This window comes from Panulirus ornatus, chromosome 71 (genome assembly GCF_036320965.1).
Source record: "Panulirus ornatus isolate Po-2019 chromosome 71, ASM3632096v1, whole genome shotgun sequence".
Lineage (NCBI taxonomy): Eukaryota > Metazoa > Arthropoda > Malacostraca > Decapoda > Palinuridae > Panulirus > Panulirus ornatus.
Window position 1 is genome coordinate 14,902,622 of NC_092294.1, and position 72,089 is coordinate 14,974,710.

Below are 72,089 nucleotides of genomic sequence, written 5' to 3' on the forward strand. Positions count from 1 at the left end.
AGGCCCCCTACCCCCCCAGCAGCCTGGACACGGAAACAACTTGTTTGGAATTCGAGTTACGAAGATGGGAATTTTGCCCTGACGGGGGAAAAAAGGTAATTATATTTATTGGGAAAAAAATCTTATCTTTTTTTGTGATTTGTTGGGGTGAGGAGGTTGACGTGGGTAAACAGGTCGGGGATAAGAGGGGGGTGGTGAGAATAGGAAAGATTCGTGGTTGTGGTGGTGATTGTGGTGGTTGGTGGAGGTGGTTGTGGGGTGGTTGTGGTGGTTGGTGGAGGTGGTTGTGGTTGTGGTGGTTGTGGTTGTGGTGGTGGTGGTGGTGGTTGTGGTGGTGATTGTGGTGGTTGGTGGTTGTGGTGGTGATTGTGGTGGTTGTGGTGGTTGGTGGTTGTGGTGGTGATTGTGGTGGTTGGTGGAGGTGGTTGTGGTGGTGGTGGTTGTGGTGGTTGGTAGAGGTGGTTGTGGTGATTGTGGTGGATGGTGGAGGTGGTTGTGGTGATTGTGGTGGTTGGTGGAGGTGGTTGTGGTGGTTGTGGTGGTTGGTGGAGGTGGTTGTGGTGGTTGTGGTGGTTGGTGGAGGTGGGTGTGGTGGTTGTGGTGGTTGGTGGAGGTGGGTGTGGTGGTTGTGGTGGTTGGTGGATGTGGTTGTGGTGATTGTGGTGGTTGGTGGAGGTGGTTGTGGTGGTTGGTGGAGGTGGTTGTGGTGATTGTGGTGGTTGGTGGAGGTGGTTGTGGTGGTTGTGGTGGTTGGTGGAGGTGGTTGTGGTGATTGTGGTGGTTGGTGGAGGTGGGTGTGGTGGTTGTGGTGGTTGGTGGATGTGGTTGTGGTGATTGTGGTGGTTGGTGGAGGTGGTTGTGGTGGTTGGTGGAGGTGGTTGTGGTGATTGTGGTGGTTGGTGGAGGTGGGTGTGGTGATTGTGGTGGTGGGGGGTGGTTGTGGTGGTGGTGGTAGGGTGAGAGAGTGATTGTGGTGGGGGTTGAACACAAAAAAACAACCCCCACGTCAAACAGACAGAAACCATCATGTTCAGAGGACAGAAATACACCCCGTCAACCGAGATAGACAGACACACACCCCGTCAACCGAGACAGAGAGACAGACAGACATACACCCCCGTCAACCGAGATAGACAGACATACACCCCCGTCAACCGAGATAGACAGACACACACCCCGTCAACTGAGACAGAAATAAACCTCATCAGTGAACAGAACCGACCCTCCCCCCCCTCCACACCCCCCCGTCAAGCTACCCCTCCCCGTCAGTGAGCAGAATAGAACCCCCCCCCCCTCCCTCCCCACGCAACCCCCCCCCCCCTCATGACCGCCACGGACGTCAGCATCAGCGAGGAAGACGTGGGGTTCGAACCCGCGCTCGTGACGTCATCGTCATAGACTCACAGCTTTAAGGGGGGAAAAAAAAAGGGAAAATAAAAACGCTGACTTTAAGCCCAGCTGCTGCTGCTGCCGAGAGATGAAGAATATCGTCGAGGAATGAAGGAATATCGCCCAGGGACGAAGGAATATCGCCGAGGAATGAAGGAATATCGCCCAGGGACAAAGGAATATCGCCGAAGAATGAAGGAATATCGCCCAGGGACGAAGGAATATCGCAGAGGAATGAAGGAATATCGCCCAGGGACGAAGGAATATCGCAGAGGAATGAAGGAATATCGCAGAGGAATGAAGGAATATCGCCCAGGGATGAGGGAATATCGCCGAATGAAGGAATATCGCCCAGGGATGAGGGAATATCACTCAAAGGAATGAAGGAATATCGCCCAGGGATGAGGGAATATCACTCAATCACAATTACTTGAAGGCAAATGGGTATTCTTAAATATTCTGCCGATATTCGAACGTCTTAAGAAAGGTCTTGAAATGGTAATTAAATATTATCCAATATTCTACAATAATTAATTATTCAACATAATAAAATGATAATTAATTATTCAACATAATAAAATGATAATTAATTATTCAACATAATAAAATGATAATTAATTATTCAACATACAACCGACTTGAGGGCAATTATCAGATAATTGGCGTAACAGCCAATCCCAAAAGGCAAAATATATATACTCATTTCTTCAATACTTTTATAAGTACGCTGATAAGTAACCATCGTAGATGCTATGTTGGAATAGCAGGGTTTAATTAAACTTAACATCGTACCTTCGTACTATGTGGATAATTACGAACATATATGCGAAATATAACATCTAAATCACCTTTATCATCTCGTATTTAAACCATTAAACGAGCCACTTAAATGAGAAATAACGCTGGGGCATTTATTATAAACTCTCGATCCTGTCAATGAGAAATAACGCTGGGCATTTATTTCAAACTCTCGAAACTGTTAAATGACAAATAACGCTGGGCATTTATTTTAAACTCTCGATCCTGTCAAATGAGAAATAACGCTGAGCACTTATTCTAAACTCTCTCATACTATCTGCTTAAAGTAACACCAATACAACATATGTACATATTCGACAGTTAAATAGACATAGCCAACAAACCACATTCTTTCACTGGTCTTAAGACAATGAGCATTTTTTTTCCCTTTTTTAAACCACAACGAAACCAGCAATTCACTCATTACAACTCTATACCTCATCTTCAATTTCTCTCTCTCTCACACAAATCCTATACGCGTAATATATACCAAACTAGACCAAATTGGAATCCTCATTTTGCATATCATTCAACCCACCCCCCTATACCACTTTATAGTAATCTCGCTAGCCACCAAACCGACTTTAAAGTAAAACTTTACATCACCCTACTTTATGGAACACTGGCCGAGCGATCCATTTTGGATACAACAATGTCATCGCCCTTGGATTTCTGGGATCAACCTAACTTCAATGTTCATTAATCCCCCACCACCCAACCATTAATCGCCAAAGCTAACGCGAAATCTATACGTCAGTTTACGCAACACGGACCTATAATTCACACCTTAATACGCACTGTTCGATATTGACAGGTGACATATATACATACATATATCATATATACATATATCTATCTCGAGACACAAGAAAAATGAGGGTCACACTCTAATAATCACATGATTAATCATTCTCAGTGGAGATTAATCCATCGAATACCGCGATTATAATAATCTCTTGTGAGCCAGCATAACACAACACATAACACAACATATTGTGTAACATGTAACAAGACATAACATATATAACAACATTTCATAACATATATACAATAATCATAATAACACGTCAAGTATACGAAGGCAATAATCCTTGTCATTTAATCCGTAAATAATTACCCTACACAAACTAAATTATGTTAATGGAACAACAGAACTTTTGGCTTTTGAGCCAAACATGGACGCCAATTGCCTTTTAAGTGAACATTCCAGTGACTTTAAACGACTCTCAAATCCCTTTCGCGCATTTACTTCAACATTTTTTTAAACTCTTGGCCCAGCAGACGTTCTCCTTACTCAACTGGACATTTAATCAATGCGAATTCTAAAAACGACATTATAATAAGAGAGAAAAATGTACTCACTTCAGGGACTATATCTACCCCCTACCAAGTGAAGCCATTTAAACCAGGTCATTTAAAGACCGCAAGCCTTTAAACAGCAATACAAATAAGTGGGTTGGATAAAGAAATGTTTAGGCATTTAAACTGAAAGGCATTACGAACGTATCTCTATAAAAAATATCAAATATTCCCACAAATCATGAACATACCTACCATAAAAGGCGACCAAAGCAAGCTATGCAAATATATATAATATTCACCCCAACTGTATATATATATATAAACCACCCCCCTTATATAAATTCATGGGTAAAAATCACTAGTCATATTTGCATACATTCCCCAATACACACAGGCAGGTTCCCAATTGCTGTGGCGACTGTATTCGGGATTAATTTTATAACACTTACAAAAAATACATTCCAAAAATGACTTTGATTCCCCTAGTTTTATATCTGGAACTCATCAGCTCATTTAACACCTTCGCTTAGGAGTTTCTTAATAATAACAAAGTTGTATTCCAACACGTAAAATCTGCCTTTAATTTCATCCAATCATGAAACACATGATCATCATTAACTATGTCTCTTAATTGCCACTACGTTGTTTGGAGGGCAATCCAGCCTTGAACAGCCTAGCTGAACAGATAACCTCCTTGCTAACTTAAGTAGACACAAGCTTCAACAATTAACATAAGTTTTTAAGTAAGCTATGATGACTCCCCCTTCCTAACTTAAGTAGACACAAGCTTCAACAATTAATATAAGTTTTTAAGTATGCTATTTTGACCCCCTTCCTAACTTAAGTAGACACAAGCTTCAACAATTAATATAAGTTTTTAAGCAAGCTATCCCGACCCCCTTCCTAACTTAAGCAGACACGACCTTCAACAATCGACATAAGTTTTTCATTTGTGTATATATTTCTCATGAGCTGTTCTGCCTCACACAATGACTTACATGAGAACAGGGGAAAAAATGCTAGAAAATCCTACATTTCACTACATCTAACTAGATATACCTTCACGTGAAGTAAAGGCTACATTAAGACACAGTATGGTGGGATACACAAGTATGAATATGATTATACTAAATGACACTACACTCAAAAAAGACATGGGCTACATTCGTAGCTCTGATGACAAACCTGATATTCTATGTCAAAATCTAGGCATCTATATATCAAAATGCATGACAGCCAGGCAACATCCTTTTATGAAAAGAATGGAATCTGAAATACAAACTTTATCCTGTGGACAAATGGGTCATATACAAGCCTAACTCACCTTAGTAAATCTACATTGGATAAAATAGGTTAATTTCAGCATCTGTCTCCACTCAAGCCATCATAACTCTGCATTCTATTTCAAAAATAGGTCAATTTAGAACATTTCTACTGACCTTGGCCTTAATAACTCTACATAGTCTTTAAAAAATAGGTCAATTTAAGCACTATCCTCATTTAGCCCTTTAACTCTGCAATGCATTTAAAAAAAAATGTCAATTAAAAGCATTTGTGCTCAACTCAGCCCTTTAACTCTGCAATGTATATTTGAAAAAAATGGGTCAATTAAGAACATTTTCTCATTTTATGCAATGCATTAAAAATGTAATTAAAGTTTTGTGCTTCATAGCCTTAAATGTGCAATGCATTTAAATTCTTCATCTTGCCTTAACTCTGCTGCATTAAAAAAATGTCAATTAAGAGTATTTGTGCTCCTTGCTTTAACTCTGCAATGTCTCATTTACCCTTTTGTAAAACATGGGTCAATTAAGAGTATTTGTGCTCATCATAGCCCTTTAAATTTGCAATGCATTAAAAATATGTCTTCATCTTAGCCCTTTAACTCTGCAATGCATTAAAAAAATGGGTCAATTAAGAGTATTTGTGCTCATCTTTGCCTTAAATCTGCAATGCATTTAAAAAAAATAGGCCAAATAACAGCATGTCCCCATCTTAGCCCTTTAACTCTGCAATGCATTTAAAAAATAGGTCAATTAAAAGCATTTGGCCCCATCTTAGCCCTTTAACTCTACAACCAAATCTCAAATAGATCCATGAAGAGCATTAATTAATCCTTCTCACCTTAAACACTTCAGAGAAAAACCCCGAGCCGATCCGTTCCATCGTAAAGTCGTCGATACGATAGAGTCTGGCCAGGGCCGAGTGTAGGGCCTGGTAGGACGTGGATCGGGCCAAGCCCCGGCCAGCCATGTCGGACCTCGAGTCCTCAGGGGCTCGGGCGTCATGCCTGCCTAGGGCGCCGACGCTGCTCATCACCCCTATGCACCAGGAGACTGGCCGAGCGGGTCCTCGGCCTGGACTGTTCTTCCTCATGGTTTACAAGGAGACTCGAGTCCAAAGGCTGCTGCTGCTCATGGTGGACGCGCGACGTCATGAGCGTCGACCCTCGGGCCACGCCACCATAACAGCCAGCCTCGAAGGGCCAGGGTGGGTTGGACGCAAAGCGGTGGTGGGTTGAGGAGGAGGAGGGGCGCAGCAGCGGCTGTGGTGGACGCAAGCGGCGGTGGTGGTAGGTGGACGCAAGCGGCGGCGAGGGCGAGGGAGGGAGAGGATGGGGTAAGGTAGGGTCACTTTGCTTTCAAACCACTTATGGACGTATCTCGTATCAATGTATATGATATATATGACTCCAAAACAGCTCGCATCAATGTATATGATATATATGACTCCAAAACAGCACGAGTGTGGCTTATAGAGAGTATATATGAGTCAAAGCATCGCTGAGGAGGAACCCAATGTCTCCATCTGTTTTAGCCAAAAGGAAACGTTGTTCTACGAAGGGGGCGACCTCTTTATATCGACCCCCCTTCACTGTACACATCCAGGCATCACAATTCGCTATAGGGTAGTTATATACGGCATTATAATCCCCCAAGTCTTGATAGGTGCCCAAAGGGGCTCTTTTTCTCTCTCTTTCTCTGTCTTTCTCTCTCTCTCTCTCTTTCTCTTTCCCCCCTCCTCCTCCTCCTCTTCTTCTTCGTCCTCCTCCTCCTCCTCTTCTTCTTCCCAACAAACGCTCCTCTTCCTCCTCCTCCTCCTCCTCTCCCCCAGCACAGGGACGAGGAGCTAGCTGCAGATTTAAGCCTTCCCTCGAAATAACCCTCGCCAATAGAGCCACAGACACACTTCGGGGCTTGGGTCTGTCTCTCACCTCACCTTTTCCTCCTGTTGACGCCCTCTTCCTCCACTCCGGCCACTTTTATCTGGCTGGGCCTTTGCAAGGACATATATACCACGATATTCCTCCTTCCTGGAACACTTCCCACCTCCTGAGTGGGAGGCAAACGGTCATATAATACTCGAGTCACTGGCGCATCTTGGAAAGCTGGAGAAATCAGGGCACAAAACACATTTAATTCCCGGGTTCGTGGTGGATTTTCCGCTTCTGTTATCACACTGTACAGGACACTCGCATGTTCTCACCTCTCTGGCCCGATAATAACACAGTTAGCTGCCTCAGGTTAAGGAACAATTAAGGTTTTTCACGGCACCTAAGGGCCACGCACGTTCGCCTCAGCCATGTTTGTTTATAACTAACTGGAGCAGCTGAGCTGCGGCCGCTGCTGGCTGAATGAGTGGTCACGTGACCACCGGCGAGGGGGTGGGGGACCTCCACGGTCGTGGTACCACGGGGGTCATAGGGTCCTGGTACCCCATCCCCCCGGGGAGGGGTGGGGGATATACAAGGGTATCCCTCCCCGGTGATGGCGTTGTTGCCAGATACTGCTACATCATCTTTACTTTCCTTTTGAGGTCTATTGTTCTGCCTATTTTTTTTTCATACGACTGTAATCAAAGCACTGTGTGAGATATCCTTGACATGCTCATGATTCTTAGGTTAATCAGCTCTTAATCAGATTAATCATGTTAGAGAAATATGGAGAAAGAGAGAGAGAGAGAGCTTGTCCAAATGTACAGTTTCGATGATTTGATTATCTTGATTATAAAGATACTTCACTAGTTTAAGATATCTAGGCATTTGGAATTGATAGTCATATATATAATCTATTTCTATAGCACATACGATAAAGACAGAGGTAAAATGCTCCCCGCAGCGCAGTAACATAAATATATATTCCGAAATAAGACATTAAGTTGCTAGCTAGTAATTTACTTGTATGTTTATTCCTTTTAAACTCGTTCAAACTTCCCTTTAACAAATAATTCCCCACAAGAGTAATTTACCCGCACTTCCTTCTGATTTTTCTATCACCCTTGAGGCTTTTATGAAGCACAAGCATTGAATAAGACCCAAATATAAACCAAAAAATAAAGATTTCCAACAGCGATAACGGAAATGGCAATGAGTAATGTTGATGCCATAGCTATACAGATTTAAAGAATTTTTTTTTTCCTTTAATTCCTCGTCCGTTAGTCTGGACACGCCAGTGATTTGGACCTGACGTTAATTCTATCTCGGAAAGATCACGCAAATATGGGTTTACCAGCGTTCACAAAGACACTACGGCCTTTATGATTTGCACACCAGGAGAACTACAAGCAAACAAATGATTGTATGAATATATATTTGTTTATGTTTTCCACACACACACACACACACACACACACGTGTAGATAGATAGATGGATAGATAGATGGATAGAGAGAGAGAGAGAGAGAGAGAGAGAGAGAGAGAGAGAGAGAGAGAGAGAGAGAGAGAGAGAGAGCTAGTGTTTTAATTATCACATTTGATTACGTTTTTAGAAGGTACAAGAGTAGGTTGAAACTGCATTTCAAATATTCTTTACAGATATTCATTACAGATACATAGCACATCTGTTACATGATTTACATAGTTACATTACTACGGTAACGGCTGTATTAGACCTATGAATCATATTCCCGTACGAGTTTCTTATAATCTTAAAAGGAATTTCATGCTTTAGATAAAAACGAAGGTGTTTCTTGCTCAGAAATGAAGACTTTGATATGTAATCAGCCATTTCTTATCTTATGCAGTTAGACCTCAGAGCACAAATTGATTATCTCACCTCTTTTATATTCACAAGGTCATCTTTGAGGCTTGCAGGGCTTGTTAATGGTGCATAATGGGTGATTGTCAATTCGACAGTTATCCTAATACCTTCCCGGCCCAACTTATCGTACAGCCAATCGTTATAATGTCCTTTTTTTTTTATCTAAAGCATTTAACTCCCACTAGGGTGATTTACACATGAACCATTGAATGACTTGGTTGTTACGTAGTTACGAGGGATTAAGAGATTTAATCGGAATCAAATTATAATTGACATGGGAATTTTAAATGACAAATCAATGAGTATTCTAAACAATCCAATTAGGGTTGTTCTATAAGTATCTAAACAAGAATATAATCTTATATATTTGATGTTTTATAGGCATATATGGTTATGATTGTTGCTTAACTACCCAATGGCTGTTAACGACACAACGTTCGCGTTTGATGTAAAAGTTAATGGTTTGTGATTTCCTGAAGTATTTTGATCAAGCTGTTAGGCTGAAAATTATATATTTAATACAAGAGACGAGAGAGCATTACATAATGGATGGTGAGACTTGCGTGTGACGTAATACGGTCAATCATGGGAACTCTTTTAACAATTAGCTGGTGCCTATAACAACGATTGGGCCAAATTAACCATATCAATCTTATATCCTATATCATTTTGTCTATATTTATATAAACTGTAATTCATATATACCAAAAAAAGCCATAATGTTTCCATATATCCTAACCTAGCTTAATATATATACCCATTTTCGAACGCCTTCACATACCCTAACCTAGCCTAGCTAACTAACTTAGTTGAAATACCTACTATACAACACTGGAATTTGATGATTATATGTATCATTTCCAATCATCAAATCAAAGAATTTTAATAGTTTATATTGATAATTACTTAGGAGTACTTGCATAATTTATATATGGTAAACAAAAACAAAATAATTGAACTTTAGGTTGGTCGAGTGCCAGCCATCGCCCTCAAACTAGCCTTATATAAGTAATGATAAGGTTCAATTGAGTCACGGAAGAGGGATAATTACGATCATTTAATGTTATACCATTTATCCAATATCTATTAAGCAAGAATCGCCTTTAATCACATAGCTTTAACCCCATTACGTCATACAAACAAGACAGCGTGAAAGTAATTATCTGAGACGGCAAATTATAGGTAATAATGCCATTTTGCTGCAAGTGTACGGGAAAATATACAACAATTGCTGAGATAATGACCATTAATGTCTATGATAATTAAAGCAGTGTATCGCCATTACGTAAAAGCATAGGATTTATAGAATATAAATCAAAACAATACATTCTTAATTAGTTTATCTAATACCATTTCTTGGCTAGCAGTCCTTATAGGTTGGGATCATTACATAAAGATAATTATCTTTCCATTTTGTCATTTAAAGCCCACTTATCATCTCAGGTTGAACTTTTGTGTTTATTATTACTAAACTTAGTAAGTTCAAGACTTATGTTAGTTATTTTCTGGAGATAATTGGGATAAGTTTCCAATCTTCTTTAATATTATTTCCAGCATCATTGACGTCATCTAAAGCCCACTTATCACCTCAGGCAAAGCTTTTGTGTTTATTTTTACTAAACTTAGTAAGTTCAATCACTTATGTTAGTTATTTTCTGGAGATAATTGGGATGAGTTTCCAATCTTGTTTGATATTATTCCCAGCATCAGTGACGTCATTTCTCTCACTAGATGTCACTACAAGCGCTTTTCTTCGTCCGCAGATGCTGTGGTGTCTGTCAGAGAAAGGGCGAGCGCTTGCATTATCAAATTTTTTTCTTGCTCCTTTCTCAATTGTCTCTCTACCTCCATTGTGCTGAGCGATGATGAATATGTGAGCGATGACTTTGCAGAGACCAGAGCGAAGATAATGCCTCATCTAATGAAGAGACAAGCCCAAGACTCCATCATTTATTTATATGTTTAGATGAGATGAAAAGCGAGGCGTCCTATTTTGAGAAGGTATGAGAGTGTCTTATTTATGTTTGCTTGATTCTCCACTGATATCTTTTTCCCTTTTCTTCCTCCGTTATTTTGAGTAATGATAAATATGACAAGTTTCCATGATGCCTAATTATGTAGTTGGTATGATTTTTGATGAAATAAGAGGATATGTTGAACAATGGCTGACGGCTGCGTCAGAAGACAATGGAAATGTCTTCAACAATTCTAAGTTCGTAAAGGTGCATTTTTTACATTCTTAATAATGATTTTGTATTCTTTTGAGACAACTTTTAACTCTTTTGATATGTAATATTAATCAGGATATCAATATTTCAGGTAGATATTTTGTGTGTTGCTGTTTCCCAGTATATATATACGTATATATGTGTATATATATATATATATATATATATATATATATATATATATATATATATATATATAGAGAGAGAGAGAGAGAGAGAGAGAGAGAGAGAGAGAGAGAGAGAAAGCAGTAGATAGAATCGATAATGGGGGAAACTTAAAAGAAATAGAAAAAAATGGTAAGGATAAATGTATTATGACTTCTCTTCACAGTAAGGGAGGAAGTAACACATCTTAGTGTAGTTACAATTTTCATCAACAGATGACGCTAGTGTTCGAGGACGTACCTCCGAGTGTCTCTCTGTGAATGCGTATCCAAATAAGTGATATATATATAAGGAGTATTTTCCCCCAAGTCCAGTATAAGAGGTTCGACCATATAACATCTTGTTCAAAAGCTAATTGAATTACCCCCTGTTCTTCATCTCCAGTCGCCTCACCAAGATAACAGGTAATGATTATATACCTTATTTATTATGCCTTATTTATCTCACGTTTTGTACAAAAATAATCAGTTATTATCATATCCTTGTAATTAGTAGAGATAAAAGTCATTAGCTTAAGTTTTCAAACAAGGTAGAGGGACATAAAGATAAATAATGATGACATAAAAGTGATTAAATTGACTATATATATATATATATATATATATATATATATATATATATATATATATATATATATATATATATACATATACGAAGTACAGAGGAGTGGCTATTTTGCCGACTCTTGGCCGCTTGTGGGGTGAACCGTTACGTTGCCGACTGGGTTATTTTCGAAAGTTTATTTCTGCTGGCGACGCCCTTGGGTTAGGATGAGGTAGGCTGGTAGCTTGGGGTTAGGTAAGGTTGATCAATCTTGTCGGCAAAATACCATTTCGACCTACCATTACCGACTTGTCGGCAAAATAACCACAACTGAGATGATATAAATTGATCTGGAAAGCTTAAACGAGTTTAATATGGCTCTCTCTCTCTCTCTCTCTCTCTCTCTCTCTCTCTCTCTCTCTCTCTCTCTCTCTCTCTCTCTCTCTCTTAACCTTTATATATATATATATATATATATATATATATATATATATATATATATATATATATATATAAACTAGGCTATTTAAGTAACTCCTAGGCTACTTCAGTAAACTTTAATATTGCATAACCATTTGAGTAAGGCAATGAAAGGAGAACAAGTTCCTAATCATATGCCTATGTTTACGTTTACTTATATATACAATAAGGGTTGGAAATCGTACACTTGAAGGGGTTTCCATCTCTTATAGAAATGGGAAGAAAAACAGAAAGAAAAAATAAAACATGTACACCGCTGCGGACAGGATTCGAACCTGTGCGGGCAGAGCCCAATGGATTTCAAGTCCATCTCCTTAACCACTCGGACACCGCAGCTCTGAGTACGGGCTTGTGTGTGTGTTTTGAATTCCCTCTGTGTGTGTGTGTGTGTGTGTGTGTGTGTGTGAATATATATTTTACATTTTTTCTACCAAATCCAAAAAAAAATGTCAGTGAAAATGAGTCTTGACTGAGGCAATTCTATCCCAGAAAAGGTAATCATATGTATGATCTAATCAATATATATATATATACATATATATATATATATATATATATATATATATATATATATATATATATATATATATATATCTTTAATAAAACAAGAAAAATGCTTCAGCATTAAATGATCTACATAAGCCATTGGTTTTTTTAAAGATATATTATTATAATTATCATTTGAACTTTGAAGAACAAAGAGACGAAAGTCATTCAATAAAACAGATATAAGTAGAAACTTTATGGCCCTTAATATGATATACTACGTGTCTGACCTACATCAGAGCCTCCCTAAATGAATTATGATAATTATAACTATTAAACACGACAATTTAATCCTATAAATCAACTTATATAATGCCAGTGGTAGTGTGAGATAGCGCGTATCATGTCAGAGATCACAAGTTCCTCCAAAATTAATTGAATTAAGCATTAACAGATTCCATAGCAATCAAGGTCGTACTTAAACTCAGGAAGGAAGATATATATATATATATATATATATATATATATATATATATATATATATATATATGTGTGTGTGTGTGTGTGTGTGTGTGTGTGTGTGTGTGTGTCAGAAACGCGTCTTTTTACAATACCACACATTACTACTACTTTGTCATTTAAGTTTAAGGATGTTTTACCTAAAATTTAGGGATATTGAGAGCGTTAGAGCCATCCATTTATTGTCAGTACCCCATCTTCATTAGGTTGAGTCAGGCACATAAGGTGTCTATGAGACTATATATGTATTTCTAGTAGTTAAAGATTGTGAGATAATTAAATCATATTTCCAAATACATATATATTAATCACTTAATTCAACATATCATTCCTTGATTTAGTAAGCTCAACGTATGAAAAACTTGTCCCATACTAGCATGATTTCTGATAAGGTTATGTACCAGTGTGTAATGTAAAGATATAACTAAATTAGCCCTAAAATATATACATTTTCTCTTATTGGAATAAAAGAAAACGACGCTTTTCTCAGTAGATTTTAGGGCAGACCATGATGAAATATCAAACTACGAGTCGGACTCTAGGTACTGAAGATGCGATGGTTTAACTGAGTTTCTCCCATGTCTATCACTTCTGACAGGAACTCATTTACATTTTCATCCAACGTTACTTGAATAAATGATATGAGGTCTTGAAATTTAAGCGTATCTGAGCGCGTACGAACGAAAACATCAAGGTAATACGTACATCAACGGGACTGCATTGTCTATATAGAAGCGACTACTATATGATATATATATCACTTTATCAACACAGTCATTCCATAGTATATGACGTACATCACTTTATGAACACGGTTTCTAGCGTCAGTATGGGCGAAAACCATATTAGTAGTCTCTGTACAAGGATGTTCAGCAAGAAGCGTTCGCATGAGAGCGGTAAGTAAGGTTTGGTGAGGTTAAACTGGGTTAGGTTAAGTCAGATTAGGTTAGATAAGATCGTGTTAGGTTGGGTTAGGTCGAGTTAGGATAGGTTAGGTTAGATTAGGTCAATTAAGGTTAGATTAGGTCCTCAGTCATCGGTGAGCTTCGGAGAGGCTAGCAGAAAGCAGGGTAGGTTAGGTTCGGTTAGGTCAGATTTGGTCACAGAAAGTCGAGTTAGGTTAGGTTAGGTCGAGTTAGATTAGGTTAGGTTAGATTAGGTCAATTTAGGTTAACTTAGGATAGTTTAGGCCAAGTTAGGGAAGGTTAGGTCAGAATAGGTTAGATAAGGTCGAGTTAGGTTGGGTTAGGTCGTGTTAGGTTAAGTTAAGTTAAATTAGGTCAATTTAGGTTAGCTTAGGATAGTTTAGGCCAAGTTAGGGTTGGTTAGATCACATTTGGTCAGATAAGGTCGAGTTTGGTCAGGCTAGATCGAGTTAGCTTAGGTTAAGTTAGATTAGGTCAATTTAGGTTAGATTAGGTCAAGTCAGGTTAGGTGAGCTTAGGAGAGGTTAGCTGAAGTTAGTTTAGGTTAGGTTAGGCTATATTAAGTCACTCTAGGTTAGATTAGCTCAAGTCAGGTTAGGTGAGCTTAGGAGAGGTAAGCTGAAGTCAGGGTATGTTAGGTTAGGCTAGGTCAGATTAGGTTATAGAAGGTCGAGTTAGGTTGGGTTAGGTCGAGTTAGGTTAGGTTAGGTTAGATTAGATCAATTTGGTTAGGTTAGGTGATCAAAGGATAGGTTATATCTAGTTAGGTTAGATTAGCTTAGAATAGGTTAGAAAAGGTCGAGTTAGGTCAGATTAGGTCGAGTTAGGTCAGATTAGGTCGAGTTAGGTCAGGTTAGGTTAGATTAGGTCAATTTTGGTTAGATTAGGTCAAGTCCGTTTTTGGTGAGCTGAAGAGAGGCTAGCAGAAAGCAGGGTAGGTTAGGTTAGGTTAGGTCAGATTTGGTCATAGAAAGTCGAGTTAGGTTGGGTTAGGTCGAGTTAGATTAGGTTAGGTTAGATTAGGTCAATTTAGGTTAACTTAGAATAGTTTAGGCCAAGTTAGGGAGGGTTAGGTCAGAATAGGTTAGATACGGTCGAGTTAGGTTGGGTTAGGGCGTGTTAGGTTAAGCTAAGTTAGATTAGGTCAATTTAGGTTAGCTTAGGATAGTTTAGGCCAAGTTAAGGTAGGTTAGATCACATTTGGTTAGATACGGTCGAGTTTGGTCAGGCTAGGTCGAGTTAGCTTAGGTTAAGTTAGATTAGGTCAATTTAGGTTAGATTAGGTCAAGTCAGGTTAGGTGAGCTTAGGAGAGGTTAGCTGAAGTTAGTTTAGGTTAGGTTAGGCTATATTAAGTCACTTTAGGTTAGATTAGCTCAAGTCAGGTTAGGTGAGCTTAGGAGAGGTCAGCTGAAGTCAGGGTAGGTTAGGTTAGGCTAGGTCAGATTAGGTTATAGAAGGTCGAGTTAGGTTGGGTTAGGTCGAGTTAGGTTAGGTTAGGTTAGATTAGATCAATTTGGTTAGGTTATGTGATCTAAGGATAGGTTATATCAAGTTAGGTTAGATTAGGTTAGACTAGGTTAGAAAAGGTCGATTTAGGTCAGATTTGGTCGAGTTAGGTCAGATTAGGTCAAGTTAGGTCAGGTTAGGTTAGATTAGGTCAATTTAGGCTAGATTAGGACAAGTCAGTTTTTGGTGAGCTGAAGAGAGGCTAGCAGAAAGCAGGGTAGGTTAGGTTAGGTTAGGTCAGATTTGGTCATAGAAAGTCGAGTTAGGTTGGGTTAGGTCGAGTTAGATTAGATTAGGTTAGATTAGGTCAATTTAGGTTAACTTAGGATAGTTTAGGCCAAGTTAGGGAAGGTTAGGTCAGAATAGGTTAGATAAGGTCGAGTTAGGTTGGGTTAGGTCGTGTTAGGTTAAGTTAAGTTGAATTAGGTCAATTTAGGTTAGCTTAGGATAGTTTAGGCCAAGTTAGGGTAGGTTAGATCACATTTGGTTAGATACGGTCGAGTTTGGTCAGGCTAGGTCGAGTTAGCTTAGGTTAAGTTAGATTAAGTCAATTTAGGTTAGATTAGGTCAAGTCAGGTTAGGTGAGCTTAGGAGAGGTTAGCTGAAGTTAGTTTAGGTTAGGTTAGGCTATATTAAGTCACTCTAGGTTAGATTAGCTCAAGTCAGGTTAGGTGAGCTTAGGAGAGGTCAGCTGAAATCAGGGTAGGTTAGGTTAGGCTAGGTCAGATTAGGTTATAGAAGGTCGAGTTAGGTTGGGTTAGGTCGAATTAGGTTAGGTTAGGTTAGATTAGATCAATTTGGTTAGGTTAGGTGATCTAAGGGTAGGTTATATCAAGTTAGGTTAGATTAGCTTAGAATAGGTTAGAAAAGGTCGAGTTAGGTCAGATTTGGTCGAGTTAGGTCAGATTAGGTCGAGTTAGGTCAGGTTAGATTAGATTAGGTCAATTTAGGTTAGATTAGGTCAAGTCAGTTTTTGGTGAGCTGAAGAGAGGCTAGCAGAAAGCAGGGTAGGTTAGGTTAGGTTAGGTCAGATTTGGCCATAGAAAGTCGAGTTAGGTTGGGTTAGGTTGAGTTAGATTAGATTAGGTTAGATTAGGTCAATTTAGGTTAACTTAGGATAGTTTAGGCCAAGTTAGGGAAGGTTAGGTCAGAATAGGTTAGATAAGGTCGAGTTAGGTTGGGTTAGGTCGTGTTAGGTTAATCTAAGTTAGAAAAGGTCAATTTAGGTTAGCTTAGAATAGTTTAGGCCAAGTTAAGGTAGGTTAGATCACATTTGGTTAGATCAGGTCGAGTTTGGTCAGGCTAGGTCGAGTTAGCTTAGGTTAAGTTAGATTAGGTCAATTCAGGTTAGATTAGGTCAAGTCAGGTTAGGTGAGCTTAGGAGAGGTTAGCTGAAGTTAGTTTAGGTTAGGTTAGGCTATATTAAGTCACTTTAGGTTAGATTAGCTCAAGTCAGGTTAGGTGAGCTTAGGGGAGGTCAGCTGAAGTCAGGGTATGTTAGGTTAGGCTAGGTCAGATTAGGTTATAGAAGGTCGAGTTAGGTTGGGTTAGGTCGAGTTAGGTTAGGTTAGGCTAGATTAGATCAATTTGGTTAGGTTATGTGATCTAAGGATAGGTTATATGAAGTTAGGTTAGATTAGGTTAGAATAGGTTAGAAAAGGTCGAGTTAGATCAGATTTGGTCGAGTTAGGTCAGATTAGGTCGAGTTAGGTCAGTTTAGGTTAGATTAGGTCAATTTAGGTTAGATTAGGTCAAGTCAGTTTTCGGTGAGCTTAAGAGAGGCTAGCAGAAAGCAGGGTAGGTTAGGTTAGGTTAGGTCAGATTTGGTCATAGAAAGTCGAGTTAGGTTGGGTTAGGTCGAGTTAGATTAGATTAGGTTAGATTAGGTCAATTTAGGTTAACTTAGAATAGTTTAGGCCAAGTTAGGGAAGGTTAGGTCAGAATAGGTTAGATAAGGTCGAGTTAGGTTGGGTTAGGTCGTGTTAGGTTAAGTTAAGTTAGATTAGGTCAATTTAGGTTAGCTTAGGATAGTTTAGGCCAAGTTAGGGTAGGTTAGATCACATTTGGTTAGATACGGTCGAGTTTGGTCAGGCTAGGTCGAGTTAGCTTAGGTTAAGTTAGATTAGGTCAATTTAGGTTAGATTAGGTCAAGTCAGGTTAGGTGAGCTTAGGAGAGGTTAGCTGAAGTTAGTTTAGGTTAGGTTAGGCTATATTAAGTCACTTTAGGTTAGATTAGCTCAAGTCAGGTTAGATGAGCTTAGGAGAGGTCAGCTGAAGTCAGGGTAGGTTAGGTTAGGCTAGGTCAGATTAGGTTATAGAAGGTCGAGTTAGGTTGGGTTAGGTCGAGTTAGGTTAGGTTAGGTTAGATTAGATCAATTTGGTTAGGTTATGTGATCTAAGGATAGGTTATATCAAGTTAGGTTAGATTAGGTTAGAATAGGTTAGAAAAGGTCGATTTAGGTCAGATTTGGTCGAGTTAGGTCAGATTAGGTCAAGTTAGGTCAGGTTAGGTTAGATTAGGTCAATTTAGGCTAGATTAGGACAAGTCAGTTTTTGGTGAGCTGAAGAGAGGCTAGCAGAAAGCAGGGTAGGTTAGGTTAGGTTAGGTCAGATTTGGTCATAGAAAGTCGAGTTAGGTTGGGTTAGGTCGAGTTCGATTAGATTAGGTTAGATTAGGTCAATTTAGGTTAACTTAGGATAGTTTAGGCCAAGTTAGGGAAGGTTAGGTCAGAATAGGTTAGATAAGGTCGAGTTAGGTTGGGTTAGGTCGTGTTAGGTTAAGTTAAGTTAAATTAGGTCAATTTAGGTTAGCTTAGGATAGTTTAGGCCAAGTTAGGGTAGGTTAGATCACATTTGGTTAGATAAGGTCGAGTTTGGTCAGGCTAGGTCGAGTTAGCTTAGGTTAAGTTAGATTAAGTCAATTTAGGTTAGATTAGGTCAAGTCAGGTTAGGTGAGCTTAGGAGAGGTTAGCTGAAGTTAGTTTAGGTTAGGTTAGGCTATATTAAGTCACTTTAGGTTAGATTAGCTCAAGTCAGGTTAGGTGAGCTTAGGGAGAGGTCAGCTGAAGTCAGGGTATGTTAGGTTAGGCTAGGTCAGATTAGGTTATAGAAGGTCGAGTTAGGTTGGGTTAGGTCGAGTTAGGTTAGGTTAGGCTAGATTAGATCAATTTGGTTAGGTTAGGTGATCTAAGGATAGGTTATATCAAGTTAGGTTAGATTAGGTTAGAATAGGTTAGAAAAGGTCGAGTTAGGTCAGATTTGGTCGAGTTAGGTCAGATTAGGTCGAGTTAGGTCAGGTTAGATTAGATTAGGTCAATTTAGGTTAGATTAGGTCAAGTCAGTTTTTGGTGAGCTGAAGAGAGGCTAGCAGAAAGCAGGGTAGGTTAGGTTAGGTTAGGTCAGATTTGGTCATAGAAAGTCGAGTTAGGTTGGGTTAGGTCGAGTTAGATTAGATTAGGTTAGATTAGGTCAATTTAGGTTAACTTAGATAGTTTAGGCCAAGTTAGGGAAGGTTAGGTCAGAATGGGTTAGATAAGGTCGAGTTAGGTTGGGTTAGGTCGTGTTAGGTTAAGTCTAAGTTAGAAAAGGTCAATTTAGGTTAGCTTAGAATAGTTTAGGCCAAGTTAGGGTAGGTTAGATCACATTTGGTTAGATCAGGTCGAGTTTGGTCAGGCTAGGTCGAGTTAGCTTAGGTTAAGTTAGATTAGGTCAATTCAGGTTAGATTAGGTCAAGTCAGGTTAGGTGAGCTTAGGAGAGGTTAGCTGAAGTTAGTTTAGGTTAGGTTAGGCTATATTAAGTCACTTTAGGTTAGATTAGCTCAAGTCAGGTTAGGTGAGCTTAGGAGAGGTCAGCTGAAGTCAGGGTAAATTAGGTTAGGCTAGGTCAGATTAGGTTATAGAAGGTCGAGTTAGGTTGAGTTAGGTCGAGTAAGGTTAGGTTAGGTTAGATTAGATCAATTTGGTTAGGTTATGTGATCTAAGGATAGGTTATATGAAGTTAGGTTAGATTAGGTTAGAATAGGTTAGAAAAGGTCGAGTTAGGTCAGATTAGATCGAGTTAGGTCAGATTAGGTCGAGTTAGGTCAGGTTAGGTTAGATTAGGTCAATTTAGGTTAGATTAGGACAAGTCAGTTTTTGGTGAGCTTAAGAGAGGCTTGCTGAAAGCAGGGTAGGTTAGGTTAAGGTTAGGTCAGATTTGGTTGTAGAAAGTCGAGTTAGGTTGGGTTAGGTCGAGTTAGGTTAGGTTAGGTTAGATTAGGTCCATTTAGATTAGGTTAGGTGATCTTAGGATAGGTTAGGTCAAGTTAGGTTAGATTTGGTCAGATTAGGTTATATAAGGTCGAATGAGGTTGGGATAGGTCGAGTAGGTTGGCTTAGGTTAGATTAAGTCAATTTAAGTTAGGGCAAGTTAGGTTAGGTGTCTTGCAGTACCTGTGTTACTTTATTTACAATTATGTTATGAAATCCTCCAATATTCAGTACGGTTGCATATAGCACTGACATATCCTTTCTTTCTCATAAAGACGATATTGATATTGATGAAAAGGGAGACTTCGTCCTTTTGAAAGCTATGATGCTTGTAAGACATTCATTTGGCACAGCCTAGTTTAATGTCAGCTAGGCTATAAACTATTAACTTTTCTACAGTTTACCCCATTGTTTTAGACTCTTAGACACACGTCAAGATCGCCATTTTTTCTATATTACTTTATCGCATCTGAATAAACATTAATTAGAAACGTATTACTTTGTTGCATCTGTATAAACATTAATTAGAAGCTTATTACTTCGTTGCATCTTTTAGCTAGAGACGTTACATTCGTAAATATATTGATGAAAATAGCATGGTATATAGGTCTACAAATATTAGATATTAAAATAGATACTTATGTTATCATCACAGGCAAGTTTGTCTTCTCAGAAAGACACTGCTAATCGTCTTCCTAGCTTTTAAATCAACCTCTGATGAGTGTTCGAAATATTGTATAGGTACCCTTAAATTAAACTCATTTTCTTTAAAGCTTTGCGTACGTTTTCTATGATAATGGCGTCTCGGTCCGAGTTCGGGCTAGTCCTTGGCCTTGACAGAGGGATGGGTTTAGTGAGATTAAAGTCCTTTGGGAGGATTTAGCTGGGATGATAAAGAACAAGAGGACTATGAGGATGTTAGACCTTGAAACTCACCTCAGTTTGCATCCAGCACAAGACATCAATTGAACGACAAGACGTAAAGCTTCGAAGTGGATAGAGAGGGTGGATGGTATGGGTGTCACAAGGGCATGGCGATCTTAGGGGATGAGACGCTGCCAAGGGAGGCCAGTTGATAGTGGTTGAGATCATTCTTATCTGCCGACACTGATAAGGGCAGACTTAGCTACTGAGCTGGTATAGGTTAGGACATATTGCAACTACTGCTACATCAACAAAAATAACTACTACTACTACTTCTACTACTACTACTACTACTACTTCTACTGCTACTACTACTACTACTACTACTACTACTACTACTACTACACTCCTTCTACTTCTACTACTATTACTACTACTACTACTACTATCAATAGTGATATTAATACACGGTTTATTGAATTAAGTGAGGCCAAAGGATGAAAACGTTAGAATCCACAAAAATTGTGACACTGGGCCTCTGAAAATGGGGGTTCGGTAGGCAAGTGTACTGATCATTAATGATATTCACAGACAAGACGTGGCTCTTCCAGCAGTGGTCTGTAGGGGTCCCTGGTGGGCTGGAGATGGTTGTGGTGTCGAACTGCGACCCTGGGGACGAGGGATCTCCCATGGCAGGAAGTGATGGTGGCGGGAGTGGTGTCGTAGCTTGATTTCCTTGGGGGGGGGGATTAGTAGGTACGTTAAGGTGGTCTGTTGGATGCCATGCCCCCCCCCTTCTCCCCCTCCAAGAGACATAACAAACCCCCTACCCCCTCCTCCTCCTCCCCCTCTCTCTCCCCCAGCTGGGAAATCAATGATGGTCTGAGTCACTGTTGAGGAAGGGGGCGAGGGTTGAGGAGGGGGAGAGGGGGAAGAAGGAGGAGGAGGAAGGAGCCGAGGGTTGAAGAGGGGGTAAAGAAGGAGGAAGGGACAGAGGGTTGAAGAGGGGGTAAAGAAGAAGGAGGAAGGGACCGAGGGTTGAAGAGGGGGAGGGGGAAGAAGAAGGAGGAAGGAGCCGAAGGTTGAAGAGGGGGGTAAGGAGGGGGAAGATGGGGGGGTTAGATGAAGACCCTCCAAGTCAACTTTGCGAGGAGTTGCAAAGTGGATGTTGAGTTCCTTTTTTGTGACCTGTTTTTTATTTGTATCTCTTAGCTGAAGGTCATTGTTCGAGGGTGGGGGGGGTGGCTATGTTAGAACTCGAGGGTGGGGTTGGGGGTGGCTATGTTAGAACTCGAGGGTGGGTGTGGTGGTGGCTATGTTAGAACTCGAGGTTAGGGTTGGTGGCTATGTTAGAACTCGAGGGTGGGAGTGTGGGGGTGTTTGGCTATGTTAGAATCCCACCTGTCTGGCGATTTGAAACTCTATCATCCACCTTCATCCTCATCCACCCTATTCCCTCAATTATCCACCTCTGTCCTTCACCCACTTACCTTCCCTCTCTCTCTCTCTCTCTCTCTCTCTCTCTCTCTCTCTCTCTCTCTCTCTCTCTACCAATTTCCACTCGACACCACACACCAATTACCTTAATTGGGGGGTCCCAAATACCTCCCTTATCAATATCAAATATCTTAAACCCAGTGGACAACATTGAACGCCAAATATTACAGGAAAATTGAGCCAAATCGAACGCGAAATATTAGAGAAAATTCGCCAAATCATACGCCTGGCATTACATGATAATTTACCAATTACAGGACAATTAATGCCTTTCCTCCAGGTTGAAGCTTATTGGTAAATAAATCCTTCTTCATATATTGAGTCACGTGTGCCTGTCTTCTGGGAATACATCGACCAAAAATTTTACTTAATAGTCGACACTTTTCTGCCATTATTATACGAGATCTTAGATTGGAATTTTTAGGACGTGTGTGTGTGTGTGTGTGTGTGTGTGTGTGTGTGTGTGTGTGTGTGTGTGTGTTGAATTCCCTTCAGTATGGTTCAGTTTCCTTCAGTGTGACGTGGTTTGGTTTTCAGTGTGAGGTGGTTTGGTTTTCAGTGTGAGGTGGTATAACTTTTTTCAGTGTGGCGTGGTTTAATCTTCACTGTGGCGTGGTTTAATCTTCAATGTGACGTGGTTTAATCTTCAGTGTGGCGTGGTTTAACTCCATGATAACGTGGTCATGTGAGCCCCCTGTTTTCTTATCAGTTCGAGGTTGTTGGATCAAGTACCATATCTTAATCACCCTTATCTGTACCATGTGTTCCCATAGATACACCGACCCACCCACCCCAGACCCACCCTCCTAACCCACCCTCACCCTCCCCACTGGAGTTACTGGGGTTTCTTCTCCCCCCTGCCCCCCATCCCCCCCAGCACACACACACACACACACACACACACCCTTCAGCCAGCCACCAACCAACCTGGGGTTTCAACAGTCGTTGTCTACCAAGGACGACCCACCAGGTACGACGTGGGGGGAGGGGTTTAGGGACGACCTAGACGTCCAAGTACGAGACCTGGGGTTCAAGGATGGGCCAGGGGAGCAAGAGAAAAGGCACAGAGAGGAAAGACCCTATAAAGGATGTGGTTTCCAATGGCCGTGAGCGAGGGAGTATTGATCCTGTCTCCTTTTGTGTGTGGAGGTTTCAGCAACACCAAGGTGATGCTCACAGCCCCACCCAACCCCATCCCATCCCATCATCTCCTCCTCCTCTCGTCCCTTATACCTGGCTGACGACCGCCGCCAGAGGGCTTGAGAGAGAGAGAGAGAGAGAGAGAGAGAGAGAGAGAGAGAGAGAGAGAGAGAGAGAGAGAGAGAGAGAGCCCAACACGGCGCAACAGATGATGAACAGCAGCAGCAGACGCCATCCCCCCTCTCTCCCTCCAACGGTCTTCTTGTAACAGGACGGAACAGATGGTCATTTTATAACTGTTAACGGAAACCTAGGCGCTAGGGAGGGAGAAAAATAACAGAGCCTGGCTCTTAGGACAACAGAAATGAACTTTAACAATTGAAAGGCGAGTCAGAAGGAAACAGAAACCGAAATTTAATGATATGGCAACCTGAGAAGCCTATAGCTACGGGGGAGAAGGTAAAGTATTGACCATTGCCATATATTTCATTAATTATATATACTTTTTGGGGGGGCTTGATGGCTGTCGGCTAATCCCAGAGGCCATTAATAAGAGCCATTAGTGAATAGATCAAACATACATCATTTCTATTACTATAAGGAAGGGCAAAGCTTCTATATAATGTCAATAGAAAGTTGTTATGGCAATACAATAAATGACAGTATGGGTTGATACAGGAATATTTATCATTTACTCATGACTAATATTTTTCCTTTGGTCAAATTACGCAGCTCTTGTTTATATAGTATTTTTAGAATAATCTACTTTTATATACAAAATTACTTAAACAACCCCATGTTGTATGACAATACAATGAAAATGAAATTAATTTCATTTATCAATTTTCTTTGTTTTGCTTCATGACGTCACAAACATATATATGTAAATATGATACTAAGAAACGACACTTTCATCTCCAAAATGGTTGATGTATTGCATAGATGAGCAAGATATTAATAATTCTTCCAAATGAGCTTTATCTAAATGTTTTATTCGATAGATAAGCTGTCTTTTTTTGTAGATGAACGGTGTCTCTACGACTTTGTGAAACTACAGATGGAGTAACGGGTTCTAATGGCGTGTGAGAGGTATAATAAGAAGCACAATGTGAAATTTCTCTTGCGGAAAATAACACAAAATTCAGACTGGGTAGGTAGCTAGGGTGGACAGATGCCAGCTAGGGAATTAAGGAGCCTACGTAAAATCTACAATTTGTCGCTTATTCTAAGACAAATGGAGGCAACCATTGTGTATTACATATCAAAATAATGTTACGATACGATTGTTAATGGGTTATTTAATCTGGGGGATAAGAGAGGCCGAACAGAAGCATAAATATGGCGAAATGCCTTTATCTAACGGTCGCTTTGATCCAGATCGGTGAGTCCCGTGTGCTTTGGGGAGGAGGAGGAGGGGAACGGACGAGGATTTATATAATCAAGAAATTGTGCTTGCTAGGCTAAGGTATTATATAATCAACCAATCACTGAATTCCTTCGATTATATAATGGGTCTGTGACTTGCTATTGCGATACTTTCTGAGAAACCTTTGAAGTCATTTGCATACCTTAGTCACCTCCCTCCCTCCCTCCTCCATCTATGTAGATAGGTCATCATGTGAACGAATGATAGGGTTAATTAGCAAATGATGGATCCAGAATAGATATAAATATACTTTTATCATCCTGGATGATATTAATAATCAGTGTGTACGCGTTTGTCCGACATATATATTCTCCATGAAGTCGCCAATCAATGAACTTCCAAACGTCATTGTTTTTTTATTATTATATATGCATTGTCTGTGGCCTGGGAAGTCCCTTATTGATCATGAAGTGTAAGGAATAAAGGTCAAGGACATTGAAATGTACAACACGTGGGTCCCCACGCTGCCAGGACACCGCTGCCGGCCGTGCGATCAAGCGTCACCTCCCTAAGGCTAGGTTATGGATAATGGAGTCGTAGGGAAAATATATATTTTACCATCAAAAACCTTATTATCTGAGTCGAACTACTGCCCCTTTCGGCCCATAGATACATGACAACTTCCTTTATTCCCTATTAGAATTCTTTATGCACTTTAGGGGATGCTAGGGAATAACAATGAAGGGCAAAATAAACATTGTTCTCATGTTCTTGTGAAGAACGTTCTCAGGTAAGAGAGATCATGATGGTAGTTATCTAAGCTTAAAGCGTTCAGTCTGTATTCAAGCTGAAAGACAAATATACCAAGATTATCCGCTATTATTGGCATTAACCATAAATAACACATATCTGTGGCGACTGTTCATAACATTGAACAAAAGTTATCGCGTCATGGAAGTGACACAGACTTCATTTATCACGATAATGAACATTTATTATAAATATTACTTATGTTTTGACGTCAATTGGGAGTGTGAGTGAGGGAGGGAGGGAGGAGGAGGAGAAGCCCAAGCTATAACGTCTATATCTCCTTAGTTTTATCATAGAATTTAGATCATAATTGATGTTTTGTGGTACAGAATTTCTATATAAACCCACAGGGGGATGTGCTGTTCCTCGCCTTTCCCATGGAGTGGGATGGGTTAACGGTGGGAGAGAGGAGGAGGGAGGGGTAGAAGAGAAGGAGCTAGACCGTTAAACTGGTCATGTGAAAGACCACCACACTACCACACTACCACACTACTACCTCTCCCTACCACCAAACTACCACACTACCACACTACTACCTCTCCCCACCACCACACTACCACACTACTCCCCTCCCCACCACACTACTTCTCTCCCCACCACCACACCATCACACTACTCCTCTCCCCACCACACCACCACACTACCACACTAATACCTCACCACACCACCACACCACCACACTACCTCCTCTCCCCACCACACCACACCACCACACTACCACACTACTCCTCTCCTCAAAACCACACCACAGCACACTACTCCTCTCCCCACTACCACACCACCACCACACCTCTCCACCTCCCCACCACCACACCACCACCACACCTCTCCACCTCCCCCTCTCATACCACTCGCCACACGCACATTGCCATGACTCAGGAGAAACGACCCCCTCCCTCCCTCCTCAGAAATAGATTTGAACTAGATCAATCGCGAGTCCTGGCGAATGGACGCACTTTCTAGAAGACTTACGCATTAAAAGGGTCACCCTAGACGACTTTGCGTATATATAAGAACTGTAAATGACGAGAGGTTAAAGGGGATAGAAGTTAACAAGCCAAACCAACCACATATTAGCCATTCCTTCTTGGGAAGTTCAGGTAGTCCAATTCTCTGTCATTTCGAGTAAATAAACTTCTGTTGAGGAAAAAACACGAGTAACTGTAAACAGCTAAAGTATATGGAATAAAAAGCGTCTATTGACAATTATTAGGGTTTTATTTTTCCTTGTTTTACAGAGACCTTAGAACACATCCTTTGGCCCCCCAGTCTTGCGTTCCATGGAAGAAAATAGAGTATTCATATTTTAGTTCATCCAGACACATAGACGCCATGACAAGAACATTAGTTTAAGGTAGGTGGGTGAATGTCTGTTTAAGGTAGGTGGAGAATGTCTGAACCAGAGGAAAAAAAAAATAATTTAAGCGCCACTGGGTCAGTTTAGGTTAGGCTTAGGGGCTCCCATGGTCATTAATATTGCCGACAAAAACATCTTAACCACCAATCAAAATGGAAGAAAAATTTTAGGCCTTGTGTAGACGTTTCCAGTGCATTCATATCCTCAACACTTGAGTTTTTACAAGGGATTTTAAAAGCCTATTTAGTGGTATGAACCCCTAAGTGGAACCCCACTCAAGAGTGTTGCTTTATAAAATACATTCACACCATTCTTAAATGTTCCAAACTCTTCTCTCTTCTTCTACTGCACAATTAAGGTTCTAGAAAGTAAGAGAAAAGAAGTTTCAAAATAGCACAAGTTCATTCTCATTACACTGGTGAATTTCGACTCGAAACTAACTGTTCAGGAAGACATAATTATGCACTATTCTCGCCTCGTCATATCCTGCCGCTAGATCCCCCTTCCCATAGTTGCAGGTCGGTGTTGCAACAGCATTAATACCTATCATCAAAGGTGGGGAGAAAAAAAAACACTAGAAAAAGAAAAGCTCCATTCCCCACCACTAGCAAAACTGCTAACATCCAGTGGATACCATATTAATATTCTTGTCGTCTCTGTTCTATTTATATTCTTTTATCGTCTCATCCTCTTGGTTACCAGGTATTAGATTTACCCTTTTATCTTGATTATCAATTCCTCGTGCTTTATCACTCGTATCTTATTCTTATTCTCATAGAATATTCAACCCCATTGATAAGACAACCCCACTGATAACACTTGATCAACCCCATTGATAAGGCAACCCCACTGATAACACTTGATCAACCCCATTGATAAGGCAACCCCACTGATAAGACCACTTGATCCCCCTGTTGCTTCAGCTGATAAGGGACAGCATTTGGATATGATAGACTCAACATCTCCATTTTGACATAGAATCTAATTTCTAGTGTCCCTTCTGTCATTTAATTACTGTAATTGTAATTGTAATTGTAATTTTGTTTGGCCTATCAACACTGTTGTCCCTCAGAATTCTATCATGTCCCTATTAATCATTTCAGTGCCAATTATCATCCGATTTTGATCAAATCAGGTCACAGGGACATGGAAAGACCCTGTTAAAGAATTAGCCATCAAAATACATTTTGGATTTATTAAAAATCAAGTCGTGTTTCTATGGAGATAGATGGAGGTTGAAACCGTTTAGAATGGGTTTCTTTAGCAGTGTATATCTTCCAGGGAGAAAAAAAAAATGTACATTGTGTGAAGGTTGAGTCAATTTTGCATTAGAATTTAAAGCAATCTAGTGTTATATATAGGAAAAAAAAGATGTCTATTGGGTGATGATGCTATTTGGCATAGATTGTATATTAAGAACGCCGTTCCTGGAGTACAGAGACGAGTGATTCATCAATTATTAAATCTATAAAGAGGAATGAGAAATTGATTGATGATTTTTAGTTGATGATTTAGCGTCTATTTTGTTTTTTAGGACAATAAATGACGTAGCTGGAGAATCTGGCATCTCAAGAGCGCTGTTGACAAGGGGCTGGACCACAGTCGATCGAGCAGTTGGGCGGCAGCCGTCGCAGTGGTAGGACTTCTTTACACTCCGTCTCCCTTTGACATATCCGGTAAGGAAAACATTCTATTTACGACTCCTACCCTTCCCTGACATTCATGATGGCTTGCTTCTCGAGGTTTTCAGGGGTGTGAGTGTCATGGAGTGTGCGTAGATAGCGTATTTGAGAGGTTTCCCCCTCCCCCCCCCAAGCCTTGCCGGTATACCCATGGTCTTTTATCCTCGTATATACGACCCTCTCCCACTTGTGTGGTGTCTGCCATTAATATCTCGTGCTAAGTATATATACCCCATACCATCATGGGACTCGAGGAAGGCGTAATATAATGCCAGGAAGACGTGAGAGAAGGCCCCCGTAAATGGCCCTACCGGCATAATAGCGTGGTATATAATTCAGCAAGTCACCATGATTTTAATGGCTTTAAAAAAAGGATCACATCCCTCCCTCCTATCCCTCCCCGGTGGCATGGGGTTCAGTCTTAAGGAGGAGGAGGAGGATACGTTACCCCCAGAGAGAGAGAGAGAGAGAGAGAGAGAGAGGCAGACATTGGGGGGGTGGAAGGGGGGCCCCCCTGAGGCCATTTAATGGCTTGCGTAACTGGCAAGTGTGGCTCCCCGGCCCGGTTACTGAACCACCTTTCCACCACCGGGAGGAAACTGGTTCTCCTCCCCCATGAGGAAAATGGGATGGCTTTTTTTTGAAGTGTAGGAAAGAGAGAGAAAAAAAAGGGAAGTGGGGGGTTTTAAGGGGGGTTGGGGGGGGGAGTTTAAAGGCCCGGAAGGCGTGGGTTTAAATGGCGTGCATAGCGTGACCGGAAACAAGCCCCCCCCCCCCCGTGGGGATATTATGGGAATTTCCTCCTTTGTTTCATATTTAGATCGTTATTACGTATATCTGCTTCCTCTAGACATTTATTTCCCTTTATGTTGGCCTTGTTCTTAAAGCAGTCTTGTGTATTTAGGGATTTAGGGTGATTTAAGTAATGGCCTAATTGGTTTAAAAGGGTGTGATTTGTGAGGTTAATTGCCCAATGTAATTAAGGTGCCCAGATATCATGATCATTTACTTATATTTTTATTATTGTAAGTGTAACACTTTATTTCCATTGTTGCTTTATGATAGCTAAAGTTTAATTTTCATTATATACATGTTAATTGTGCTAATTTTTCCATATTTTTTTAGAGTAATTTTGAAAAAGTTTCTTCAGGAATATGAATGTTAAGGAAAGACTTCATCATTCAACATTACTGCACATTGGAGACTTGTATGTATTTATTAATGCTCAAAATAAAAAAAAATTATAAGGTGTACACAGAAGTCAGAATATTTACTGTGTGTAATATTTTCTTGCACTATATTGTGTAATATTTTCTTGTATTGTTTGATATGTCTTTAGTTGTCTTATTAAAATGGATTTTGTTAATGAAAATGACATGCTATTGTGTTCAGGCAAACATTCCCCTCTTCACTCCTTGTTAGCATTGTAATTATCCAACATTGCGTGCCAGTACCTTGCATGCTGCCACAATCGAATGATATTCCTGTGTTTTATCAGATTTGTTCCCATGTACACTGGTTTGGTGGAACGCATGAATACGCCTTTTCTAGGAAACTTTTTAGCAAAGTTAGGGACCAAGCCAGAGGTGACGGGAAAGTGTGGGATTTTAGGGTGTCTTTACTGTTGCAAGGGCCAGTCAGAGTGTATGAGCTTGTTAATAGGATTTTTTTTTTCATGATTACAGAGAGAAGGTATGTCCAATTCCATGAGGGTAGACATTAGTGCTATACTACCAGAGTATCATTACATGGGTATTTTTCAGCTCGTAGACAGCTCCACACTCCATTATTTGTCTGAGACTCGTGCTTTGTGGGAGAATTTGCCATTATGTAAAGCAATTTGTAAAGGAGAAAATATGAAACTCCAAAGATTATTCATGCAGGTAATGTTTGCACATGACACTGCAACTTTTCCACGTGGTCTTAGGTGGTGGGATGCAGGTGAGGATATATCTTAACATAGAAAACTAGAGTAAATTATAGCTGTTACAGGAGTTCAGCAAGGTTTTAATGTGTTTTTTATTGCTGTAAGTGTTTTGCATAATTGGACCTGAACTGACCTGTGCACAGACTTGTTAAAATATTGCCCAAGTCCCTTTAACAAAGATTGTATCTTGGTTTTGTTATAGTTCAGATATTCATGTTCACAGTCCCTTACCATGGGGGGAGAGGAGACAACTGTAGGTAGATGCATCACAAGAATACAAAGGGTTACAAAAGCAGCATCTTAGGCACTTGTTAGAATTGTAGATTCAGCATCTTTACAAGGCTTTTGTAAGCTATACCCAACATGCAGCACTTATATGCTGACTTTATCCATGTCTTTCTTTGACACGATTTGTTCATACGAGTCTAACAAGTCTTTGAAGTGCTAGATGAATGATACACATAAGCTTCCCTGACTGGGTAAATGGTTGGCTGACAGTTTTGCTCATCCCCATTTGTAGGTTGTTTTATTATGTTTTTTAAGGTATAGATATTTGGGAAAGAACTATTAGTAAGACTATAAAGTTGGGGATGACACTGATGATTATTTATGCTTGATTTGGGTGGAGATAAGAATACTTTTGCAATGGTGAGAATGAAGAAACATAGAAAATGTTTCATATTGAATAAATTACGTGAAGATGGAACAAAAGCTAAAATTTCTGGCACTGGCAACATGACTTTGGAATGTGCATTTTTATGTCGTGTGAGGGAAAACATACAAAGAATGTACACATTTGATATTGTTCCTATGTATTCCCACCACCATTTTCCTTTGAATCTTGTAGATTTTCTTGACAGGATAGGGTCTACTGTAATTTGCCAGTGTATAGAATGAAGTGTAGTGTTTAAGGACTTCGAAAAAAATTCTTTGATATGTAGAAAGAAAGAAGTTGCAGACAGGGAAGATATCACAGTTTTTACCTCAAGTTGGTTTTATTACATTTTTGTTGTGGCTTCTGTACTGGAGTTTCCCTTGTTTGAAGGCCTAGTGGCTCTGATGCATTGTATATTTATTTGTGAAGGCTGGCCAGTCTGGTACATACTGGACGAAACTTAGCTGATTACATCCTTAAGCCTGAAAGTTTTTGTTCCTTAGCCATTGTGGGAATTCACCGTTGGCAAAACACTGCCAGCTTCCATCACTTTAAGCGATTTGGCAAGGAAACCCAGATGTTTGAGGCTTTAAATGGTTCATCTCTCTGCCAATAGGTATAAAAACTGAACCATGCAATGGAAAACTGCAAGAATAAACTGGGTATTTATTTAGTGTACCTGACGTGCCAGGTTTTATTCTTCTAGGCCTGTAGGGCATGGCTTCAGACAGAATGATTTACTACAGAAATGACATGTCAGTTTTGTTTGAGCTATAGAGGCAAGTAAACCTCTATAGTGTTATCAGATTTGTCATAAGGTCTCTGATAAGCTTCCATGGCTTGGTGTAGTTTAGGATCTGTTTTATCAGTTAAGTCACAGAAGTCCATAATGTTTCCCTGTGTCTTTTGCCATTTGTTTTGCTGTGGGAAGAAGGGCAGGGAAAAAAGGTAGTGGAAAACAGAATCAAGCTATTAGAAATGATTTGGAGTCCTTGTAAAAGAACTGTAATAAAGATAAACCAAAATCAGAAGAAATGGATGTAATTTAGAATACTGAAGCAGAGGAAAGTGTAAAGAAAAAAGGAAATTGCAGAATGGGTAAGTCGATTCCAGTAGTGACTAGCGACTGCATCACCCTGAAATTAATCCTTTAAGTATTAAGATGAAAGGGATCTCGCTCTGTTGCATTCAGTATTTCTGAAGATGCATTTAGCAACTACACATAAAGAAGCAAGTGGGGCTGGGGAAGTTACAGAACAGGATGTGAGTGATGAAATTTCAAAGGTAGTTAGAATTGAAAAACAGTATAAAGTTTGATATATAGGTCTCCCTTCAGAGCATTGTTAGATATGTTGACTGAACTTCGATGCTGAAGGTGTATACTTAAGCTCGTGTTATTTATATATTGTACTTAACCTGCCGTTCCCCATCAGTGAAGTAGCACAAGGAAACAGATGAAGAATGGCCCAACCAATCATATACACATATATACATACATATACATATCAACGTATACATACATATACATATACAGACACATACATATACACATTGGAAAGGATCACAATTTTGCACGTGTTTTATTTTCCCCATGGACTTGTAGGAACATATACACATGTATATATTCATACTTGCTGCCCTCATCCATTCCCATTGCTAGCCCACCACACAGGAAATATGCCCTCCCTCCCCCAACACACACACACAATTTGCTCACACTCAGTCTCTAGCTGTCATGTGTAATGCACTGAAATTCCAGCTCCCTTTCCACATCCAGACCTCACAGACCTTTCCATGGTTTACCCCAGATGCTTCTCATACCCTGGTTCAGTCCATTGACAGCACATTGATGTCAGTATACCACATTCTTCCAATTCACTTTATTCCTTACAGTGCCCTTTACCCTCCTGTATGTTCAGGCCCCAGTCATTCAAAATCTTTTTGGCTCCAACCTTCCACCTTCAGTTTGGTCTCCCACTTCTTGTTTGCTCCTACCTCAGACATGTGTATCCTCTTTGTCAAGCTTTCCTCACTTTTCTCCATGTGACCAAACCATTTCAACACACCCTCTTCTGCTCTCTTAACCACACTTTTTATTACCGTACCTATCTTGCCCTTTCATAAACTCTCTTATCAAACCACCTCACACCACATATTGTCCTCAAACATTTAATTTCCAACACATCCACCCTCCTCCGTACAACCCTATCTATAGCCCATGCCTTGCAACCATATAACATTGTTGGAGCCACTATTCCTTTGAACATACCCATTTTTGCTCTCCAAGATAACATTCTCACCTTCCACATGTTCTTTAATGCTCCCAGAACCTTTGCCCCTTCCCCCACTGTGTGACCCGCTTCCATGGTTCCATCCACTGCCAAATCCACTACCAGATATCTAAAACACTTCACTTCCTCTAGTTTTTCTCCATTCAAAATTGCCTCCCAATTAACTTGTCTCCAAACCCTACTGAACCTAATGACCTTGTTCTTGTTCACATTTGCTCTCGACTTTCTCCTTTCACACACTTTACCAAACTGTCACCAACCTCTGCAGTTTCTCACTCTAATCAGCCACCAGTGCTGGATCACCAGTGAACATGTGACTGCTTCCCAGGCCCTCTCTATTTGCTATATAGACTGCTGGAAATTGAGGCAGTATTAGGTAGTTAGATAATTTAATTTAGGCAAATTCATTTGAGTTGATTGTAGTTAGAATATATGAACAGAGCCCTGTGATACCTTGGATTTCTAGACCATTGATTGTAGAAAGTTACCAGAAACATTGCTGTTCTCAAGATAAGGTCAGTGGAAGACGGCAGTTGAGCATATCGCGTCTTCATATGAAGATTCCATAGCTAATATGTTACTTCATGTATGAGGATATGTAATGCTTACTACATACTTTCCAGAGGAATAAGTTTTTCTATAGTCCTTGCCAAGCCATGGGTATTTTAGTTGTGCATGCAAATATAAACATGTTTGGGTAAAATTTCATAAAGATTTGAGATGGGCACTTTGGAAGATAACTATTTTTGATTTGGCATGATGACCCATGAGTGATTGCCAGATCAGCCTTGGGTGACATCTACAGTTTTCATGACTCTCGGCAATATGTATACTTAAAGAAATAACGAATAAAGTGAAATTTTTGCCAGATTGCTATGACATGACTAGATATTTTAATGATTTAGTTTTGAAAATATCGATCTGCATTATGCTATAGTACCTAATTTATTCAAGGGACTCTGAGGCGAAATTTATTTTTATGCATATAACATGAAATGGACACTGAATTTGGCTCTTATTTTTTTTCCTCCAGATTCATGGGACCACAACTATCTAATTACCACACACTATCTAGATTTAAGGAATATATTTATTGTAGCTTTACTGATAGGAATTTTACATGAATAAAGTCTTAATCTGTCTTGTGTCCAGTTATGAGAACAGAAATGGAGCTTTATTTGTCCCTGGAGTCCCTTTTGTCTTTGAGGCTCCTGCAGCTTTTGAGAAGGTAGCCACTTCCACTTGTTGGGACCACAAGTCGTAGTGTTGTGATGTTGAAAATGCTGAGTGTAGGGCAGTCGTGCAAAGGGAATGCCCTTTATATTACAAAAATACTGGGATTCATATTTGTAATTTAGAAGTGTTTAGAATTTTTGAGATCAAAAGTTTAGGTTAATGGAAAATCATTTTCAGTTGGATTTTTTCATGCAAGGTGAATGTCAGTTTATATTTCAAAAATTCTAGACCTCCCTAAACTGATTTTTTTTTTTTTTTTTAAGATTTTGTAATTAGTTTTCTAAACATTACAGGTTTATCAGCAAGAACCAGTCATGAGCAACCAAGTACCTGCTATTGCCAAGCCAGCACCCGTCTTCCAGGGAACTGCTGTTGTGGATGGTCAGTTTAAGGAAATTTCTCTTGAGGACTACAAGGGCAAATATGTTGTGCTGTTCTTCTATCCACTGGACTTCACCTTTGTCTGCCCAACAGAAATCATTGCCTTCTCCGAGAGGGCAGAAGAGTTCCGCAACATCAATTGTGAATTGGTGGCTTGCTCAACAGACTCCCAGTTTTCTCACCTTGCATGGTATTTTTTTTTTTTTTTTTGTAAAGTTCCTTAATTTGTAGTATATCTTTTATAACTTGCAATACTCTTTTAAACAATTTTGGATTTAGCCCAGCTAATTGACTAATTCTGTTTTAGGGTTAACACACCTCGCAAGGATGGAGGTTTAGGAACAATGAACATTCCCCTCTTGGCTGATAAGTCTATGGAAATTTCAAAAGCTTATGGAGTTCTAAAGGAAGATGAAGGACTTGCATTCCGTGGACTCTTCATTATTGATGGGGATCAGAATCTCCGTCAAGTAAGTTTGAATAAGTATTAGGTGAAGATTGCCATACATTACCCATGACTATCTGTGCAGCTCCTAACTTAAAGTTCACTTTGCCTTTCCATATGGGTACTATCTTCTATTATCTTTGCTTTAGTACTCTTACAGTGGCCATCACCATTCTTGTTTAGATTACCAACTGATTTATAGTAATAGCAGTAGTATAAGGTATCTTCCCATCACAGCAGGCAAGGAAAAAAACTGTCCATTGGTACCCATATCATCATCATTCTCCATTGAAATTCACACAACCCTGTTAAACATAATGACCATGCTTGTATTCACTTTTTCTCTCGACTGCTACTTTTCAAACTCTTCCATACATGTTCCCTAACTTCTACATATTCGAATCTGCCACCATTGTTATATCTCGGGTTTACCTCCCTCATCACCCCATTATGTACAAATTGAATAACTCGAGTGACATCACATTCCCCAGCTGCAGACCAACCTTCCATCAACCCTATCATGTGATTTCTCCAGATCCTTTAATGTATGTTATAATATTCTTCCCCTTCATTCAGCAAATACAAGATTGTTTTTCCCCTTCATTCAGTAAACCTTAATTAGCCATTGATTTAGTAATATTGATACTCGTCCTGTTTTTCTTTCCAGGCTACAATTAATGACTTGCCTGTGGGTCGTGATGTGGATGAAACTTTGCGCTTGGTGCAAGGCTTTCCAATTTGTTGAGAAACATGGGGAAGGTAAGTTTCATGATCCATTTTCTTTTTTATACATGATTGCGGTTTCCCATGTCAGCAAGGTTGCACCAGGAAACAGACGAAGATACATGCATCCAATCGCATAAACCTATATGTACAGACGTGCACATGGATATACATGTACCTACATATATGTAAACATGTACATACATGTATAAACATTTACATATTCATACTTGCTTGCCTTCATTCATTCCTGATGCCACTCCACCCCACAAGAAACAGCACAAATGCAGATAACAATGCATTTTCTCTCCCCCATACCCAATTACCACCTCCCTGCATCACTGAGATAGTGCCATCCACACATTACATGTGAAAATTTGGTGCGATCAAAGGTCATACTGTAATGATTTCAGGGTAGTGAGTAGTAAGTGTTCAGGGATAGTGAATAGAAAGTTTCAGGTTTCATTGTAATGGTTGAATCTTTGGGATGGAGGGTCTTGGAATTTGTTGAAACTGTGCTTGGTGTTGTAGGGATGGATGATGTCCAGAGTGCTGTCAGGAAAGGGTGACTTCTATTTGCCTAGGGTGTTTGGCTTGTAATTGTGCATCGTGGTGGATGGTGTTTGACAGTTGGGAAGGTGTTCTGTTAATGCTTGTTGGGTCAGTTTACTGGGTGTTTTGTCAGGATTGGGGTTCTTAGGGATGAGGGAATCTCTGAGTAGAGATTGCAGGAGTGTGAGGCAGGGTTGAGCTGCTTATTTCTGGTTGGAAATCAGTGTTTAAGGGTTGATTTGGTTGGGAGGAGTCTACTGTTGTCTAGAATACTGGAAATAATGGTCGAGATGAAAATTACAGATCGCAGTTTAGAGGAAAAGTATCCTTGGATAGTCGCTTTTCAGGAGATCAAGGGAGGAAGGGGACAGATGGTGTTCTACAGAGGGGAGGTTAGATTTGAGATCTTAAATGTTTAAGAAATGAGAGAGCTGTTGGTCATAGGAGCTGTGGGAGCTATTGAACCCTCCTTGAGTGGTGTTCCAGTTCTTAATTACTGGAGAATTCGATTGTAGGAGTACTGCCATACTTTTCGAGCAAAAGGAAGGAAATACTCGAGTGTGAATAAATTGTTATGCAAGTTAAGTTCGAGGGATGTGATTTGAGGATGGGATGCCAGGGAGGGGAACTTGACAAACAACCCAGTGTTGACCCTCTTTAATTCCATCACTGACCTCCACTATAGTATCAACCTCCTGTAAATGCAGAAAAATAAATCTCGTACCTAGTTCAGCTTGTCTTCCCATTTCTCATGCACCTGCCTTGTAGATTTTTCCAGTCTTTTATTGACTTAAGATGACTTGAGATTAACCTTTACTCTTTTGTATCATGTATCGCCAACTTTTTTGTTTTAATCTTATCTACTGTAGCTTTTGGAAAAAATCCACAGAGCATTTGTCAGATTTCCTGTTTTGCATTGCTTCTAGGAAACCTTTTGGCTTTAATCAGTGCTTGTATTTGAGATTGCCAGCATTCTAAATGTTATGAAAAATTTTGTATGGTGTTATCCTTCATAGAGTCTGTGCATAAACTTATTTTCCAGACTGATGTTTGGAAGATCTTGTTATATCGTATTTGTATTTTCAAAACTTAAGAATAGTTGCTAACTCCTTAAGGCACATTAGTTTCCTGGTGCTTTGAGAAATGTTTTTTTCGATAAGACAAAAACCTCTTATAAGAAGAGGAAAAAATTAGATAAGTGAGCGAGATAAACCTCTATTTACCCCTGCAGGAAGAAACTTTTCATGGGAGCATATTTGCCGAGATGGTGCTGAATGCTGCACAGCTTAGTGTCGAATGTTACCACTCTGTTTATGTGATGTCTCAGTGCACATGCTTCTTTTTATCTTAAGAAGATATATGGATCGCTAGATTCATCATTGCGTTGAAGTAAATATTGCTCGATCTGTCTATCACTTGATGGTCTTCTGTGACATCTGTCATGGGCACAGGGTAACTGAAAAACTTGTGTAATATCTCTGTAAGGATGCCTTTAATATATTTTGCCACACCCTTAAGTCACCTTGCTTTCGATTGGTGGCAGGAAAGCCTAGATTGGAAATCTGCGAGTTGTGGAGAGTCATCACAATGTGGATTTGCTGTCCAGATTTGTTGGAAACAGGCTTATGGAAAGTTCCTTTTTGTCTTGTGTGTATTGTGGTTTATGAAATTCTTGACATTTTGTATAATTAAGAGTGTTTGTGAATTGACAACAGTAGATAGTAGTTCATAGGCACCCATTGACCAGGGAGATCAACTTCCAGCACTGCCTGGGTATTGGGAGGGTTAGTGACATCTGTGTTGAGCCAGCTCTTAAGTGGTCAAATTGCTCGCTCCTGACTGTAAGTATGTCTTTTCTTTCTGCCTCGACCACATTTGGACTACTGGCATTCTGTCGCTAACATTCAATCTCTCCATGTTCCACATAAAACTTGATTCACACAGCTCATTCTTCATGGCTGAATTTTCCTGCAGTGAGGACTGTGCACTAACCCTGGCTTTTGACAAAATGCTGGGGGCAATAGATGAAAGTAGTAGTTGGGAACATTAAGGCAGGAGTATTAGGTATTAGTAGTAGGTAGGAACATTTAGTAGTAGTAGGTTGGAACATTGGGGTGAATAATTCGGTAGGAGCCTCTGCAAACGCTGCACTGGAATTGCTCTTTGCTAGTGGCCTCTGAAGGATGAGGTGCCAAAGGCAAAGGGGACTCCATTGCTGTGGCCACCCCTTTTGAGGGAGATCCAGAAGGGAACAGACAGGCATAGGAGATACAGATAGATAGGTAGATAGTGCACTCGTGAAAATGTGTGATTTATATTGTATCCTCATTACAGTTTGCCCTGCTGGTTGGAGGCCAGGAGCTAAAACAATGAAGGCAGATCCCACTGGCAGCAAGGAATACTTCCAGAGTGAAAATTAAGCAGGTGCCAAGGATGTAACAATTTCTTGCCTTTTGCATTACTCAGTGATTTATTTTTAAGTATTGATCTTACCCAAGAGGCTAAAGATATTTTGGTGTTGCAGCAAAGTGAATGTATGTTTTGCCATGAAGGCAGTTATTACTTTAAGTTTAGGTATACATTGCTGATGTTGCCAGTATTAGGAATAAAAGATTATCTACAAAATATACTTTTCACTAATCCTAAATGTTAGTCATAGTAATATACAGTCAGGAATATAAAACATGGTTACTCTTGCCATGCTTTGTATTTGAAATGCAGGATGGAGTTTTGATTAATCCCGAGTGTTATACACTTAACACATGCATACATAGATATGTATACACATGTACATATTCATTGTTGGCCTTCATCCATTCCTGGTGCTACTCTGCCCCACAGGAACGAGCATTGCTACCCCCTGCTTCAAGTGAGATAGCACCAGGAAAACGGATGTTGTAGTATGTAAGGGAATAATCTGATCCCGCAATCACATTGGGAGATGTAACGACCTTTAGTTGTGTACATAATCGTATTTTTATAAAAATTGTTTGATATGCTTATACAAATAATGTTCTGGTCTTGACCAGTGAACAGTAATTTAATGCAGGCACTTAAATGCTGTTTTGAACATTTTGAACCACTGTTAGTCATCTTCTGGGTACCTGGTTTTGATGAAGCTCTCGGGTACCTGGTATAGGAACCAAGAAATGGTTTTGACCTCTACCTTTTAAGTTGCGGTGGATCTTTGTGTCCGTACTAAGTGTTGAAGCTGAGATAGTCCTCATATTTGTGCTAGAACCTGGGTTTAGCAAAGACCCTGAACTCTGGGGGTCCTAGCGTGAAGCCTGACTTGCCCTCTGTGTCAGGGATTGGGGTCTTTGGGTCTAAGGTGAAGGTAAAGTGCTGAAGGAGGGCTGTGAATAGCAGGAAGCTTGACATCCTGGCTAAAGACTCTCCCAGACATGCACGTCGACCTAGGGATACAAGCATTGTTAGGAATACTTGGTTACCTGGGAGATACAAATGATTCCTACTGATATTTATGACATTAGGGTCACATGGGACTAAAGTTAACATAAGTTCAAGACACAGTGATGTGGTAAGGCCTGCAATGTATAGAAATCCTGATAACCCAATGACACTGGGAATTTAGAGAGAGTGCCCCAATTTGAACACAGGGACACAAAAGTAACACCTTTACAGAAGTACTACGCAATAATTCTTTTGATAAATGATTCCACAAAAATAACAAGTAGGGCTAATGTTTAGCGCTTGCAATAGGAAAGCTTAGTGTCGAGAACAGTGAATTCTTGGTTAAAAATTGTCAGGTATTCTGCCAGAGTTGGAGAGTGTTTGTGTAGTGAATGCCTGCAATCCACATGTATGTGAGGCAGATACAAATACTGCAACCTGGGCCAAGCATGGGAACAATATCCACTTAAGTGCTGGCGCACTGTCCCCATCCCTAGTTTGTTGCTCCCTACCGTCCAAGTAAGGATAATTTCTCTCGGGTTGCAGTCATCTGTACCTCCCTTTTTGAGAATCTATGAATAGTCAAGAAACAAAGAAAAACTTGTATGCTATGAGGACAGAGAGAGACCTGTGAATGTAAGTTAGGTTTAGGAAATCTTGTGATCCTAGATCTAGATACACAGGTAGGGTTGTGAATATTTTGGTAACATCTAAAACTTGAACAAGCGTGAAGGATGGAAGGACACGGAAGTTATAAATCATTTGTGGTTCCGGTGCATTACACACATCATAGTGTATAAAGGGAATAGGACCTTTTTCTTCTGTTCCTTTCACCACCTTGCTAATGCAGGTAACAGTAGATGAGTATGAAATCAAAATAAGAAACCCATCAGAGAACAGTCTCTAGGCTATGGTTTATGAACATGTATACAAATGGAGAACTTGGTCTTTAGCAATGGCATCAGTGGAGAAGATTATCCTAATCCTACAGTGCCTCCTCACCTTTACTGAAGGGTATGAGCCTTTCCTCTTTGCGAAGGGTCCCATCTGGGTTGATGAATCGCTCAGGACGAAAGATTTCCGGGTCAACCCAGTAATCTGGGTCCATATGAACGCTGTACAGGTTGTTTAAGACTGTTGTTCCAGCAGGGATCCGATGTCCCTGTGGAAGGCCAGAGGGCATTAGAGGTGAGACTGGGTTGAATAATGACCTTGTTTATAAATGAACCATAAATTATCCTGAATATTATATAAGACAGTGGTAACGGGGACAGTAGAAAGCTAATATGCTGCAGTGGGGAGTTTGTGATAGCTTAAACTGCTGAGTGGCAATGCATTTTCTTGCCAAGTTAAACTTTCTTCTTTACCAGGCAACCCAGTCATAGGTCAATTAGATCTCCTGTTGTCTTTCTCATTAAACTCCTGTAAACAAAATATTCTAGATCAGTATGAGGGGACTGCAAGACTAAGTAATAACATAATAGGTCAGGGAGGGAATATTGTGAAGACTAATGTTTAATAGGATGAGGTGACTGTTGGCCAGAATGAATGGGTGAATAATATAGGACTAAGGAGAAGAGAGGTCCTTGTTCTGCAGGGTGAAGACACTGTAGGACAACCACAGTAGCAGTAGGCTAGCATGATGGTCCTCACAGAAGAGTGGAAGTTATGATGGTACTCATACCTGTAGTATGGTATCTTTGAGAGCCTTGTGGGGAACAGTGATGGGTGCTGCCCCTCTGAGCCGGAAGACCTCGTTCATTACGGCCTCTGTATACACCAACCTGTGATATGACACGTGTTGTAGTATGGGGACAGGTGAGCCATCCTGTGTAGGGCTAGTGAACCATATGTTGCATTTACTCCTAGTGCCACACATGCACACCTCCATCAAGAGAGACTTGAACTGCTGTCATGAGAGTGGGAGATGGCACAGGTTGCCTATTAAAACCCATGTTGGCCATTGTAGGACAAATGGGTATTTCGTTACAGTGGCACAGAATGGTTAACATCTGATGGTTTTGCTTGTAACGTTCCCCAACTCCCCATTGTAATGGCAGTGGTTCAAGTGTTGCTGGTATTATGTTATGTGCACTTGATTTAGTTCTTGAATTGTTGTAATAGAGATTAATGATGCCATTGATGCATGTTGTAAGAACCTAATAGAACATACTGGGGTCATAACCTGACACATGAGGTGGCTACAATGTCTCCTGGACTTGCAACTCTGAAGTGTGATATTAGGTGGACCACAGTACAAAAGGCTTATCATGGCCAATGTTTAGGTGGATAATCACAGGATGACTAAGCAGGACACTTAAGATGTATTATAGTCATAGTATAGATGGTCAAGAGGCTTGCAAAGCCATAGTATTAAGGTTGCCCAGAGGAGACACTCACTTGGAACGGTCATCTGAGCAGGGAAGCCTTTCATGACCTACAACCTCATCCAGCTCCTGCTGAATTTTGGCAGCGACCAGAGGATAGAGTGTTGTCAACAGTATAGCAAAGGATACAGTAGACGAACCAGTCTCCACGCCTGCAGTGAACATGTCGGTACAGACCTGCAGTAGCTGATCATCTGGTGGCATGGAAAGCTTAATGTTAGCAATGTTTCACTTAGTAAGAAGTTGAGAATCTACAAGAGACAGGGCAACAAAATTGAAGAACTCTGTCCCTCTACTGTACAGATAGGTAATTAGCGTAGAGATGCACATACATATATTATTGTAAAACTAAAGAAAAAAAGTTGTATATGCTGAAGACAAAAGGATAAGCCTCTAGTGTAAAGTTCTCTCTTCATGAACGAACAGGTTATAACAAATGCGTTACAAAAAAGACGCACATCTGGGTAAGTCATAGCAATGCAGTGAGCTAGCATTGTATGTCTTGTTCCCCTCTCTGGCCCAGGTAGATGTCTTTTCTCCTTGCCTTATCAATGCATGGGTTGCTGGCATTTGGATCAGATGCCCCGTCCCCTCCCCATAACACATGCTACTCTTACATTTCCCTCCCTTTTATGCATTTCATTATGGCCCTGTTCCAATCATAGGATTCTCCAGGGCCAAATTGGAAGGGTGCCACCACGTGAGGACTGAATGGTTTCTAAGTAACCTTTAATTGGCTTAAATTGATTAGGACCTACACCACCTCAGACACTGCTCCTGGACCCGGATTTGTGTCTGCAACATTTTCTGTCTCAAATTTCACCCACCATCTATTGAACTCCATTCGTCTACACCCACCCTTGATCATCATATGTCTGAAACTCTGTTCAGGGGTGCATCTCCTTTATCAGATCCTAAGCTGTAAGATCCCTCATTGTTTTTGCTCCAAATGGGGTGTCCGTGCCTATTGTAATAAAAGGAGTCGCATTGCTCACACTATGGATCTGGAATCTTCCAACTTTGAAGCAAATAAGGCTCAATGTTTCTACCCCTTGCAACAGGTAGAATATTGATCCCCTTCTGATTGCACGGGCTGAATAGCCTTAGATGATCTAGTGGTTGGCTTGCAAGCCTAAATTTTATGAGCCAATCCCGCCAATCCCTTCTGATCAACAATACGGCTTTTGCAGTGTGGGGTTTGTTGGTGATCTTTCCCTTGTGACTTACAATTGGTCCTTATCCTCGTAAGGGACTTTGTTGAATCTTGCTCGATATCAAAGCATTTAACAGTGTGGCATAAAGTCTTAACTTTTTCAACTGTCTTTTGTTTTCTAATTCCCCTCTGATCCTAAATGCACATATGCTTCTTCCAGTAGGTTCACGGTAGTGTTTCGTGATGGAACAACTCCTGCCTCTTATTTCAACAACAATGGTGTGCCTCCAAGTTCAACCCTATGGCCTGTAGTACCACTAATTTCTCTCTCTCTCTCTCTCTCTCTCTCTCTCTCTCTCTCTCTCTCTATACATGATGTTCTCTTTCCAACTTCTAACCACATCTATGCAAATGGTTCCACCGTACACACCAACCCTCTTCTTTTCCCCCACCATTCCTTCCTCTAGTACTCTTTCCTTATACACCTATACCCGAGGTGTGTCTCGTCACCCCCTGCTCCATTTCAGAACACAGTTCAACCCTCACCTAACATGTCAGGCATAACAAATATCCTCCACTCTACCCCTGAAACCCCATGTAATCATACATACAAACAGGTAATCATACAAGTAATCATACATACATACATACATACAAGTAATCATACAAACAGGAAAACACGGAAAAGAGGTTTACACAAAGGAGGCAAATGAAACGTACCTATATATGTGGTGTCAGGGTTGCCCTTGCCTACAAAGGTGGTGTCAGGGGTTGCCCTTACCTATAAAGGTGGTGTCAGGGTTGCTCTTGTTCTTGTTAATTTCATTGATGTATATATCAATGAAATCGCGAACGTTGTCAGCTTCGATTGTGTTCTTGTGTTCCTCGATCGCATTCTGTGGAGGGGGGCGAGGCATAGGCTGATTATACCACGAAGATCTAGTGCCTTTGTGTTCGGCATTGGAATTCCACCATCACGAGATGTGTTGATGTGATTGCTATAGGTGAAAGTATTGCAATACATGTGTATAGAATGAGTAGACTTAAGACCACAAATAACTCTACTCCCTCACAATACAGACCCATCTCTACATGCTTGGCACTCACTCCAATGCAAAAGCACTAAACGCCTCTTACCCTAACCGATCTATAACCCCCTTCCCCCAAAGTAGAAATAAAAAGCTTACCCATGTCTTACACTCCAGTAAACTATACTCACAGATCCCCCCATATAACAAATAAGTGACAGAACTCGTGCAAACTAACCCCGACAAGCACCAGGCAACTAACCTCCTAGTCTTCAGTTCCATACACCCATCAGAAACTGCACTCCCTAGACAAACACGAGTCACACACACTCCCGTCTACTCTCAGGGCATCCCCCGGCACTACAACACTACAAACACCTTTTTACCATATCCCAAGATCCTTCATTTCCACAATGCAGCTTCCATAAGGGAGGCAACGAGCCTCTACAGCTCAATTGCCCTGCACACTCAACATATAGACGCACAACACAACACGTTATGATCTGTGGTCCAGACTGGTGGACGTGGCCAGCTTCCTGAGTGCTGCAGGAGTCTCATAATCTTGCTTTTATTCACATTCACTCTCAACTTTTTCCTTTCACCCACACTTCCAAAATCAGTCACCAACTTGAGCAATTTCTTGCTCGAATCAGCCACCAGTACTGTGTCATCAGCAAACAACAGTCTCGCTTCCCAGGCCCTCTCATCCCCCATACAACTTGGCAGGTATACTCAACATACTTTTACCTTTGTAGTTTGAACATTTTATTCCTATTGCCTTTATACATTGGCACTATACATCCATTCCACCCATCCTCAGGCACTTCATCATGATCTATGCATCCATTGAAAATCCTCACCAACCAGTCAACAACACAGTCACTCCCTTTCTTGATTAATCCAGCTCCAATATCTCCAGCCGCCTTGCCACATTCCCTCTTACGCAAGGCTTTCACCACCTCTTCACCAAACCACTCTCCACGACCCCTCTCACTTCACATACCACCCCGACCCCAACCCTTTACATGCCACTCTCTCATGAGATTCAACTCGTTTCATGACACTTGTCAGACCAGCAACCAATCATTGATCATTTACCACTCCTGTTATCACTGGAAATTACAAGAGTTACGGGAGATTGTACACTAACCTCAAGGAATTGCCTGATGCGGAGGGCTGCAGCAAATAGAGTGTTGAATTCGGAGTCCTCTGACATCAAATACCTCAGGGCTGGGAAACTAGAAACCAATCCCCCTGTAACCTGGTGAAAGTTATAGATGACATAGGTTTAACACCCCTTCATGGGTGTGCATAGGATCACTCAATGTTAAATGATATTTTCCTTTAGGTTTAACCTGGTGAAAGTTATAGATAACATGGGTTTAAGACCCCTTCATGGGTGTGCATAGGATCACTAAATGTTCAGTGATATTTTCCTTTAGGTTTAACCTGGTGAAAGTTATAGATAACATGGGTTTAAGACCCCTTCATGGGTGTGCATAGGATCACTAAATGTTCAATGATATTTTCCTTTAGGTTTAACCTGGTGAAAGTTATAGATGACAGGTTTAACACCCCTTCATGGGTGTGCATAGGATCACTATATGTTAAATGACATTTTCCTTTAGGTTTTGATCTTATTACCAGTGGCCTTTCGACCCTTTTAGCAGTATAGTTCCAGTATCTAAACGAACGACATTTTTTGATTTGCATACGTCCATTCTTCGTATAATGTCCCGAAACTAGAGCCTAGCCGCTACAAGCATACCCCAAAGGCTATGCCAAAGTTTTGTCTTGCCTTCTTCATGTGCCCCGGCTAAGCCAAATGACAACACGTCCCCCACCATATACCACGTCAATCCCATGCAAGCTAAATGCTCCCAGTCCCAAATGTTCTGGCCAAAATCACCTTTTACTTCAACCTTTCACCTCCTCTGCCTCCCTTTCCTCCGCCTCTCTTCCCTCCTCCTCTCCGTAAGTCTACGCCACTTCACCACACATGAATTAGACTCCGCTTACCACAGCACCTCTCTCTTGCACTGTCATTCCTCAAACCTGCCTTCCTCACACCAGACATAGCGTCCTCCTGCATTTGATTTCCATCTTGTCCATCATTTCCCACTCATGTGCATTGATAGCCCAAGACTCGCCCCCCATATATCATTATGAGGTCTACTATATATTCAGACATAGAGAACCATCTTTGCCCTTAGGGCTCCTCGTCCACTACTCCTTCATCCACTTTAGTCATGGAGTCTGCCACCAAAACCACGTCATCTGCAAACAGCAGTTGAGTCACCTCGCAACCCCAGCATACTTGCAGACACCCGATCCTCATTCTTAGACTCTTGAGTTCAAGTTCCTCACCACCGCATTCATCAAAATATCAAAGAATCATGATGACAGCTCACCTTCAACAGGAACCGCTCATTATCATCCAGTCCTACTCGCACTGGTAGCTTAACCCTCTCGGTAGAAACGACTTAGGTCATCTGGTAACTCCAACATATACAATATGTTTGTAGCACTTTCCACGAGGCATCTCTGTCAACCCTACCGTAAGCATTATGTAGATACATAGACGCCATATACACATGCAGTCTCTCTAAGCAAAGTTCTTCTCAAAATAAACACTTGGTCCATGCACCATCTAACACGGTTGAAGCCAAACTGCCACCCACCTTATCATCAAACTGCTCTGTGTGTATGTGTGTGTCTCCACCACCCTCATGATCACCATTTCCATACACCTTATCAGATAACATTATGATATACATGGGTGACCATACCAGAACTGGTGGATACACAGAGACGTTCTCAGTATATGGAAGACATAGAGGAAGAGACGAATCACCATGAATATGGCAGCTTAGGTTAAAAGAGACTGACCAAACATTATGATTATTTCTACCATGCTCTTTTTTTACCAAGAGTCTTCTGGGGGACCAAATAGAAACTTGTTTGCTGTCAAACTTCTTTCAGTTCTCTAATCACAGAAAATTTGAATGTATATATATGTATATATATATACATATATATATATATATATATATATATATATATATATATATATATATATATATATATATATTAGAAACACCTGCAAGATAACATTAGTTATTGATTTAAAAAGGAAAATGATATGGTCAGAAATCCCTCGCCTTCAGAGACGATACATCAATATCAACTAGGCAATTAGAGCCTTGCCAACAACCAGCAGTTATAACAATGCCACACTCGCAATGATTGTCGTCCAATGAACCACGGCTTTCTAAACTCCTGCTTAATGATGGAGAACTTCCTTTAACCCAAGTCATTACATAATACCAATATTTTTTTTATGGGGAATGTTTTGAAACTTTATGACAAAGTTCCACGTAAGATCAGACACTTCAAACCTCCTGTAATGTCATAGTTTGATGTGACAGATTAAGGTTAACATGGTAATGGAATATACCATTAATGAGCCTTAAGGAAAAGATAGGACGATAGAAAAGAAGGATCAATAGCTCACTTACGTCACCGGCCCTGAACATCTTGTTCAGAGTGCTCACCAGCTCCTGCAATTCTTTGTCCTTATGTCCAAACCTAGTTCCACCCATCAGTGCCCACATGATGTTGACTGACGACACACCCAACATCACCTGTGATTAGAAATGAAATGAAAAAAAGAATATATTTATACGAATTCCTTGAATTTTCTTGATGTCATATGGCATAGCCCTTTCGGGTGAAAGAGGAAGTGTGTATACCCCCTAAGGTGTCTGTTCCCCTGACCTATATGTGAAAAGACTGTACGAAGAAGATTGGACAGCTTAAGAGTACAAGGGAAAGAGGCATCATGATGGTTCATCCTCGTGTGACTGGTCTATGCATCTAATCTTCGGATGCAGCAACCAGATACATCCCTTGGGTCCAAAGCTTGTGGAAAGACACCACTGAACCGCAGCGGTAGAGGAAGAAAAAAAAAAGAATAGCTCGAGAGCAAGAGAGAAGTAACACTTCATAGACTATGGAAACCGATAATGGAGAGAGATGATCGCTAAGAAAGCTGATAGTGAGAAGGTATATGTGCAAACACACCCATCTTTGTCCATTCACAGAGGGTGACATCTCTTTTTTCCACACATTCTTCAATGCGTCCAAGGACCCCCTCGCCTCCTTACCCGCCCTATAGTCCACTTCAGTTCCCGTGGATCCATCCATTGCCATATCCAATCTTTAAGTATCTAGAGCGATTCACTTCCTCAAATATATCTCCATTCAACTCGCACTCCAACGAACTTTTTCTCTCTCCTCTGCTGAACCAAATAACCTTGCTTCTATTCACATTTCCTCCTAACTTTCTCCTTTCAAGTACTCACAGATTCAGAAACCAGCTTCTACAGGTTCTCACTCGAATCTGCCACCAGTGTTTTATCATCAGCAAACAGTAACTGACTGACTTAGGGCCCCTTAAAAATACCCTGACAGACTGCAAACCTGTCATTTTCCCAAACATCCACCTCCCTCTTCTCGAAGAATTAGAATTCCCAATTCCCGTCCCATGAATACATTTAATTTCGCTAGTAGGTTGAACAAGAATAATCTCGCTACGTGTCACCAGTAGCGAGAATATAGCCAATCCCTCCAGCATCAGGAATATCTAGTCAAATCCTATTAATGCTAATGGTAGAAGGAATACAATCAGTACCCCTTTTGCCACCAGTAGATTCTAAATACGTATTGTGTGATCTCACTGCTACACTTGTTTATGCTCTTCTCTTTAACCCATCACACTATATTTACGCCTAAGCAAGTTACCGAACCACCAGAAAATGTTTATGCTCTTGTCTTTAACCCATCACACTATATTTACGCCTAAGCAAGTTACCGAACCACCAGAAAATGTTTTCTTCTTTTATATTTTTCTACGTAAGACTTCCTTACCTCATGTCTTAACCCTTACTTGAAGATTGTGACTTTCTTCGGCACCCCGTATGTCTTCGACCAGTTCGCTGGCTTCCTCAAGAACCACAGCTTCGTGGGATCGCTTACCGAAGCCTAGGTTGCGAAAATGATGGAGTACGAACCTCCTCTGCTCCCTCCAGTGTTCCTTCTCCGTAAACATGACGCCTGCAAGATGAGACAAATGGGAGGAAGAAATCACTCTGGATCATAAAGTTGTGCTCGAAATAATCTTTTTTTTTTCTTCTTTTCTTTTTCGTAAGTTTCACTCACCCCGTCTCGTAGTGTTATACATAAGGGTCAATAGTAAGAGTTCTGGTCGACCATTGAGGTCTTCGTTGTAGATAGATTCCTTGACGGCTTCCCAGCCGTTCACAATAGCGGCGGGCTGCGTTCCGAAGTACAAGCCAACAACGGGGCCGTAGGTGGAGGAGAACCGACTGAAGAGTTTGTGTGGAAGATGCCTCTCCAAATAGGGCAACGAGCCGACCAGAGGCCATCGTGGCGGACCTGCCCAAAAAGGAAAACATGTACTTGTGAGAGGCTGGTCTGTGCCATGGTTCACAGGGGCTGTGGTGAGATGAAGAAAAAGGCCACCACATCTACTCACACTCAAGTCTCCAGCTGTCATGTGTGATGCACCGAAACCACAGCTCCCTATCCACCACAGTCTCTAGCTGTCATATGTGATGCACCGAAACCACAGCTCCCTATCCACCACAGTCTCTAGCTGTCATGTATGATGCACCGAAACCACAGCTCCCTATCCACCACAGTCTCTAGCTGTCATGTGTAATGCACCGAAACCACAGCTCCCTATCCACCACAGTCTCCAGCTGTCATGTGTGATGCACCAGAACCATAGCTCCCTATCCACCACAGTCTCTAGCTGTCATGTGTAATGCACCGAAACCACAGCTCCCTATTCACCACAGTCTCTAGCTGTCATGTGTAATGCACCGAAACCACAGCTCGCTATCCACCACAGTCTCTAGCTGTCATGTGCAATGCATCGAAACCACAGCTCCCTATCCACCACATCCAGGCCCCGCTCAACCTTTCCATGGTTTACCCCGGACGCTTCACAAGCCTTGGTTGAGTCCATTGACAGCACGTCGACCCCTATACCACTTCGTTCCAGTTCACTCTTTCGCATGCATGCCTTTCACCCTCCTGCATGTTCGGGTCCCGATCGCTCAAAAAAGATTTAAAGATTTCACTCCATCCTTCCACCTCCAATTTGGTCTCCCGCTTCTCCTCGTTCGCTCCACCTCTGACACCTAAATCCTCTTCGTCAACCTTTCCCCACTCAACCGCCGTCTCCCGCGTTAGTGAGGTAACGCAAGGAAACAGACGAGGAAATGGCCCAACCCACGCACATACACATGCATATATATATATATATATATATATATATATATATATATATATATATATATATATATATATAAACGCCCACACACGCACGTATACAACATATACATACACAGACATATACATATATACACATGTACATATCCATACTTGCTTGCCTTCATCCATTCTCGTCGCCACCCCGCCACACACGAAATAGCATATCTATCTATCTATCTATCTATCTATCTATCTAGAGGTCAACATTTATCCTATAATTTATGAGTTAGTAAATAAGAAGAGAAAGATATATGATGGGAAGGAAACGCCAGCAAAAAATTTCCATACACTGTGGAAGCTAGGTATCACACACACACACACACACACACACACACACACACACACACACTACTTAGAAGAATACTAGTCAATACAAGTGATAGGTAGACCTTACCTGGTGGGTATCCTCTGGGCTTACGGGATCCAAGGAACACGAGCAGCAGGAGTAGCAACGCCACACATAGAAATAGAAACATCCTTTTGGTTTCCTCTGGCTGCCTGGAATACGTGACTTAAAGTCAGTCACATATAAGTCAGCGCCAAGGCAATGACTGACACATCAATGTAGGCTCTGGCCATCAGTCTTAAGCCATGTATCACATTCAGTGAGATAATTTGATATTCTCGTAACTGGAAACATATTCTTTGAAGTCATGTAACTGAAGTAGATCTTTGGACATTATTGTTTGAAGTATACAGAGATATAGACTGACTGATTGTGGGTAAACAGATGAGGGATTCGAGATGATAAAGGTATGAAATGAGGCGCCCAGATACCCCTAGCATAGGATGAAACATATTCTTTGAAGTCATGTAACTGGAGTAGGTCTTTGGACATTATTGTTTGAAGTATACAGAGATATAGACTGACTGATTGTGGGTAAACAGATGAGGGATTCGAGATGATAAAGCTATGAAATGAGGCGCCCAGATACCCCTAGCATAGGATGAAACATATTCTTTGAAGTCATGTAACTGAAGTAGGTCTTTGGACATTATTGTTTGAAGTATACAAAGATATGACTGACTGATTGTGGGTAAACAGATGAGGAATTCGAGATGATAAAGGTATGAAATGAGACGCCCCGCCCTTCTCTTCCACTCCAGATACCCCTATCATAGGATTCGAAAGATAAAACCTCATCTTGTCATAGTGAGACGTGAGAATAGAAATCTTGGGAATTATAACCAATGTATGTATGTATGTAAACCCATCCTCCCGCTGGGACCATGTAAGCTGGAGAACATCATATCTAACGTAAAATATCCCAAACGAACCATTTTTCTTTTTTCCAAGACTTCTTTTTTTCTCTCTCTCTCTTAATGTGTGGAGGTGGTAACCAAAGGGGCAACAGCATTACTGTAGATGAAGTAGGGTTTGAACCTTAGAGGCCCAAGTGGTTTATCACTGTCTGGGTGAATCACTTTTCGCTTATCATAGCTAGATAAAAAGGAGGGAGAAATTGTAAACATGTGAGTGTGTGAGTGTTTTTGTTTAAAAAAAAATGTGATTTACGAACAAAGAGTTAATTCTACACTCGTTTCCCATTCTCTTTACCTTGTATATGTACACACACACACACACACACACACACACACACACACACACACACATTAGCCTAAGCTAAGTAAACCCTTATCGACCATCTCTGAGGGGAAGGCGAACACCAGAGTTCTTCGTGTTCTTGCCAAAATATAACTTTGGATCATCTGTACCACAACGAAAATGTGTACAACGATAACAACATCTGCGAGGCTTTGTGCTGAGCCTTTTGCTTGTAACAACCACAACATCGGTGAGGGTTTTTATGTGGCCTCGCTGGGCCTTTTGCTTGTAACAACCACAACATCGGTGAGGGTTTTTAGTGGCCTCGCTGGGTCTTTTGCTTGTAACAATTACATCTGTGAGGGTTTTATGTGGCCTCGCTGAGCCATTTGCTTGTCACAACTATAACTCCAGTGAGGGTTTTATGGCCTACACAGCTCCTGTAGAGGGTAGCATAACACATATGTGTTTGTTCTGTGTTCTTGTTGTGTGTGTTTGTGTTATGTTGTGTTGCTGATGGACGTAAGGTGTTCTGTCTGGGTTTGTGTGTGTGTGTGTGTGTGTGTGTGTGTGTGTGTGTGTGTGTTGTTGGCTGTGGCCTTCACATACAACACACACACACACACACTTACACATCAAATACCACCATGTAGTGGCAACTCAAGAGGACGAACCACTGTGCCTATCTTCTGAAACCCGAGCGTCATGATTAGCTAACAGAGCTCGTGTGACCCCTTAGCCCCACACCCTCTGTGTGACCTTCTACAATACGACCCACAAGGTGTAGGAAGTAACTGTGGTCAGGTCAAGGTAGGTAAGGGAGGGTCACTATTAGCTCTTTCGTCTACGAGGTCAAACCTTCCCTAATTCAGTGCTATTCATCTCACACCTTAATTGGTTTTTGAAGATTCCCTTTGTTACACAGTAAAACCCGGGGCATCTCCTCCCCTCCTGTCTTATATCCACACCCACTGTGGCTCATCCTTTCGTGGGCTGGGACCATGGTGTCCCTAACACACCCCAGATGTAGTATAAGAAGACGACTTTGAATCCCCAGCTATCCCCACACATGAGCAAATATTTTTCGAAAGACCGGAGTCTCTGAGGATCATCTATGCTGAAACGACCAGACGGATCATCTAGGGCATGACTGTGGGCGCACATTCGGCCCAGTCATTGTATCCCATGGGGTTCATTGCGTCAAAGGTCCCGTCTAATGGGGTAATGTCAATCTAGCGTAGCAGTTTCCCCAGCCAGATAACCCTTATCAGTGATCAAGACTGTATGAAAAAAGTTTACAGGTGAAGTACTCCTTAAAGATAAACAAATACTTGTGACTGTTATCATAACCGTATCTGGGTCATAATGTTGTGGACGTGTGTGTGGGGGGGTCATGTTGTTGTCTTACCTGACCTGACCTATGACCTTATAGGGAGATGTTTGGGTCATGTTATAGTCTTACGTGATTTGACCTATGACCTTATAGGGAGACGTTTGGGGTTATGTTATAGTCTTACGTGATTTGACCTTTGAACTTATAGAGAGACGTTTGGGGTCATATTATCATATAGCCTCATCTCATCTTTGACCTTATAGGGAGACGTTTGGATCATGTTATAGCCTCACCTGACCTGACCTTTGAACTTATAGATATTTGGGTCATGTTATTATATAGTCTCACTTGACCTGACCTTGCCTGATCCAAAGGTAATATTGCCGTGTTGATCGTCTTGTGTTGTGCTAGTGTTGTGACTAAAACACTATGTTGTGACTACCACACTGTGTTGTGTTCTTTTGTTCTTTGTGTGTTCTTTGCTTGCTGGTGTGGGCTGCTGCTCCGACTGTGTTTGTTCTGTGTTCTTGTTGTGTTTTAGTGTTGTCATGTTGTGTTGCTGATGGACGTGAGGTGTTCTGTCTGCCTTTGTGTGTGTGTGTGTGTGTGTGTGTGTGTGTGTGTGTGTGTTGTTGTTGGATGTGGCCTTCACATACAACCACAAACATCAACAATATAAGGCCATACACACCCTAAATGCCCTTAGAACCTTTATTTGCTAAAGGTCTGGAGCTGTGAGAGAGAGAAAAAAAAAAAGGGATAACTTCGAACCCCTTTGACAAACAATTCATCCACTCCACTCTAAACTACGCCTCACCCTCCATGTCATCCACCCTGCCAGATTTCAACTACGCTGGAAAAGCCACACACAACAGAGCGTTCATAACAATCACCGGCTTCTTAACATCCTAAAAAGGTTCACAACTTACACAACAAAATGAAAATACTTCCATTACAGACGCCCATTTACATAGTGCATGTGAACGCGCACTTTCATATAACTGAGAATACCCTCCAATCGCTGGGATTCGAACCCAGGACCTTTGCGTGATCGTTGGGAACGCTAACCGCTCGGCTATGATCGCCCCTAATGGGAAATGACTATTCGATTGCATGTAATTGAACACCCTTCGTCTCACATCCATAAGTAACGGGGTTTATCCACACCTAAAACTCTATGACTTTTCTCTGGTTCTTTCTGTCTGCTTCATGCGCCCTGACATTGACGCCACGTCGCCCCCTGTATATCAGATCACTCCAATTCACACTCTTGCACGTCTCACATCTTTTTGAGTGTTCAGCCCCCAGTTAATCAAAGCATCTTTCGCTCCACCCTTCCACCTTCACTTCTGACACTTTTAACCCCTTAGTCAACCTCTCCTCACTCATCCTCCCTATGTGTCCATACCATTTCAGCACACCCTCTTTAGCTTTCTCTCAACCACACTCCTCTGACTGCTACACTTTTTCCTTAGCTTGTTATTTCCTCCTCAATCAACCCTCCTTACAATTGACATTGCCCTCAGACATTTCACATCCATAACATCCACCCCTCATTCGAACTTTTCAATCTTGGGCCCATGCATCGCACCCCCCACAAAACACTGTCAAATCTACCTTACCATCAAACACACCTGTCGTTGCCCTCACAAACAGTGACCTCTTCATACACTCTGCAATGCCCTTGGGAACTTAGCCCCCTCACCCACCCTATGGTATGAGCCCCCTCACCCACCCTATGGTATTACTTCAACTTCTATTGTTCCCTTCGCTGCCATGTCCACTCCTATGTATTCATACTTTCCTCTAGACTCTCCCCAACCAAACATACACTCAAACCAACCTGTCTGCCGTCCTTACTGGGCATCATAACTTCATTTTAATGACATTAATTCTCAAACTCTTCCTTTCGCGCACTCTCATGCCATCTGGAAATAACAGCCGGCTTACCTACCAGAGGCTACCTGCCCTTCTCTCTGCAAGACTCGCGCACTTAGCTCCTTCACCACGGTGACATTGCACCCTCAAACCCACCTTCCCCTGAGACCCACCCCCTCACTCTCCTCCTCTTACTGCTCACACATGTAGCACCTTCGACACAGCATCTCTGTCTACCCTTACCACACGCTGTCTCCAGATGTATAAACGCCACATAGAAATGCTTCTGTTCTGCTCTCCAAGTATATATCACACACACACACACACACACACACATACACACACACACACACACACACACACACACACACACACACACACACACATACACACACATTCCTCAGCGCAAGGACCTGATCTACACATCCGCTCCCACTTCTGAAAACCACACTGTTCCTCCCCCAATCTGGTGCTCTGTCCATGCCTTTACCCTCTCAGTAGCTCTCCTCCCAAACAACTTGATAGGAACACTCAACAAACTCATGTAGATGATTCAATTGGCGCTAGTATTCTACACCGCTTAGATTAGCGTAGTCACACATACACACGCACACACACACACACACACACACACACACACACACACACACACACACACACACACACATACACACAAACACACACACACACACAAATACATTTCGAACACCAGCCATCCATGTAATCCACCATTAATTACAACCATATACATTAGTCAGACACTAGCGCTCACAATTCCTACAACTTCTGTCCAAGCGTTCACAACTCCTACAACTTCTACACAAGCGTTCACAACTCCTACAATGTCTACACAAGCGGTCACAACTCCTACAACGTCTACACAAGCGTTCACAACTCCTACAACGTCTACACAAGCGTTCACAACTCCTACACAAGCGTTCACAACTCTTACAACTTCTACACAAGCGCTCACAGCTCCTACACAAGCGTTCACAACTCTTACAACTTCTACACAAGCGTTCACAACTCCTACACAAGCGTTCACAACTCTTACAACTTCTACACAAGCGCTCACAGCTCCTACACAAGCGTTCACAACTCTTACAACTTCTACACAAGCGTTCACAACTCCTACACAAGCGTTCACAACTCCTACAACGTCTACACAAGCGTTCACAACTCCTACACAAGCGTTCACAACTCTTACAACTTCTACACAAGCGTTCACAACTCCTACACAAGCGTTCACAACTCTTACAACTTCTACACAAGCGTTCACAACTCCTACACAAGCGTTCACAACTCTTACAACTTCTACACAAGCGTTCACAACTCCTACACAAGCGTTCACAACTCCTACAACGTCTACACAAGCGTTCACAACTCCTACACAAGCGTTCACAACTCTTACAACTTCTACACAAGCGTTCACAACTCCTACACAAGCGTTCACAACTCCTACAACTCCTACACAAGCGTTCACAACTCCTACAACTTCTACATTAGCGTTCACAAATCCCACAACTTCTACAACGAGTCTTTCCACAAGTGAGCCACCCCTTAACTATCAGCTTAAGCTTTAAAACGCGGCAATAAGTAAACGAACTCATAAAATGAACGCGTACCAGGCCCCAATGATAAGTGAACGCACTAGTAGGGTCATTGTTTTAAGAAGTGAACGCATTGCTTGCTCTGGAAATAGTTGAACGCAATGGATGGGGGCCGTGGCGAGTTCATAGATACATGAACGCACCAGTTATTGTTTTAAGAAGTGAACGCATTGCTTACTCTGGAAACAGTTGAACGCAATGGAAGGGGGCCGTGGCGAGTTCATTGATACATGAGCGCACCAGTATGCCTAGTTATCGTACCAGAAGAACTACGCATTAGTTGAACGTATCACTGACAGAACGCATGTACAGCCTCAGCGAAAGGAAAATGCGCCTGTTCCCCTAGCAAATGAACGCACCAATAGCCTTAGAACTCGTATCCCCAGCAAAAGAACGCACCAATAGCCTTAAAACTCATATCCCCAGCAAAAGAACGCACCAATAGCCTTAAAACTCGTATCCCCAACTAATGAACGCACCAATAGCCTTAAAACTCGTATCCCCAGCAAAAGAACGCACCAATAGCCTTAAAACTCATATCCCCAGCAAAAGAACGCACCAATAGCCTTAAAACTCGCATCCCCAGCAAATGAACGCGCCTCCAAAACGTCAGAATGAGGCATCGAATGACACGTTATGAGGGGGGAGGCCTCTCCCCCTGCACGTCACACCCGTAGGCCAATTGATACACTGGCAGTACACCCAGTTAACACGTCGCGCACATACACACACACACACACACACCTGTACACCCAATAGTTGAGGGAGAGTGTCCTGTTCACGTCTGGGAGAGCGAGGGAGAGAGAGTAAGCCACTCGACCCCTCTCACAGCAGACTGCCTCCCACCAACTGATTACATCAGACGCGCTGGGAACCACTGTGCCATCGGGTACAACATAGGCCCAGGCTTGCAACTGATAGTCTATTTATCACCCCCCACACCCTTCCTTTCCTCCCCCCTGCCTCCAGCTACTGTATCATACAGCTGTTGCATCGTAATGTATTCTCGTGGTGTGAGTAAGGGACGCTTGACGAGTCTGGAGTTCGCCCGTCCATGTCGGACCCCGTTGCTCCTATGGTCTTGTCATATGTTGATGTCTTGGCTATCTTCAGCCTTGCGTCTTATAGGCCAACCTACACCCCAGTGTTTGCTCTTCCTCTCCCCGTTTCCTTTTTAAGGATCGTGCCTGCTGGAGAAGTGGGGCAAACAAGGAAGGGTTAGGGGGGTGATTTTCGTTCGCTCCCTCCCACCTAACATCCACCTGTACGTGGTGGAGAACAGTGGGGAGTTAAGTGCTTGAGACTTACCCCAAGGGGAGTTAGGTGCTTGCTACCCACCCCAAGGGGAGTTGAGTGCTTGATACTCACCCCAAGGGCAGGTGAGTGCTTGCTATCTACTCCATGGGGAGTTAAGTGCTTGCTGTCTACTCCAAGGGGAGTTAAGTGCTTGCTATCTACTCCATGGGGAGTTAAGTGCTTGCTGTCTACTCCAAGGGCAGTTGAGTGCTTGCTATCTACTCCATGGGGAGTTAAGTGCTTCCTATCTACTCCATGGGGAGTTAAGTGCTTGCTATCTACTCCAAGGGAGTTAAGTGCTTGCGACCCACCCCGGGTTGGATACAAGCAGAGGGGCACAGATGATTCTGACATTCACCAGTGATCTTGGCGCTGTAAAAGCCGACGGTACACTAGCCTTGAGCACGATAGTACACGACCCTTGAGCACGACGGTACGACCCTTGAGCACGACAGTACACGACCCTTGAGCACGATGGTACGATCCTTGACCATGACGGTACATGAGCCTTGAGCACGACAGTACATGAGCCTTGAGCACGACGGTTACGACCCTTGGGGTATGATGGCCTGTGGCCTTTGACATGAAACTCAATGGTCGTACCGTCGTACCCAAGGATTGCGTACCGTCGTGCTGAAAGATCGTACCGTCGTCCTCAAGGATCGTACCGCCGTACTCAAGGATCACGTACCGTCATGCACAAGGGTCGTTCCGTCGTGCTCAAGAGTCGTACTGTCGTGCTCAAGGGTCATACCATTCCGTTCGAGGGCCGTACCGTCGTGCTCAAGGGTCGTACCGTCGTGCTCAAGGGTCGTAGCGTCGTGCTCAAGGATCGTACCGTCGTAGGTAGGGACGAACCGCAGGAGACCCATAGAACTAGCAAAACACACCCACACACACACACAGAGTAATCAATGGTAATCACGAATAACAATCAGTAGTAAACATACAAATTAAGGAGTACATGATGTACTTACCCCTATTTTAATTCATGGACCACTGGGGAAAATATCATTATTATCATCATTATTATTATTATTATCATTATTCGAAGAAGTAAGATTGTTATTGAAAGAGAAGAGAGAGAGGCATTTGGATGATTTTTGCAGGGAAATAGTGCAAATGACTAGGAGATGTGTAAGAGAAAGAGGCAAGAGGTCAAGAGAAAGGTGCAAGAGGTGAAAAAGAGGGCAAATGGGAGTTGGGGTGAGAGAGTATCATTAAATTTTAGGGAAAATAAAAAGATGTTTTGGAAGGAGGTAAATAAAGTGCGTAAGGCAAGAGAACAAATGGGAACATCAGTGAAGGGGGGGAATGGGGAGGTGATAACAAGTAGTGGTGATGTGAGAAGATGGAGTGAGTATTTTGAAGGTTTGTTGAATGTGTTTGATGATATGAGTGGCAGATATAGGGTGTTTTGGTCGAGGTGGTGTGCAAAGTGAGAGGGTCAGGGAGAATGATTTGAAAAACAGAGAAGAGGTAGTGGAAGCTTTGTGGAAGATGAAAGCCGGCAAGGCAGAGGGTTTGGATGGTATTGCTGTGGAACTTATTAAAAAAGGTGTGATTGTGTTGTTAACTGGTTGGTGAGGATATTCATTGGATGTATGGTTCATGGCGAAGTGCCTGAGGATTGGCAGAATGGATGTATAGTGCCATTGTACAAAGGCAAAGGGGATAAAGGTGAGAGTTCAAATTACAGAGGTATAAGTTTATTATGGAAATGATGTGGGAATGTATTGATCAAGAGGGTCAAGGCATGTACAGAGCACCAGATTGGGGAGGAGCAGTGTGGTTTATGAAGTGGTAGAGGATGTATGGTTCAGGAGTTTGCTTTGAAGAATGTACGTGAGAAATACTTAGAAAAACAAATGGATTTGTATGTAGCATTAATGGATCTGGAGAACACATATGATAGAGTTAATAGAGATGCTCTGTGGAATGTATTAAGAGTATATGGTGTGGGAAGTAAGTTGCTAGCAGTAAAAAGCTTTTATCAAGGATGTAAGGCATGTATACAAGTAGGAACAGAGAAAAGTGATTGGTTCCCAGTAAATGTCGGTTTGTGGCAGGGGTGTGTGATGTCTCCATGGCTGTTTAATTTGTTTATGGATGGGGTTGTTAGGGAGGTGAATGCCAGAGTTTTGGAGAGAGGGGCAAGTATGCAGTCTGTTGCCGATGAGAGGGCTCGGGAAGTGAGTCAGTTGCTGTCCACTGATGATACAGTACTGGTGGCTGATTCGGGTGAGAAACTGCAGAAGTTGGTGACTGAGTTTGGTAAAGTGTGTGAAAGAAGAAAGCTGGGAGTAGATGTGAATAAGAGCAAGGTTATTAGGTTCAGTAGGGTTGAGGGACAAGCAAATTGGGAGGTAAGTTTGAATGGAGAAAAACTGAAGGAAGTGAAGTGTTTTAGATATCTGGGAAAGGATTTAGTAGCGGATGGAATCATGGAAGCAGAAGTGAGTTACAGGGTGGGGGAGTGGGCAAAGGTTCTGGGTGCATTGAAGAATGTGTGGAAGGTGAGAACATTATCTCAGAGAGCAAAAATGGGTATGTTTGAAGGAATAGAGGTTCCAACAATGTTATATGGTTGTGAGGCATAGGCGATATATAAGGTTGTGCGGAGGAGGGTGGATGTGTTGGAAATGAGATGTTTGAGGACAATATGTGGTGTGAGGTGGTTTGATCGAGTAAGTAATGAAAGGGTAAGAGAGATGTGTGGTAATATAAAGAGTGTGGTTGAGAGAGCAGAGGAGGGTATATTGAAATGGTTTGGTCACATGGACAGAATGAGTGAGGAAAGATTGACAAAGAGGATATATGTGCCAGAGGTGGAGGGAACGAGAAATGGGAGACTAAATTGGAGATGGAAGGATGGAGTGAAAAAGATTTTGAGTGATTGGGGCCTGAACATACAGGAGGGTTAAAGGCGTGCAAGGAATAGAGTGAATTGGAATGATGTGGTATACTGGGGTCGACCAGGGCACGTGAAGCATCTGGATAAACCATGGAAAGTTTTGTGGGGCCTGGATGTGGAAAGGGAGCTGTGGTTTCGGTGCATTACACTTGACAGCTAGAGACTGAGAGTGAACGAATGTGGCATTTGTTGTTTTCTCTTAGCGCTACCTTGCGCATACGCGGGGGGAGGGGGTGTCATTTCATGTGTGGCAGAGTGGCAGTGAGAATGGATGAAGGAAGCCTGCATGAATATGTACATGTGTATACATGTATGTCTGTGTATGTATATGTATGTATACGTTGAAATGTATAAATATGCATATGTGTGTGTGTGGGCGTTTTTGTATATACATGTGTATGTGGGTGGGTTGGGCCATTCTTTCGTCTGTTTCCATGGGAGACAGCATCAAAGCATAATAATAATAATTATTATCATTATTTGGGTTTTGATGGTAAGGTTGGGGAGGCTGCCAGAGGTCTTCAGACGCTCATGACATGCACAAACAAACATCAGGCTGACATTGCGCTCCTTTGCCCACGGGGCAACTAAGGGGGACCTTACCCTCGTCTTTACACACTATACAGGAGGAGAAACTCATACAACTTTTAATGTAGCAGTAAATTTACGAAGCCTTAAGTCTGTAAATTCTCGTCTCTTAGCACAGGAAAAATTCATTTAATTCATTGCTCAGTTTCTGTTGTCACACGATTTAAAATATCTTTCATTCTCATTTTTCAAGACCATACTGGTATTTTACATATTACATCTGTAACATGACCGAAGCTGATGTTCTACACAATGTATATGGGAGATTTTTAATATGAGAGAACCAGCATATTCCTGGTAATCCATACAATATCTTGAGGCTAGCAACTGTTGAGTGAATCAGACACTAGTAATTTACCTGTCACTACCCAGTTAATAGACCCTGACCAACGCCTACCCGTACAGATCCACTCCCCCAACTGCAGAACCTGACCAATACCTGCCCTTACAGATACACTCCCCCAGCTATAGAACCTGACCAACACCTGCCCGTACAGATCCACTCCCCCAGTTACAGAACCTGACCAACACCTACCCTTACAGATACACTCCCCAGCTATAGGATCAGAGCAACACTGGCCTCCCCAGATACAGGACCTGACCAAACACTTTCAGATACACTGCCTAACTACAGTTGTGGGATTGGCTGCTTGTGACATCTATGGGTACTTGGCAGAGGCAAACATCATCTGAGATTGCAAATGATGACAGGGGCAACCAAGAGATCATAAGCCATGCACAGCAAAATGCTATATGATAGATATATCTTGTGAAGCGCAGCTCAGGGTTGAGCCAAAATATTGCCACAGTCGACTAATCTCTCTACCAACTGTTAGCTGTGACAATGTCTGCGGGAGAGTTAGGGTTTGCATTAAGATAAACCAACACACTATTGCAACATCACTGTGATTTACTCTAACTGCTCTGTGGAAGGAGTGTAATATTTGGCTAGTATCCATCAGTAAAGTCTGCAGCTGTCTAGCCTTAAAAAAATAAGGCTTTCATGTATCAGGTTCTATTTGTGGAACAAATCTTATTACTCGTTCATGGTAGGTATATCATATGTCTGGCATCACAGTACAGTCTTAAAAGTCAAAAGACCTGATTTGCTACCTTGATGAGAGTGGAAATATGAAATTTTTGCTCACTTTTCTTGTGTTTACTAATGTTTTTGCAACTTCTTTCCTGGTTGGGTTTTTTCTTTACTAGTAAGTAACCATGGGTCCTAAAACATTGTCCACAAAAGAAAAGCCCTATATTCTTGCTTGGAAGCAAGAAAACGTGACTTCAATCAAAATTTTGAATTGAATATCTAAATACTTTTTTCTGTTTCTTCTAAAGTCATCCCTCCCCAAAAGGGTAGGTTTGATCAGCCTAGAATGACCAATAAGGCAACTGATAACCTTATGGAGGATGTGTTGAAAAACTTTTCCCTACCAGTTTATCAATTGCCTTTCTGGTCTTCCTAGGTTAACAAGACCAGACCCAGCTTTTCAGGGAAGGATGACGTTAGAAGAAAAGGGGAATCCTGTGTGGCACTTGAACAAAAAGTTCACTGTTACTACTACAGTAAATTCCCCTTCTAACAGACTTGAGTGTATTGGATTTCACTTACCAGTGGCTCTCTGAACCCCATCAGACTAAGTTTGGGAACTAAAATAAATTTTCATGGAAGTCTGTTACATTTTAAATCTAGTCTGGTAGGGTAGGGACCCATTGGGCGGAGTTTGTGATCTTATGGAATATTCCATTAATTCCTGACCTTGTCTGGGATGCTGACCATCAGATCATGTATCAGCTTCTTGCTGATAACCTCAGTCAACTTTTTATTTCACTGACGTACAATGTTCTTTCTGTACACAGACTTATCATACCTTAATGGTGCAGTGTTACCTTTTGTATTTCAGGCTGAGACAGGTATGTGCTCGATCAACATACTGACCAACTGATAATTCATTGTTATCTCATTACTACACTTTGTGGTACAAAGGCCTTTCTTTTTGTTTTAAATCATGGCATATAAGAGGGCCCTCAATGCCGCATAAGTGAAGAGGTCCAAGAAAACATCTCAGCATTGCTAACAAGCTAAAAATTATTGAGCATCATTAGCATAGGGAGAGCTGTTTGAGCCTCATACATGCCCCATTTCTGACCAGGTTGTTCAGAAGACTCCAGGTGTCCCTGGAGATATTTCCTTTTGATTCAGTGTCTTTGGTAAGAATTATCATCCAAAGAATGGTCAGTTTCAATTACACTTATTAATATTTCACTTATGTTCCTTGGAGAAAGTTGGGATGTAACAGAATTTGGTTTGTAACAAACGATCCTTCCCCCAATTAGTCTTTTAGAATAGGGTTTACTGTAAACATTACCAATGCCACTAAGAAACAAACATAACAACATTATAAATCCTAACTATTGAGTATGTTGAGCCTTCAAACTTGAACTTTGTGGGCAGCAGTTGTCACCAAGCACATGACTTATATCACATGCACAGGACAGCAGCTGTGAATAGGTTAACAAAGAACTGCAACCAACAGCATGCAAAAGGAGGTAACCCCCTCAAAGCTATTTTCAGCGGAAAAAGAAATTTGAAAAGTGCATAAAGATTTGACTGGATAAAGAGACATAAGGTGATGAATACTTTTATATTCACTGAAAGGTACATATATTTCTTGACTGCAATATGCACCAAAATCACAGAAAAAAAATGGAAATGGGAGGAGGAAGACCTCAACAACTTATGGTTACAAATGTAAGCTGAAGAAATAATACACTATGGAATCTCTGCTAGCTGGCAACTACTAGTGAACAGTACATTTTCGTGCACATCTATGTTCCCAGGGGTTGTGTAAATAATCTAATTGTAGTGTGAACTACTAACAGTCATTTAGGTCTACAATTTAGTTACAGTATCACAAAACCAAATATCGTAAAAACTGTACATTGTATCAACATAATTTATTATTTACAATCCTGATATCATGATAAGAATTCCACAGTTTATATCTTGTGGTGACTGTTAATAGGAACATCAAACTTCTGGCAAGTTATAACAAGTCAAATTCCATTTCCATTTAAAGCTTTGGAGGCTTCCAGTTATCCTTCTCTGTCCTGATGGCAGCCATTGTCGCCACAGGATCTGAGGTTTTTGCATGCTGCTGGACTGAAGCTTCAGCCACCCGCATGAAGGGATTAATCTGCTTCTCTTCTCCTGAAATTTGAAAAACTTTATCTAACAGTTTCAAATCTCAGTTGCAGTACATGGTTTAGATCAACTCAGAATGCATCTCAAAATATGTGGAAAGGTATTGTAATAAAACTGCTGAATGGAAATAATGGAGGAATCAACAAATACACCAGACATCATCAGCAAATATCTTCCAAGGTTCAGGAGCTGAACCTGTGAAGATAGGTTGGTTCAAGATTTGTATGAACCACTTGGTTTGAAAAGCAAGATATCACTTTCACAACAAGCACTTCAAAACTGTTTGACAGACATTAATAAAAATAGGAACAACATACATGCTGGTTATATTGCATGCATGATATGGATGTGGACTAAATTTGATTAAAGAAAGGAGAGATAACTCTATATTCTGACAATGAAAAATTGATTCAGAAAAGTTGAACATTGTAAAAAGAACAAACAGAAGTTCAGGTTAAGGCCTGGGTATATCATGATGGTAAATTCATATTGTTTTAAATATGCATATACTGTATTAAAGACAGAAATATAACAAAAGACAGACCTATGGAGAAAATATATGCAAGAGAGGACCTACACAGTTATCTTCCATCCAAGTATGTAGCATTAAAAGAAATTCATGAAAATAAGGAAAAAGTTAAAGCATTAAAATACACATTAAACTAAGGATACTGTATAACAAAAGATAACATCTACTTCAACAATGTATACAACATTCACCAATGGTGGATGGGACTGATGGGAGTCCTTCATCACGTCGCTGCTGAACCCAAGAAATTTTCTCTTGTATTGCAGGATTGTTTGGCTCAACGTGTGCACCAAACCTGAGATTCTGTAAAGCATACTCGTGTCCACAATAGACATGCTGAAATGGTAAAAATTCATTCTCAAAATCAATGGTCCAATCAGATTTGTCAATATTTAACGTTTTTAACAGTAATGTGTAAGGTTTCCCTCTTTTGGGAGGGACTGAGCCTTCAAGGAAAATTGTCTAAATCTTTATATCAAGATACACATATTCAATCTATCTATTCATCTATATCTTTGATGTCCCATTCCTCCTGCGAACTCCTATCTGGGAGTAAATGTTTACCAGTGGAGAGAACCTTGAGGAAGTGCAGTGTTTTAGATATCTGGAAGTGGACATGGCAACAAATGGAACCATGGAAGCTCAAGTGAGCCACTGCGTAGGTGAGGGGAGGGGGGCAAAGGTCCCAAGTGCACTGAGGAATATGTGAAAGGAGAGGTCACTGTCTGTGATGGAAAAGATGGGCGTTTGATGGTATAGCAGTCCCGACAATGCAGAAAGGCTGAGACAAATGGGATTTAGAAAAAAATGAAACCCACTTTTTTCTTTCCTTACCTTATCACTTTCTTCACTCCTCTATTATGCTTCTTATACCTGTTTCATCCTGTCCTTTACTTGCTCAGGATGTTTGAGACAGAAATATCCTGTATGTTTTCCTCTTGCATTTTACTGTCTTTGTTATGTCTTCATTCCAACACAAACAAACATCTCTCACTACTCTCCAATTCACTTTCTTGCCACACACATTCTCTTCAGGATGGTCTTTTTCACATGCTCCAATTATCACTACTCCAGTCAAGTAATACAGGATAAAATACAGGATGGTGAGAGACATGCAAGGAATAGAGTGAATTGGAACAATGTGGTATACCGGGGTTGACCTGCTGTCAATGGACTGAAGCCAGTCATGTCAAGCATCTGGGGTAAATCATGTTAAAGTCTGTGGGGCCTGGATGTGGATAGGGAGCTGTGATTTTGGTGCATTACACATGACAGCTTGAGACTGAATGTGAACAAATGTGGGTTTTTTGTCTGTTTTCCTGGCACTACCTTGCTGAAGTGGGGGCAACGATGCGGTTTCCTGTGGGGCAGGATGGTGCCAAGAATTGATTGAAGGCGAGCAAGTATGAATGTGTACATGTGTATATATGTATATGTCTGCGTATGTGTATGTATATGTGCGAGTATATATATATATATGAATGGAGAAAAACTGGAGGAAGTGAAGTGTTTTAGATATCTGGGAGTGGATTTGGCAGCGCATGGAACCATGGAAGTGGAAGGAGTCACAGGGTGGGGGGTTGGGGGCAAAGGTTTTGGGAGCATTGAAGAATGTGTGGAAGGCAAGTAAATTATCTCGAAAAGCAAAAATGGGTATGTTTGAAGGAATAGTGGTTCCAACATTGTTATACGGCTGCGAGGCATGGGCTATAGATAGGGTTGTATGGAGGAGGGTGGATGTGTTGGAAATGAGATGGTGTGAGGTGGTTTGATCGAGTAAATAATGAAAGGGTAAGAGAGATGTGTGGTAATAAAAAGAGTATGGTTGAGAGAGCAGAAGAGGGTGTTTTGAAATGGTTTGGTCACACAGAGAGAATGAGTGAGGAAAGATTGACAAAGAGGATATATGTGTCAGAGGCGGAGGGAACGAGAAGTGGGTGACCAAATTGGAGGTGGAAGGATGGAGTGAAAAAGATTTTGAGTGATTGGGGCCTGAAAATGCAGGAGGGTGAAAAGCATGCAAGGAGTAGAGTGAATTGGGATGATGTGGTATACCGGGGTCGACATGCTGCCAATGGATTGAACCAGGGCATGTGAAGCATCTAGGGTAAACCATTGAAAGTTTTGTGGGCCCTGGATGTGGAAAGGGAGCTGTGGTTTTGGTGCATTATACATGACAGCTAGAGACTGAGTGTGAACGAATGTGGCCTTTGTTTTATCCTCGTGCTACCTCGCACGCGTGCGGGGGGAGATGGGTGTCATATAATGTGTGGCAGGGTGGCAAAGGGAATGAATAAAGGCAGCAAGTATGAATTATGTACATGTGTATATGTCTGTGTATGTATATATATGTATACGTTGAAATGTATAAGTACGTATATGTGCGTGTGGACGTGTATGTATATACATGTGTATGTGGGTGGGTTGGGCCAATTCTTTCTTCTGTCTCCTTGCGCTACCTCTAACACGGGAGACAGCGACAAAGTATAATAAAAAATAAATACATAATGAGGGGAAGGGTCATTCTTCGTCTGTTTCGTGGTGCCACCTCGCTGATGTAGGAAACAATGATCAAGTATAATAACAATAATAACAATACTAATATATACATATATCGCGTTAATGGGATGGCCTTGATTAGGGCCCCTGCTGCCCGTGCCATCTCAGCTAACATAAAAGAAAACATGTATATCACTCTTTCACAGTATGAACCAGTGGAAAAGGTTAAAGCAGTTCATGTTTCAGATATTTTACAACTTCAGTTTATTCATTTTTCAATATTAAACACAAGCACAATGGATCTGACAAGACTTACAGTGTGATCTGGTAAAGCACTGAGTATTTCAATTAGAGCTCTATGCATTTCAACTGCATTCCCCTCAAAAAATTTGCCGCATCCTCCAAGGAACAGAGTATCACCTGCAATGTTTGTATTAATGAGCAGGCGCCTTAATCTATTTATATCATATATGTGTACATTAGTCACTTTTTGTATGTCAACAAGCCTTTCCAATTACCATTTCTGTGTATGAAACTCTATCAATAAAATTTGAGAGTATTAAGAAATAAAGAAATCCATACCTGTAAACACTGCAGGCTTATGTTCTGGATCACTTGACGTAATGTTGTAGCAAATGTGTCCCTGTGTGTGGCATGGTGTGAAAAGGCACTCTACCTTCAAGGAACCAATCGTGAAACTGTCTCCATGGTTCACCTTCTGAGTAAGCGCACCAATGCGATCATCTCCTCCTACTACCTTTAGAGGTTTTCCAAACAATTCTACTAGTTCCTTGTTTCCTCCAGCATGGTCCCTGTACATAAACATTATTATCAAAACACTAGCATGAACTAGGGTGTGTGTGTGTGTGTGTGTGTGTGTGTGTGTGTGTGTGTGTGTGTGCATGCGAGTATACAGGTAGGAATAAAAACATGGTGCATGTAAACAAGAAGGGGCAAAGGTGTACGAAATCTCTACCCTTAAAACACAAATAGTAATCATTGAGAAAGAACATCTTTTTAAATTCCCTGTCGTAAACTGCTTTCCTTTGCTTTTACCATTCTCTGTCTTTTCATAATTCTTAATTTCAATATTTCTCCCTTCATTTATAATCACTGAGATGATCCTCATTCTTTTGAAAGCTAAGGGTTATCATCTCTTATACTACCTCCGACATCTGTGAGGTAATACCTTTAAGATAGAAGGAGTTACCCTATTTCAGGTTCTGAGGCTTTGACAATGCAGTGACTTGCTGCATGCAAAAAATAGTGAAAAATACCTTATGAACTCTACCTGACCATAGGGTCAAACTCACATCCTCTGGATGATACATGCATAACATGGTTCTGTGCACTAGCACCCCTTTTATGTCTTTTTCAGTGGATTTCAGGAGTGAAAAATATGAGTATGATAAAAACTTGGTATAACAGAGAAAGTCTTCTTTGAATGACAGGGAGTAAAGGAATGCCTACAACTGACCAGTGGGAGTAAAGGAGCGCAAAAGACCGAGCAAGTGGGGGTACAAGAATACCAAAGATGAGGTGACAATCGTGGATCTAACACATACAACCTCTGCAACATGGCTCTGGTTCTGGTGTATCATGCATGACAAATAAGGAATAGAATGAATATATAAATTAGGCTATTATCCATTTGTTCCTGTTGCCTTCAAGCCACAGCAGGAAAGACAATTAGGTACATACAAAAATAAGCTTATTTTCTACCCTAACAGTTAACATTAGCCATTCTTGGTGCTTCAACGTATGAATATTCATACCAGTGGTGATGAGTAGTGAGGACAGTAGTAAGGTTGGCCCCAGCTTCTTCAACAGCAGCTATCACAGTCCTGGGTTCCACAGGATCTACAATAGCAGCTTCCTTACTTCCTTCATCCATCAACTGCAAAATAACAGTATCTATCATACATGTCATCGTTTCCTTCAGACACTAAATGCTGTTACGTTTCCTTCCACTGAAAACTTTTACCACCTAATGCACTCAAAAGTATGAATTAAGGTAAAGTTTGCACTGCCTCAATGAATATACACAATGGAGGAAAATAGATGAAAGGAATCTTACGACCTGGATATTAAGCTAACAGTTACCTATGACTACATAAAATGCAAGATGATGAAAAGAAGAAGGAAAGTTAACAAAAAAATGAAAGACATTTTAACATTTGTATCTTAGATATGTTTGGAGCACGTAAAGAACCATCTTATACAAACAAAAAACCTACAAGATTTTGATTATAGTTGCCCATCTTGTACATTCTGCAGATTAAAAATTTTTATGAACGCAATGGTACAGCAAATATTTGAAATATGAATTAAATTACTACAATGATGCTGATCACTAAACAGAAGAGAAAATACATCCTCACCTGGAAATATCAAATCATCTTTACCTGGGAATATCAAATAAGTCTTGAATTCTAAAACTGAAAAAACAATTTCCAAGCATAACACTCAACCAGTTTACACGAGATTCATAACAAAAAATCAAGCATTGCTGATCTGGCAGTGGTTTAGTAATTCAAGATACTAAAGTCTTCACCTTACAACTGTCATCTCGGATCACCTTTCAGAAATATTTTTCCTCCCATACACATAAAAAAATTTCCTTCATCATTCTTCCAAATTTGCCAGCTACTAAAACCAGTACAGAAAGCTAAGATAAATTGTGGGGAGCAAAAAAAAATGTAAAGCATTTACTAGTTTCGAACTAGATGAAACAGCAAATTTGTGTGCCATCTGCCAAACTATGCATAATGCAATGTTCACTTAAAAATCAATGCTTTTACTGACCAAGTACATGTAGTTATCGGAGAGTGCTGGTAAAATCTTGACCTTCATCTTGATGTGATCAACTGCTGTCTGAGAACTGTGAAATCTGCCTGCACCGACGTTGTACCAAGAATTGGCTGGAATTTAAATAAGTAAGTGGAACAGTTAGAAAATAGAGAAAAACCGGTAGGGACTTGTTGGTACACTTCTCAAAAAATATTGCAGAAAGTACTGTAAAACCAAATGAGCTGGCATGGTTTCTTCTTGTAATAAGTAGGTTTGACCATAATTCCCTGTTTATTCTACCTTTCTAGCTACAAAGGCCAACAACATGGAATAAAGAGCTTACTGACACTTTAAATATGCAATAATTGCAATCTGGAAATACAATTGAAGGCATATGATCAGCCATTAATTCCCAACTTCTAATCCACCTCAAGAATACATGAAATCTTTGTCAGAACATAATTCGGATGTTTTAACCTCTAGCTGGTTGATCCAAAGCTTGATGAAGGAAGGAACAGCTAAATATCCTGACCTTTCTGCTTTCTTCCAGAGCCCCTTACAAAACTACCTATTGGACTGATGGAACAATAAAGTCTACTAATTAATAGTACTATCTATCAGCCCTACAGCAAATGCAGTTTCTGTAGAGACTGGATCGTTGAATTCCTTGCTTTGCCTCAGGAGTCATACATTGCCCTAAAGTTCATTTAGTCATCACTTAAGAGTGTTGCTTTCTAATGACAACAATAAAAAGAATCACATGCTTTGTCTTCTAAACTGTCAGTTCTATATTCAGGTGCTTTCTTACACAAAGCAGATGAAGTCATCCTTCCATATGTTGGCTTTCCATGTTCATGGTGCAACATCCTACAATTTCCTTTTCTTTCACCTACGGCACTAATATCAGGGTAATATCTGGGCTTTCCCCTTTACATTACGTAATTGTTTCAGTAACTGTGCACTTCATTCTTCTGGTATTCTACAGAATACTACCGTTGTT

The 72,089-nt window shown here is 41.1% G+C and overlaps 4 protein-coding genes and 1 non-coding gene across 8 annotated transcripts in view; 1 reads left to right on the plus strand and 4 right to left on the minus strand.

Annotated features, from left to right (window-relative positions):
- cdi (center divider) overlaps positions 1-6,010 on the minus strand; it is a 132,246-nt gene extending 126,236 nt beyond the window's left edge. Inside the window, exon 1 of the mRNA XM_071660465.1 lies at positions 5,614-6,010. Coding sequence (XP_071516566.1) covers positions 5,614-5,865 — 252 coding nt within the window. The 5' untranslated portion in view covers positions 5,866-6,010. The remainder of the gene's footprint in view (positions 1-5,613) is intronic.
- Positions 6,011-12,198: 6,188 nt separating this feature from the next.
- TRNAS-UGA (transfer RNA serine (anticodon UGA)) lies at positions 12,199-12,280 on the minus strand. The gene has a single exon. It is a non-coding gene; the product is annotated as a tRNA-Ser (tRNA).
- A 15,922-nt stretch (positions 12,281-28,202) lies between these two features.
- On the plus strand, positions 28,203-39,181 carry LOC139747951 (peroxiredoxin 2-like). The gene is given in 6 exon segments (XM_071660446.1): positions 28,203-28,340; positions 34,758-35,026; positions 35,144-35,306; positions 35,949-36,008; positions 36,010-36,040; positions 38,891-39,181. Coding segments are annotated over 5 exon segments (597 nt in total). The 5' UTR covers positions 28,203-28,340; positions 34,758-34,769; the 3' UTR covers positions 38,977-39,181.
- Positions 39,182-39,244: 63 nt separating this feature from the next.
- On the minus strand, positions 39,245-58,150 carry LOC139747950 (methyl farnesoate epoxidase-like). The gene is made up of 11 exons (XM_071660445.1): positions 58,010-58,150; positions 51,293-51,396; positions 49,759-49,995; positions 49,487-49,653; positions 48,057-48,182; positions 45,689-45,799; positions 44,292-44,406; positions 42,371-42,551; positions 41,655-41,754; positions 40,973-41,132; positions 39,245-39,972 (listed from the first exon to the last, which is right to left on the minus strand). The coding sequence occupies exons 2-11, from the start codon at positions 51,372-51,374 to the stop codon at positions 39,791-39,793; spliced, it is 1,461 nt and encodes a 486-aa protein (XP_071516546.1). The 5' UTR covers positions 51,375-51,396; positions 58,010-58,150; the 3' UTR covers positions 39,245-39,790.
- A 6,547-nt stretch (positions 58,151-64,697) lies between these two features.
- tzn (tenzing norgay) overlaps positions 64,698-72,089 on the minus strand; it is a 12,965-nt gene continuing 5,573 nt past the window's right edge. For all 4 annotated transcript variants that reach the window (XM_071660516.1, XM_071660518.1, XM_071660515.1 and 1 more), the window contains 6 exons: positions 71,105-71,220; positions 70,075-70,196; positions 68,882-69,111; positions 68,616-68,719; positions 65,992-66,136; positions 64,698-65,277 (listed from right to left, as the gene is read on the minus strand). In XM_071660516.1, the coding sequence (XP_071516617.1) occupies positions 65,141-65,277; positions 65,992-66,136; positions 68,616-68,719; positions 68,882-69,111; positions 70,075-70,196; positions 71,105-71,220 (854 nt within the window). In that variant the 3' untranslated portion in view covers positions 64,698-65,140. The remainder of the gene's footprint in view (positions 65,278-65,991; positions 66,137-68,615; positions 68,720-68,881; positions 69,112-70,074; positions 70,197-71,104; positions 71,221-72,089) is intronic.

Coding starts and splice junctions, on each gene's coding strand:
- LOC139747950 (XM_071660445.1), bottom strand. CDS start 51,374: ATGTTTCTATTTCTATGTGTGGCGTTGCTACTCCTGCTGCTCGTGTTC. Junction 49,996..51,292: donor GCCCAGAGGATACCCACCAG/GTAAGGTCTACC, acceptor CTTTTTGGGCAG/GTCCGCCACGATGGCCTCTG. Junction 45,800..48,056: donor AGATGTTCAGGGCCGGTGAC/GTAAGTGAGCTA, acceptor AACTTTCACCAG/GTTACAGGGGGATTGGTTTC.